The sequence below is a fragment of the Papaver somniferum genome, chromosome 7 (genome assembly GCF_003573695.1).
Source record: "Papaver somniferum cultivar HN1 chromosome 7, ASM357369v1, whole genome shotgun sequence".
NCBI lineage: Eukaryota > Viridiplantae > Streptophyta > Magnoliopsida > Ranunculales > Papaveraceae > Papaver > Papaver somniferum.
In genome coordinates this window covers 201111982-201179602 of record NC_039364.1, presented here as the reverse complement: position 1 = coordinate 201179602, position 67621 = coordinate 201111982, and the positions used below count along the sequence as shown (strand labels likewise).

Genomic DNA, 67621 nt, shown 5'->3' with positions numbered 1-67621 from the left:
AGGAAATACAAGCAAAAAATGGTAACTCTTAACTCTTACATTTTATACTTCCACTAACAATGGTGATAGTAAGACTAGAGTTAACACCTCAAAATCGTTCGTCTCTTCGAAAACTACAAAAAAACGAACGAAACTTTGTTGATTTCAAAACTGATTTTTCATAAAATCACGGTCACAGTTTTCATAATGTGAACATTCACACAACTGACCCATGAAGTTTACAACAATAAAATATTTCATCATAAATATATTGTCTATCTTCGAAGGTTCCTCAAAACCCACGTTTCTGATTTTTCGAAAAAACAGCAATTAATGCAACTTGCATACATAAACTCTCAAGGATTTTATTTAATGAAAACAAACTCATGAAAATAAAATATATCATCATATTTTGCACAGTATATGTCACGGCTGCATATATATATAAAAAAAATTATTTTTCCTTCGTATCATCGTTATTTGTCTTTAAAACGAAGGTTTATTTCAAAAAATATTGTGAAAGCTCACATATCATACATATGATAAAGTTTTGTATTTACATGAAAGCTCATAAACAAAATTTTATCACTGGACACAAGTTCATCATACATATTTTCCTTCGTGTCATCATTATTTGTCTCTAAAACGAAGGATTTTTCCAATTTCATGAAAATTCACTTCTTTTATGATGAAACCTTGGTATACATGAAAGCTCATACACTAAGTTTTATCACTGGACCTAGGTTCATATTAAAAAAAAAAAATCTCTCCTACATCAGGGATTATAATTAGTTTTCAAAACTAACGATCGAACGAACATACGTTTACAAAAACCAAGGGTTTTTCATAAAACTCACATCAATTGTATACACATGTATATTATTTTAACATGATCACTTCATGAAATTCATGTAAACAACAGCAAACATCAAAAAAAAAAAACAATTCGCTCACCTGGTCGGTGCCGGACGAAAACTGGCCGGACGGTGGCGGCGACGGTCGACGACGATCGGCTCCGGCGGGAAAGTCCTCCACTCGCCGCTGACGTGAAGGTGAGGGAGAGGTGATGAAGGTGCTGGCCGTGTGTGAAGGAGAAATTAAAAAAAAAAGAAAAATTCCTTTTATACCAAATTCTATTTCCAAAACCTAATTTCACAAGGATTTCCTTATTGGGCCCGACCCGTGAATCCTAACCGACCACGGACTCGTCATCCAAGCCAGCGGTTCAACATCAATTTATGCTCATCAAACGATGCTCCAATCATGACATTGAAGCCTTCATCAAGTCATGGTTTGCTCATGCTCTCTAAATCCGGTAACATCTCAACTTACGACTAAGTTCAATTACTGGTATTATTATTTATGGCCGGAAAATCACCATTTAATGCTGACTGAGGAACACAGCTTTCCTCAGTAAGCAGGGGACTTAATGTAGATGGTGGATTTTCTACAAAGGCTAAATTCGTAAACTCATAATTATACGAAGCTCTGATTCAGCAATCAGACGTGAGTATCGAGACACGGGTCTCTCATCGAATTCTCAACGGAGAGTACTTTCTCTCAGAGTACATGTAGATATGTAGTCTCACGACTGGACAGCGACATATCTCATGAATACTGAATACTTTCAGTGATTATTTCTATATAGCATCACGAGATGGATGGCTCCTAGACGGCTTGCTCTGCTAGTATAGAGCGATGACGTCTTCAGGAACAAACAACAAGTTTACCCTGACTATATAAAGGATATGACTTACCGGCAAGCTCGTATCAGGATAATTAATGCTTCTAGAAAGCTTGCTCTGCTAGTATAGAGCCACAGAGTTAATTATTCCTAATTGCAATCGCTCCTATTCCATGGTCGAATCCACGACTGGTCCCATGGAATGACAATAACAATTGTTCTGATTCTATGATCGAATCCATGACTTGATCTCATAGAATAGCAATAACTATATTATCTCATTACTCCGATTTCATGATTGGATCCACAACTGGTCTCATAAATGGTAATAGATAAACCTTAATTACTCCAATTCTATGGTCGAATCTACGATCCCATGGAATGGTAATGCTCACTTTATAATTCTGAATTCGTAGTCGAATCCTCAGCTGATCCTATGAATTAATAATAAACATCTTATTATTCAGGTTTGTGAATTATTCTCCACTGAATTCCACAATTAGTAATAAATAATCAACAACCGGACGTCTGAGCTACCTCTAAGTAAGCCCCGATTCAAATGGTGAAGGTGTATTCAACGATGATACACTAACAGTCACTGCACGAACGAGTATTTCAAAAATACAACGAAACGATGAACCTATGCAAAATAGAGAAGAAAATAATAAATAATTAAAAATATTGACCAGGGTACTGGGAGCACAGGTACACGACCGACCGACCGTGTCATGGACAATCCCACTCCAGTTTTTATATTTTTAATGCATTTTTATTATTTTCTATGATTTGATGAAAATCTTCTCATTTTATCAAATCTCCTTCGTCTCGAGGAAACTCCTCAGTTTCATGGTACTTTCATAAATCCATAAAAAATAATATAAAATTAAGGAAAGCAGTGTGCGGCGTGACCATTGGCCAACCGGCCATGCCTTGGTCCCAACCGGCCCACACCCACGGTTCCTTATTATTTTATTATTATTATTATTATTATTATTTCTCTAATTTCATGAAAAAACTCCTTGATTTCATGGTATTTTTGCACAAATCATCAAATAATAATAAAATAAAATAAAATATGAAAACTTGTGGGACCGGGACTTGGCCGGCCGGCCATGCCCTAGCCGGTCCCACACGCCTCTTTATTTTATTATTTTATTATTAGTTTTCCTTGAATTTATCAAATTCCTTGATTTCATGGTATTTCTCTCAAATTAGGAAAAATTCCCTCAAATCATCAAAAAATACAAAAAAAAATATTAAAAAATTATAAAAACTCATGGGACCGGGTCCAAGCTGGCCGACCATGCCTCCACAGTCCCACACACCCTTGTTTTTATTATTTTAATATTTTTTTCTTCCCTGAACTCATGAAAACTCCTTCAGTTCATGGAAACTCCCTAAATTCATCAAATTTCTCAAAATTCATGAATTTTTCATAAAATCATTATAAAATTAGGGAAACTTGTGGGACCGGGCCCTGGACGGCCGGTCATGCCTTCCACGGTCCCATACGCCCTTGTTTTATTATTTTAATACTTTTTGCTTCCTTGAACTCATGAAAACTCTTTCAATTCATGGAAACTCCCAAAATTCATCAAATTTCTCAAAATTCATGAATTTTTCATAAAATCATCAAAATATTACAAAATTAAGGAAAACGCACCACGGGACCGTGGTCACGACCGGCCGACCATGCCTTGACCACAGCGGTCCCACGCCTCCTCATTCCTCATTTTATAATTATTTTTCATCATCTCATGGTGTTTTCCTCAGTTTCGTCGAAACCCTAATTTTGGGCATATTTTCTCGAATGGATGCTCAATTGCACGCTAGAAAATATCAAAATTCTCAGGACTGAGACGCAAACGCCTTGGGGACACGATCACGTTATCTTGACCGACCAAGATTGGATCTTTGGCCCACAGAAGCCGGTCCCATCAATTTTCACAGTTTTGACCTAATTTGCACAATTGCTCGTATTAGGTCCAAAAATCTTCCAAACACTTTGGACTTTCATGAAGTGATCGTCAGGCGGTCACGGGACAACCCAGGGCCAGTTTCATGACTCCATGGTCGGTCCCTCGCCTCGTCATAATTAATTAGGTTTTCTCACCTAAGGCTCAGACGAGCATTTTCGAATAAATGATTAAACCAGCATTTAATCATTCTTTCACCAACAAATCGTCAACTCTTCAGGAGTTCTTCGTATTTGCTCACGTGAGCATATGGACACTACATGGTTGATCCACGGTCCCATGTAGTCGCTCCCTCCTTTGTCCCATGGTTAAACTTCTGACGAATCATGAATTGATCATCAATTAATCAAATTAGGGTTTCTAAATCCAAGGATCATCATTCCAGATTCCAACCTTAATAATTTTACGACGACCTCATGGTCATTAATTTTATTAATTATGCTCGGTTCAACGACTAGTATTCAAATTAATATTTTTGGTACGCTGCCAATAATCCATCAGATGAGCAACACATGCTCAGACGATCAAATATTCAACAATTCATCACATGAACAACACTTGCTCAGATGATAAATATTTTCTCAAACCAAGGAATATTGGTTCAACAATCAATATTCAACGATCCATCGAATGAGCAATACTTGCTCACTTCATCGTAAGAACTATACCTCTGTCTCATGACATGTTCAATTCATAAGTTTCAGAACATCATGTTCAACTCAGCAACTACATGGACTCATCGTCCCATCAAACCACGAAGTCATCAATTGACTAGCATACCACGAGACGTCAATCGTGTCACTTTGGGGGATATCACTTAGGGTTTTGGTCTGGCGGTCTACGGCACGTTGTTCAAACACACGATGGAATGTGAGCAAGTCGTGCAATCAGTTGAAGGAATTCACGAGGTAGTGGGTGGAAAATCGACCAAGTCTCCACACGTTGAGCAACTGGTTTCAAACACGATCTCCACTTCCCCACTCCTTGATTCCATCAACTTTCACACTTCATGGAATCATGGTGTCTAAAATTCCAGCAATATAAATAAGTCTCTGAATCATGATTGAATCATCATCAGTATCATCAATCTCATGTCTCATCGGCAACACGAGATCATCAACTCATCAATTGAGCAACTACTCTCAATTGAGCAATTTCAATCACTCAGAGCTTATCGTATTCTCAAAAAAGACTTGTTTCGTCCAATAGGAAGCGAGGGAGCTTTATTTGTCTAGGCCTTTAAGAATTTAGATTACCTTATTCGGGGATGATTGGTCAATAAAAAGTGCTGGGAAGGCTGAATGTATGGCGATGCTGGGGACAAGCAATTCAGTTAAAAACCGGGTTTGCATGATGTGTATATCCACTTCTGAAGCACTAAAAGGACTTGATTTTTGGCTTTGTCCTTTGATGCCTAGCAACACGGGCAAATACCTCTTTTTATTAACGTCCATCTCGTCATCTTTAGGACCACAGATGGACCACAACAGAACCGTATAACCCGACGTTATTCAAGAAAAGGCTTTTTTGTACAAATTTGGGAAAAGAAAGTTATCCCTTTTGTGTTGATAATTTATTGATCGTAGGCCATTGTTCTAGACCACATTGTACCCAGATAAATTTAAATCTGTCAGGGCATCATTTCTGTTTTCTTGTTACTAAACGTAAAACCAGTAAAAGTTTCATTCATTGTAAATATCCAAGTAATTTTCTACGCCAACAAATTGCAACCGCTCAATGTTTATTCAGCCTCTAAATGTTTTTTTTTTTGATAAGAAGAAGACTTTTATTTATGTAACATAGGAAGTTTGCAAAATATACAAGATGGGAGTTAAGCCCAGCTTAACTCTTTCTAGGATTTTGTTTCTTACATTTTCGCTCACATTATCTGTAGAGAAGTAGTTAATCTTCCTAGATCTTACTTCCTTAGCTAGCTTGTATTCAAAATCAATATACTTCCTAGTTTATGCATAAAGGAAACCGAATCATAATTTACAAGGGAAAAATTGCATCTAAGGATGCTATTTTGAGACCTCCAAGAATGAACTTCAGGGTCTTCATCTCCTTTCAGGATCTTCATTAGAACTTGGCAGTCATTAATCATGCAACAATTTTGGAGCTTCAGTTCCTTCATCCACCTGATGGCCTCAATTCCAGCTTTTGTTTCAGCTTCTAAGGGGCAGGAGGCCCAGCCACATCCTGCACGACAATGCTTCCGATTGCCTGCATTATCCAAAATTGAGATAGAATATCCCATTGTGTAATCATCTTCAGAATAAGAGGCATCAAAACATATAAACCAAGCATAGTTTTTTCTTGTGTCCAGATGGTTGTTTCTTAAATACATCTTAGCATAATTATGAACCTGACTGGCTTTACTGTCACGACAAAAATTGAACTTTTGGTAGGAAGCTCTAATGCTATCAACTAACTTGTTTAAATTTGGGTAATTGTTATCAAACATGACACTATTCCTAAACTTCCAGATGGACCAGATAATGAAGGTAATCAGATTATGCTTGCTAGTTAGGTTCCTGTTATTCATCCAAAATTTAAACCAATTCATGATGCCAGCATTCCCAATATAACAGTAAATGTCATTGAGCTCAAAAGCATCCCACACATTCTTATCAAAATTACAATGAACAAACAAATGCATTTCATTTTCTAATTCAAGGTTATCACAAAGAAGGCAATAAGGATCCGAATCTTTCACATATTTAGACATATTATTTCCCAGAGCTAAAGCACAGGAAACAACTTTCCAACAAAACATATTAACTCTAGGCAGCATGTTAAGATTCCATAAATGCTTCCAAAACTTAGCTTCATCCTTATCAAAGTTCAAGTTTGTCAGAAAATTGTAAACTGACTTAGTATTGAGATTTCCAGAAGTTGTAGATTTCCATCTAATTTTATCATGCATATTAATGTTAGCAGTTACAGAATTAATAGCACCATGGAAAGACAAATCTATGTATTTACTGATGATGCTCATGTTCCAATTCTCTTCAGCATTCATTAAATCACAAACATTAACATGCAAATTACTATCAATATAAATAGGCGATAAAAGCTGAACCTGATTAGGAATCCAAAAATCAGACCAAACATTAGTTGACTTCCCATCATTAATCCGGCAAACATGGTTAGAAATAATAATATCAAGACCTCTGCGAATACTAATCCAAATCCAAGAAATCCTATTTTTTCTAGTTTTTTTAAGCGGGTTCTGGTCTCTAAAATATTTATGCTTAAGAATTTTAGCCCACAGCTGATCTTGATTGTGAATAAGCCTCCAGGCCAACTTAGTTATTAGAGAAAGATTGTGCTTATGAGGGTTTCTTATCCCCAGCCCTCCCTGGTGAATGTATTTAGTTATACTTGGCCACGCCTTAGGGTAGTGACACTTTTTCTTATTCTTTTTTTGCCACCAGAAATCTCTCTGGATCTTATCAAGGTTATCAAGCGTCTTTTTAGGAAATGCAAGACACTGCATTTGATGATTAGGGTAGGCACTAAGCACATTCTTGATTAAAACAGTTCGCCCCGCTTGGTTAAACATCTTCCCCATCCACCCTTGAAGAACAGTTTAATACTTATTAAGAAGCGGCTCAAAGCTATTAGTTTTATTTTTATCAAAGAAAAGCGGAGTCCCTAAGTATTTATCATTTTTAGATATTTTCCTGATTTTCAAAATTTTAGAGATAATTTTACAATGCTTATTGTGAATCTTAAGTGTGTAATAAACACCAGACTTATTAAAATTAATTACTTGCCTAGTCATTTCTCCAAAAGTGTTTAAAATGTTAACAATGTTTTTAGCTTCATTGAGATTAGCCTTTGCAAATAAAAAACAGTCGTCAGCAAAAAGCAAATGCGAAACAGGAGGCGCAGTTCTCGCCACTTTGACACCAGAAATCATTTTATCATTCTCATCTTTTAGGAGAAGTTTCGAAAGTTCTTCCATGCAAATAATGAATAGGTAAGGGGACAAAGGGTCCCCTTGCCTAAGACCCATGGTTCCAGTAAATCTGTCCCCAGGAACACCATTTAAAAGAACAGAGAAGGAAGTAGTTGTAACACATTGCATAATAAGCTGGCAGGCCTCATCACAGAATCCAAAAGAATTTAGGGTTTTGTTTAGAAAGTCCCATTAAATTCTATCAAAGGCTTTCGAAAGGTCGATTTTTAGAGCCATATAACCGGTTTTATTTTTATAAGTTTTCATAGAGTGAAGGATTTCATGAGCTACGATTATGTTATCTGTGATTTGGCGCTCATGAATAAAAGCAGACTGGTTTGGAGAAATAAGCTTCGAAAGAAGCGGCTTAAGACGGTTAGTTAGGATTTTAGAAATTATCTTATAAGTGGTGTTACTAAGACTGATTGGACGAACATCGGCAGGAGTAGAAGGATTATGGACTTTAGGGATTAGGGTTATATAAGTATAATTCATCTCTTTGAGAATGTAGTTTTTCTTGAAAAAGTCTTGGACCATGTTAATAATGTCCTTTTTAACAACATCCCAGTTTTCTTTAAAGAAACCTGACGGGTATCCGTCAGGACCAGGGGCACCCCACTGGTTCATGTTGAAAAGCGTGTTCTTGATTTCTAACTCATCAGGAATTCTAATTAAGTTCAAGTTTTCATCCTCATTGATACAGGGGTCAATGAGGTTATTAAGAGTTTCAAGGTGCTGAACATTACTGGAAGAGCTAATAGATTTAAAGTGTTTAATGAGCATTTTATGAAGCTGGGTGTTATCATCAATCCAAAGACCTGAATCGTCCCTAAGGGTGTGTATATGATTTATTCTTCTTCGATTATTCGCATATTGATGAAAAAAAGAAGTATTTCGATCAAAATCCTTAATAAATTTGTCTTTTGAGAGATGATTCCAATAATCATACTCTCTGTTATACTACATTTCAAGATTATTCTGCGTATCCTTGATTTCAAGCATAGGCAAAGGATTGATGGAATGTAAGTATTCCATTTTTTTATTAAGGTTTTCAATGTTAGTAAAAATATTGCCAAAGACATTTTTATTCCAATTAGAAAGGGAGTAGGAAAGATTTTTAAGATTTTTTTGTAAACTAAAAGTGTAAGAACCTCTAATATTACAATTCCAATTTTCATGAACATGTTTTCTATAGTTTTCGTGGCTAGACCAAGTTCTAATAATCCTGAAGGGCTTATGCAGTTTCACTTTAATAGGTTTGTAGTTTAGTAAAATTGGCGTGTGATCAGAACCCACTCTAGATAAATGAAAAACTATAGCATCAGGAAACAAAGCAGACCAACTAGGAGAAGATAAGACCCTGTCAATTCTTTCTTTTATGTTTTCATGGACTTCCCTATTGTTAGACCAAGTGAAAGGAATGCCTTGGAATCTAAGGTCCATGAGTCCTAATTTCTGAATATTTTCATGAATAAGTTTGTTAATATGAGGGTTCTTATTTCCACCATGCTTATCATTAACATGCATAATAAAATTCAGGTCTCCTATGATAATCCAGGGAGTACAAGGGTTTAAGTTATAAAAAAGGTTAATTTTGTCCCACTGCATTTTTTTCCTAGCTCATTTAGAGAACCATGCATACAAATAACATTCCAAACATTGTTAAAGAAATCATGCACTTCAAAGAAACAAATATCAAAGAATTCAGCAATGCATCTAACATTTATGTTATTGTGCCAAGCAATGAGAATCCCACCAGACAGTCCTATTCTAGGGACAACAAGGCAGTCATGGAAATTAAGATTCCTAGCTAAGATGTTCATGTTATCTTTAGTTGCCTTGGTTTCAGTTAAAAACATAAAATCAGGATTCTGCTTTTTAAGGATGTATTTCAAGTGATTCCTAGTGAGAGGTATTCCAACCCCCTGTACATTCCAAGATAAAAGCTTCATAATGAAGTATATAGAGAAAACTATAGTAGAAAGGAAAATTTTAGGTAGAGATGTATAACTGGTAATCCATTTCAAAAAAACACAGTAGAGACTATAATGGAGATATGCAAGGAAAAATTGACACAAGCAGGTAATATAAAATTTTGAAAAAATAGATAAATTTGTTTTGGTAATATGAAAAACCTGTTCAGATGGAAGGATTCGAGCTCCAGCATCCACAATAGAAACAACATCAGACCCATCCATCCTAATGTCACTGTCAGCATCATCAACATTTATCATATCTCCTATGTCAGCAGAGGACCCTTCCATCTCCATGTGTATAGTTCTATCAATTTCTTGTATATATCCCTCCATTTCTATGGCTTCCATAACAATATCTTCCTTTCTTATTCTCTTATTTGTTCTGATATCATTTCTATGGATTTCTGAAGTATAAGAAGCACTAGCAGTATTTTCCTCAATGACATGTTTGTTGACTTCACTCATGCTCTCAATAGTGTTTTCATTCTCTGCATTAACCGAATCTTGCTGATTAATCATGCCATTTTTTGTTGCATTATCATTATCTTCATCATTGACATCCTCTCTAGCATTATCATTTCCAACAACAACATTGTCCAACTCTTGACCTTTATTTGCACATTCTTCTCCTCCATCTTGAATCTCCATATTATGTCGAATAACCTGAGCAAGTTCTACTACTTGCTCCTCAAAAGGATCCACACCTTGAAGGTTCAAAACTGGAACTGCTATCCAAGATATATTAGCAATCAAACCACAGTAGTTTTCATTGTGATTGAAAACATATCAGTGCCTGCAAGTGGCAGAAGGGAAACCCAGATAGAAAATAGCAATCTTGATTCTTTCTCCATCCTCCAAAGTTAAGTGCACCTTTCTGACTAGAGGTAGATTAACATCCATCCTAACTCTAACTTTCACTACACCTGTGGGGTCTCTGTTGTAGATAGAGATAGGTTCTCCTGCTTGAGATGCAATTAGATGAGGTATATCATCTATATCAAGGTTTGCTCTTAGTCTAAGCTCAATAAAGAAGACTTCAAATTGGAAAATTGCTCTCTGCACATTCATGTTGAATTGCCATGGAAGTAACACCAATAAATATCCACCTACTGAGTGTGGTCTCCCCCTTAGCACTCTCTGAAAAATTTCCCTTGAATGAATCCTGAATATGAAAACATTTCTTCTCCCTGTAGTGATCACAACTACTTCATTTCTTCTCCCTATAGTGATGAGGTATAACATTTCTTCTCTAAATGTTAATTTCACGAAATGAGATGCACTAGTATTGAGCTAAACACAATCTCAATAGTCGAAACATCAAGCTCCTTAAATCCACTGGCTGGACTTCATCCTTTAATTCACTACTTTATAAACAAAGTACTAGGACCAAAAACTTGAAACCTGTTTTGAGGCATACTCAATTTTTTTGAGGCATACTCATTCATTATACTATCTAGGGTGCGTTTTTAAGGGATGTCTAAAGGTAGTGCAATTACCCATATATCCTTAAACAATTTAAATTACTAGAGTGTCCTTATCCTCAAAAAGCTGAAATAAAAAATCAAAATAAACTTTAAACTTAAACATCTTGGACTCCAATTCAATCAAGAAATTGATCAAGCAAAGCAAACACGAATCGAAGTGAGCGATGTTGGAGTGCGAAATCCAAATCTCAATTGCTCTTATATGTATTTTAGAATGTATATGTAACAAACCCATCTTGCTTTTGATTGATTTTATTTTGTTTGATCGATAGAATATGATTTCAAAGATGAAATTCTGGTTTTCAGAAGATCAGTTCGGCTGATCTTGGAGTATCAATTTTGAGCCGAACATAGTATGTGATTTAGAGAAACACTATGATCGGCTAATGCGACTTTGCTAGATTTTATTGGAATTAGCCGAACCTAAATTCGTCAATTACAGAGTGAAGTTCGGCTGATAACTTTTCAGCCGAACCTCAGTTTTTTGAAAAGTTATCAGCCGAACTGTTCATCTGGTTGGTAGATCTGGGTTTTAAAAATTCAATTTTTTGGCAGATTCAACTTATAAAAAGAAATTAAACCTCGTATATAATCTACCTCTGATTTGAATCACACATCTTGGTCACTTCTAATCACTAAAATCTCAAAATTCAAAATCCAAGTTTTTTTCACTTCTTCTTCTTCTTCCTCTCAAAAACCCCAACTCTCTCACATAAATTTGATTTTCTACTAATTCACCACTAATAATTTAATTTTTAATCAATCCTTAATATTCCTAACTAATCAAATCGAATCATAATCATTAATACTAATTATGTAAGGGTAGTTATGCCATTATCAAAAAGGGTGGATAAGGGGTTATGTTGTTTTTTATTTAGTGACCCTATTTTGACATTATTTAGTATGCCTCAAAAAAATTCAGTATGCCTCAAAATAGGTTTCAGAAACAAATACCCATTGATGATCCCTATTCCCACCAGGAGTTAACAGCTCATGGCTACCCTGACTTCTACAATCTAATGAGGTTGTTCAGTGATCACATGCACAGCGCACCGCATCAAACCATCCGACAATGACAACAACATGGACCGAATAACTGAAAGCACCGTATGTCATCATCAATCATCTCATATTACTCATTTGTACAAACTTTCAGCAGTGTTTTTATAGGTCATAACTCATATCCATTCTTAACAGAAGAAAATGATAGGCCAAAATCTAAGTGGGTTCCAAATCAAAATGGGCCAGGATAGGTGCACTCTGTAACCCATAAATGCACTATGACCACTATGTTTTAACGGTTGGTATGATTCGTAGTACACCTAAGAGCAAACGCAGTGGTGCGAGTATAACCAAAGACTAAAGAGGAAAAAAAAGACCAAATTTTGGGTTTAATCTGGTGTGTGACCCTACGGTGGAAAAATTAAATTTGGTCAGACGGACATTATACCAACGCCTGGTGTGGGGCGTAGAATATACCAACGCCTGGTGTGGGGCGGGGAGTATACGTTCGCCCGGTGTAGAAAAAAAAATTAAAAAAAAAAAGAAAAAAAGTGGGGCGGAGGTATTATTCCCGCCCCATGCATTTGAAGTTTGTAAAGAGTGGGGCGGAGGTATTAAGCCCGCCCCACACAAAAGATTAAAAAAAAAAAAGACGGGCGTGCATTATACGTTCGCCTGGTGTGGGGCGTGGTCTATACGTCCGTCTGGGGTGGGACGTGGACTATACGTCCGCCTGGTTATGGGGCGTGGACTATATAAACGCCCGATTATATTTGGGTTTGGTCTTGGTCGCATACTAAATTTGGTCTGGATTTTAGTCTTTGATCAAATTTTGATCGATGGTCCGTCCCACTACGCCTATCAACTGGACACTATATTTGGGTTTAGTCGTCCATTGTGGACGCTCTAAGGGACCATCTGATTTTGATAAGCATCATTTCATTTCCAAAAACAAGTTCTATAAGGACAGACATGTCCTTGCTCTCTAAAAAACAGATGGAATCATAGAGACAAAAAGATAAATGTAATCTCCCACCGTTGGATCAAGCAAATGTATCCTGGGATATTTTATTGGATGACTGATTTCCATTTAATCAAGGGGTTGATTGGATAGACCAAATTATGAACTTTGGTGCCAAGGTTATACTCCCTCCGTACCACACTGTTGAAAAAATATGTCGTTTCGGTTTCTCGGAAATCATATGTATGCGACAAACAAAATAGTAAAATAGAAAAGAGTTAGAATGACTTATCGGATTGGTTGATCGAGGCAAGGTAATCTTCTTTTCTTAAAGCCAATTTATCCCCGCGTATAGTGCTCACGGTTCTATGATTGTCGTCTTCCAAGATACAACGATCACGCCTTGTAGTAAGTAGCACTACAATACTACTGGGCCTGCGAATGTTGACAATTACTGTGCTCTTAATGACTCTGACTCTTGACTTCAGAATTTGTATTCAACTTTTCAAAACCTTGTTAAAAAAACCACTCAAAACTTAATCGAGAGATGGGTATTTATAGAATCAATAGTGACTCTGTAAGGTATCTTTTCACCAACGGGTGTCTCCCTATGGCCAATGGTGACTCTCCATAATACATATTCATGATTAGGTGTTTAAAGTGAAAAGTCACAACCCAAACACAATTCTTGGAGTTTAAATGAAAACAATTTTCATTCATATAATAAATTTTAACTAAAAATTCCAACACACACATATAAGTGGAGTTTTATATTTTGGTTGTCCTTTTAGGTAGGCAGATCTCTAATTTCAAGATAAGATTTTTCACATATTACCCTTATTTAATATACATTGGTATCACCACGGTTGGGATGATGTATATGCCATTGGAAGTAGGACAATGACAAAATAAGAAAGAGAATGAAAGTTTATGAAACCAAAAATAATTCTTAATCTATGAGATTTTATATTTCCCGCCTATATATGTGGTACGGAGACATCGTGAGAATGCCGTATTTTCAACACCAGAACAGAGTTGGGTGAAATTGGACATATTTACTCACTTGATCTAGGTTTTTTTATACTCCGTGCCTAAATAGATGACCTAGTTCAAGTTTGCATAATTCTTAAAACGAGGAGGAGAGATGAGTAATTTGAAGTATTTTTTTATAATTATACCTTTATAGATAATAATTAGTAAAATTTAGAAATGATTTCTCTCAAACTATACCAGAGATATCCGTAGACTTTATACCATTAAAAATTATTTAAGGCACCTAGGCAACGAATATAAACATGGACGTCAAATTATACATATTTCTTATACTATCAATAATCAATTGAAAGTGTAGTTCCAGAAATATCCCTTTCTTTAATGATATAGGTCATCTATTAGTAGGGAAAAATTTAAAAATGAATAGGTCATCTATTTAGGGATGGAAAGAGTATTAGTTTAGATCTTAATTAGAAATTTGGGGTACTTATAAATTTTTGGACGGCAATCGAACAAGTATTATTCGTTTTTGCGAAATGTATGTAAGGCTCGTTATTCGGTCAACAATTCGTGATTCGAGGATAATCAGGACGACATACGTAAAATTATAATTCGCTTTAAAGATACGAATTCAACACACAAAATTTAGCATACATTAATCTGCAAAAAAATATTCTTGAAACGACAAACATAATACATACAATTATAATGTATCTTATTTTAACTTTTAAAAGACAAAGAAATAAATCATTGATTTTTTTATTTATTTCAGTGACCTATATAGATAATTTCAATATACTTGACCTAGCCCGATGATCTCAACGCAAAAAACCATTTTGTTCATCGAAAAAAATGGAAATAGCTCTTTTTAATATAAAAAGAATTATTTTCACAGAAAAATATCATAATGCTTGACTTAATGTGAATCAACTACAAAGAGAGTACAAGGTGAAGAAGAAAAAAAACTATTACATAATGGAAGCTTGCTAAATTTCACTTTTTGATAACCAATAACAAGAGATGTCCTCAACTTTTTTTGAGTTCACAAGCAAATGTAAAATAAAATTTTTACATCGTCAATAATCATTTATTTATTTTGATCGGCAAATGTAATTGAATTAAAGGCAAACAAGCTGTTTACGGGCAAGAACAACTAAACAACTAAAGAGGAGCATAAAGCTCCAAGAAAAAGCAACAAAAAAAAATGGCTAAAGTAAAATAAATTCTAAGCTAGCAAGATGAAGCAACTTGCACAATAAAGAAAGTTTTAATCGCTGGAACGAGAATTATTAGAAAACAAAAGTGTTAGAGCATTGCTCGGTCGAACTCACAAGTGTTGTTATATCAAGCTTGTTGTCAAATTTAGTTGTCAAAACTATATCTTGATTTCTAGTCTACAATTAGTTAAGTCTCGGTCTAGGATAGAGGTAGTTGAGAAACGAGTCGGTCATCATTTGCATTCTACCGTTCGAAGGCGAAGATTATTGATAGGGAAAAATGTGGGAAGGATGAACTAGCCCTAATCACAGAAAGTATTCCCAAGGTGTAGAGAGGTTTATGAGAAGTAATGGTGGATTAATGATATCTCATAAGTATGCCTTCTTTATCCTTTTATGGATAAATGCCCATAAGATTAATATATTACTAAACTACTATTTCCCTTTCCTTAAATTATTACCAAACCTTAAGAGGCTTTCTTCTTGGACTAAATCCCAACTAGTTCAATATACTCTTGGATGGACTAGAACTATCCCATCCTTGTGGGTTAGGCCTAGTCCCCTAGTCTCTCTATCCTAAAATGGACCCTTGATAAGTTAAGGGGCTATCTATTTTAGGATTGGTTATTTTCATGTATCAACATTAGTCCCCTGACTATTTTACCGGTCAAAGACCGTGTCAACAGTCACTCATTGATATGACGGTTACGACTGATGGTTGGGGCGGTTTAAATTCACGACTATTAGGATGCTGCAGTTACTGGCTTAACCAGTAACCGCTCCTTCTTTTACCTCCTTATAAATAGAGGAGACCTCGCCTCTCAGTCCTTACTTTTTTTACCGTGTTTTTTTCTCTTTCTTCCCTGTTCTTCTCACTCGCTATGTCTAATGAATCGCCCGGACATGACGCGCCTCTCAAGTCAGCGCCTTACACGCTGGAAGAGATGAGGGGAAATGCCCGATTTAAAGATCTCTTACGGCCGCTTGCGGCGGACGATGGGTCTACTCTTTTTCCAACTGATGATAATTGGATTTTGCGCATGCTGAACCCTCATCCATTTTCTCCGTCCGCGTCTGTGGACCAGCGTATCCGAACTCAAGCGGATATGCCTCCAATAACCGCTTCTGAGGAGATGCCTCGTCTAGCTGTTCATAGGGGAGATTATGTCTTTCCTACAGTCATCCTATGCTCGTCCACAGAGTCTCATGCCGCATGGGACCCGTGGATAAATTATATTTGCTCTATTCCGTATCTGACTATCCGTTCTTTAGGCATAGAAGTTGCTATATACGCTTCGAAGTTTAGATACGTCCGGCGAGATCATGATAAATTGGTCCGCTTATGTGCGCGCTGGGGAATCGATCCTCACACGTTCCTATTCTCTTGGGATGAGGCGACCCCAATTCTGGAAGATGTAACGGCACTTACTGGCCTACCCATACATGGTGACACAGTCTTTGAAGGTTGCTTCCTCCATAAGTCTTTGAATCAGAGCGACAAAGATCTTCGCGATCATTTAATTGCGTCCAAAGCAAAATCTATAACATTCCAGCCGCCAGGGGAGGTCAAAATTGAGGCTCCAAATAAGGTGGAGGACTCGGTGGGTAGAATAAAGGGCAAGGATGTTGCATCCGCTGCACACAGTCCTCCGGTTAATGTTTCATCTTCTTCAAAGCTTATGGCATCTGCTATTAAGGATGCTCGTCCGAAATCATATGTTGCTGAAGAATCCTACGATGTGAGGGAGATAGAGGCGACAAAGAGCAGCCAGAAACCCAAGTCCGGGAAATGCCGCGCTTGTTTGTCTTGTTGGATCCCCTTTGCTTTCCGGTGAACGAAAGGGTGTACCTCCCCGTTAAGGGGAAACGGATCAAGCGGAATTAGCTGCTTTTCTTCTCTTTTGGTTGTGCCATGATGTGTTCGAGTACAGTCCGAGGGACACTATTAAGAATGAACTCATTCCTATGGCAGTATTAATGTCCCGCGGTCATTCCTGCTTGCTCCCATGTTCCTGGGAGGTTTGTACCACCATTTGGATTTATTGGCGCGTGGCATTGGTCGTGTGGACGGATCTCATGATGTAGAGACTTTCTTTCCTGCTAACTTTATCTAGGCGTGGGCTTGGGAACGTTTTCCTTTATACAGGACCCTTCAGCTGAATCCCCTTGCTCTCTCGCGACAATAAGAGGTTACTCAAGAGGATGGCTCCAAGGGACTCATGACGGTACCTTAGTCCCATCCCCGGATGGCTCTTTATCATAAGAAGAGTTTTATGGCTAAGGCCAAGCTCAAGGATTTCATGGACAATGGAGCTGAGTTCAACCCTATTACCTATCAATATGGTCGTACTGGTTCCTTGCATTATAGTTTCGTTATCAAGTCACCACGGAGGATGTCCTCTGCGGATATGCCTTCATCCGAGGATTTTGACATCATTGTCTCTACCTTAACGGGACGTCTCTCGGATTTCATGGTGGGAAGTTTGCATCTGAGGCGTATAACACCATTCATGTTGCTCGCCAGCTTGGTTTTGATCAAGGGGTTCCTTATAATCCCCCCTCCCCTTCCTCATCTGAGGATATGGAGATTCGGAAGAGCTTCAACCGCTTCATTCTTAAAGATGGTCTTCGGATGAGTGGTCGACAGTGTCATTTTGATTTATTCCAACCTCAATCTCGGAGGCAAGTCAGCGTTACCAATGAGTGGCTCGGGTATCGTAATGGAATCAACAGGAACATGCTAAACCTTCTTCTCAAGGAACCATACGCTCCTTTGGTTCTAACCAAGGAGGATTTCAAGGAGAGGCATGCATCAGGCTGCATGAAGCTGAGTGACGAGGTCTCCAAAAAATACAAGCTTTCCTTGGGAAACAAAGGTCGCCCTCTTCATCCGCTCGTCACCATATGGGATCCCCTTCCGGGTGATGAGTCCCCTCAGAAGGATAAGAAAGGCGGTTTTTTACCTCCTCCATCGAGTTCTAAGAAGAGAAAGCTTCCTCCGACATTGAAGCCTCTGGAAATCCCTCTTGTCACGTCTCCTCCTGCTAAGGTATCCTTTCTTCCATTTTTCTCCCTTTGCTCCCAGTCGAATCTTTGCCTTAGTTTATTTTATATTCGTTTGTATCATATTCTTTTAGAACTCCCCGCCTATTATATGGAAGCCTAGGGGCCTCCTCTTTGAAGAATACATTAATCTACCTCTTCATGAGTGGAGGGCTGGCCGGCTGGCTAAGAAGATGAAGTGAGACACTGGTGTGCTACCTATTCCGCGGTTACCTTCCATCCATACTGCTAATACTTCCCTTCCATTTTCTCCGCAGGCTCCAAAAAAGGGGTCACCTTCCACGAGTTCATTCATTGAGCGCGTTGAATGTCAGCTAGGACGATCAATCAGTAAAAGCGGACCTGAAGTGATTTCTCCCTGTATGACTGTACACTCTACCCGCCCTATGATCGTGAAGACGGTTCCGGATCCTAATCATCATTTTCATACTCCTTGCTATATTCTAGGTACGGCGAGCGAGTCTAGGTCGGATCATTCTGTTCATGATTATTCCCAGGAGGACAGTGAGCCTAAAGAAAGCGCCGAAAATCAGAACTCTTCCTCTTCTAAGTCTCGTGAGTATACTGTACTACCTCTTGTTGGGTTTTAAGCATTGACACGTTCCAGTCAAAATATTCTGTTGTTACTATTAAATCCACCTAGTAATCTATATATACATCTTTATTCCTTATATTTTATGATAAAATTATTTTATTTCTTCATTTCTCTCTTTCTTTCGTCTCTTATTAGGTCATCCGTAGCCAGCCGCGTCGATATCTTCTTCTTCCTCTCAGCGATAGGTCCACTCTCCTTCCAATCTTCCCACTTCTTCCAATCCGGTATGTGTTGTGTGTTCTTTATCATTATCATTGATTCATTATTATTTTGAAGCGTCTATTTATGCTTTATTCTTTTTTCTTAGAATATGGGAAAGCGAGATGGTGCCCATGGTAAAGGGAGCGGTTCGAACTTGCAGATCAAGGGTAGCGAGTTCGGAAGTGCTAACGATAAGCGACAAAAACCTTCCAAGACAGTTACTAAGGTTTCCCGAGGCGTAGACGCTGATGATGAACTAATGGCTACTCCGGAAGATCCTCAATTCCGATATCCTCGTACTATTACGCGGAGGAGGCTGGTGTTGACAACCACTTCGAGCTAGTGCATGGATTCTAGGTTCCTTCTGCAAAAGCGGCCAATTATCGACGCATAGTAGAGAGATTCGGTCATATGCGTGTTCACGAAGGAATGCTTGCTAGTTCTTTAGTTGTGACTAATGAGGATTTGTTGGATATAGCGGATGGCCTTGCTCATGCGGAGGAAAATCCTATCGATCCGGCTACGTTGAGGAAGTGGGATACCCTCATTCAAACTTATCTACTTCTTCAGTTTCCAATTCAATGGCTCAAAAATTTATTGGACGTGGCAAATGCGAGTCACAACGCGCGATATATACTGCCTCGTAAGATTGAAGAGGTGGATCAAGAGTACATGCGCTTGCTCGATGTTGCCAATATCAAGAAGGAAGCATATGACTGGCTGATGGAAGACGTTGGACGAGCTACTGAGGAGTTGAGGACTTCCCGGGCTGCTGCTGAGGAGGTTAATGCGCGTATTGTCAAGAAGAGGGAGGAGCTAACCGCTTTAGATATTAATTAATCATTTAGTTGCTTTATGAGTGGGCTTTAAACAATGATTTTTTCTTTCTTTTGTTCATATTAAACATGAAACTTTGATGGTTTGTTTTTTGTAAGACATATTTTATTATCTGGTTATTTTGTATTTATTATTATGGTTGAATGGCTACTAATGTGGTGTTATCGTTTTATTCCTATAAATAGGGGTAAGTAGGATTGCTTCAGTTAGTATCTTTCAGGTTTCCTTTATTGTCTTTTGTTGTAAGTTGCGATTTGCTGCAGATGGCTCGTCGTTTACATGGTTATGATTTGACCTTGGCTCCTGTGCCGACACTGGCCTTTCCTTATGAGAAGAATCATGAGTTAGCTCGCTTGCTGTTAGTGAAGGCTGAAGTGGAGATGCTCAGAGAAGTCAGAATGGCGAATAGAGTGGCCACTCGCGCGCAGTTTGATGAGCAGTGCGAGACGTATTCAATGGATCAGAGGATGCGGTCATCCGGGCGATTGACTCTAGAAGTGCAGCGCGTACTAGATGATACCGTTTCAACTCGGAACAAGGCTGAGAGACTATTCCAAGAGTCGATAATTATGATGATTGATATTGAGCAAGAAATAGCTGACTTCCATGTATTTATCACTCAACAAGCGGGTCCTAATCTTCGCGGATGTGTTTTGACTTTATGTGCAGTGTCCGCTCTTGTTCATCCTACCGATAAGAAAGCGGAATTAGCTCGTATATTGGTGTTAAAGGATGAAGTGGGGATGCTACAAACTCATCGATTGATTGCTCTGGATAAGGCGCGCAAAGCTTATGAGGAGCATAAGGAAACGCTAGACCTGGCTCGAGAAGCCCATGCTTCCAGTGATGTTATGCACAAGGTTCATAAAATGCTTGAGGAGGTGTGTAATGCTTATACCGACTCCACTATTCAGTATGGTGAAGTGCTTTTGATGATTCAAGACTTGGATTAAGACGTTGCATATTTCCGCTCGCTTATAGCTGAACGTTCCTAAGAGGGTTACTACTATCATCACCTTTTTTTAGGGATTCGTGGATGCTTTCTTGGGTATTGTGTTATTTGGATATATATATATACAAGAATCGTCTTGATTTATCAAAGTAAATAGTTCTTAAGTGTTTATCTCTTGTTTCATGGCTAACCGTGTGAGATTAATTTTGGAGGTGAGGTACCTAAATCGCCTTTTAGAAGTAATGTGTCTTGCGTGTGATATGTTTAATATCGAGAACTCTTGATGGCATGAACAGTTAACGGCTGCGGACCATCGCGTGATGAAAATTCAAAGTGAAGGCGGACTACCTGACATAATTAAGTCTGCTTGAATATTTTGGTTATTGTCGCGAACAACGTTTGATTACTCATTTCCAGTGTGTTGAGGCGGATCAGTCTGTGAGGTCTGTTGAGACGGCTCTTGCTGAAGTTCACAGGGCGGTCCGCGCGCTATCCTGATTTTATTTTAATTTTATATGTGCTATTTTTATCAAGGAAAGAATAGTTTCGAATTTATGGAAGAATCAATCAACGCATTATCTTTGTCTCTTAGAAATCAAAAAGTGGAATTACTGCAAGCCACTATTACTGGGAATGCTCGACTTGTACGCAATTGTGAAGATATGTTTGAGGCGAGTCAGACGCAGTATTTTTACGCAATGGATTTATATGTAGATCGACTGAGTGCTTATCGGGTCGATCCTTCAGCAGAGAAATTTATGGCTTCTGCCGAAGCGTCTGAAATATTTTCTAATGCTCGTGTCCGAATGAAGTATCAAGAGAATGAGTTCACTATTGCTCTCGGACGGTTAAGACGCACGCGTTCGGTATTGGCTCCATTTCTTTAAGTTTTAAGTATCCTACATAATACTTTGCTTTATCTGCTCATTGTATCATTCCAAGTGTATTCATGGACTGTGTGCTCTTAGTCTATCCATACTCGAAGCTATTTATGCATTTCATTTGGTCATTTACAGAACCTAGCCAGGCCTGGGGCTATTGGTGCACTTCATTGGGTCATGCACGAAACCTATCCAGATTCGGGGCTATTGGTGCACTTCATTGGTCATGCACGGAACCTATCCAGACTCGGGCCTATTGGTGCACTTCATTGGGTCATGCACGGAACCTAGCCAGACTCGGGGCTATTGGTGCACTTCATTGTCGTGCACGGAACCTAGCCAGACTCGGGTCTATTGGTGCAATTCATTGGGTCGTGCAAGGAACCTAGCCAGACTCGGGGCTATTGGTGCATTTCATTGGTCATGCATGAAACCTAGCCAGACTCGAGGCCATTGGTGCACTTCATTGGTCATGCACGTGTTTGTGGGGGAAAACTGTTTCTACTGGTTTTTGTAAATTTGGGTGTGTGTGGATGAGAAATAAATCTAAACCCTAAACAAATGCTTTGAACGGAAGTGCTTTTTGATTCGAGAGATCAATCTATACAATTCTGGCCTAAACCAAGAAATGGTCGTTCCAGACTTGCTTTGGTCACAAAATGAAGGAGATGGGGTTGATCTTAGGGAGGGAAGCGAAGAAGGTGTTGAGATTGTGAAGGTGTTGGCTGTTTATGACTTGTATCAGAATGATGAACTGGCTTGCACAATGAAAGTTATCAGTTCTGGGTATTTTCTGGATACTGTGACAACACTTGATTTTTCTGTGTTGTTTGAAAATAGGTGAAGGACCTATTTATACAAGTCATTGAGTGCAAACCTTCATCTCGTAGGAAGTGGAGGAAGTTGAGTGATGGAGTAGTGGGGTCGTGTAGGTGGTTACACGATCACGTCTTGGACCACTTTCCTCATCACCTAAACCGTCCATGCCTCCTGACACGTTCTTGTAAATGGGCGCGATGCACGCCGCACGCTGTAAACCGCCAGACCAATACCCCAGTAAGTATCCCCCAGTTTGTGACATGCTTGATGTCTCAAATGAGTGGATCGTGGGACCCACATGAAGTAGCATACGGTACTAGGTTAAATAATTGAGTTATTTAAGAAATCGATATTCATGAAATATCGGGTATACTTTATGCATGTAATGCATGAAATACAATCAATATGTATGAAGCATCGCTGTTTTAAAGCTTAACGGAGTAAGTCGCGGATTAAGCATCTTAAAATAGCTGCATGCCCAACCATCTTCGAGTTATCGTTTGAAGGCCGCATGGGCGGGCCATCCCTTGATCGGTCACTCCTTGTGGTAGAGTGACGGACGGTGATCACCAAGGTGCCTCATTGGCCGTTTAACTCTTAGCTTAGGCTGTCCGACTAAGCTGGCAAAGTTGGACGGACGAGATGATTTGCGACACATGTTTGCGATCGTTGATGGATTTTAGGGTTTTAAAGAGGTGCGTAAGCATCACTCTTTAGCTTGACCGAAATCAAGCATGGACAAAGTTTCTTGTGGGACCGACCGGGCATGCGTGTAGACCGCTTGCCGGTGTACAAGTCCACGCCACTCTGTCTCGCGGAGGTGCAATCTGCGCCACTCAATTTTTCTGGCAAAGGTGAGTGGTCTTGATCGATTTGCGATATAAATCCTTTGACACAAAGTATTTGGGAACTGCATGACATGCCTCCTTTGGGCGTGCGTTTCGAGGCGCTCGGCCATGATTGGCCTAGGCCGATCGGTCACACGCATAGGTGGGACCATGCTGATCACGTTGATAATCTTGGTACCTCTTAAGTCTACATCTACACCCTCCGTTTAGGATGGCGAAGATGGATGGACGTTATCGAACTGCGACAGTTATGCAGCGCCGCAAACCCTAAATAGAGTTTTAGAACGGTCCCGCACGCGTGACTTTGGCCAATCGGTTTGGCAAGCTATGCTTCTACTTTTGGGAGACCGACCATGTGGGGCCCATATTGGGCCGATGGTGAAATTATGTGTTCCTGTCCGGTGGTCCTAGGCGTGATCTAAGCCATCCAAACATGCTGGAGAAGTTGGATGGTTGTGATCGATTTAAGACGCTAGTGGGATTTCCACGACCCTTTAAGCATCACGTCAGCCACACTTTGAGCAAACGTTCATTGCTCTAGGGCTAGGTCGTGAGAAAACCGATCAGGTGGGTGAGGAGTGGGCCCGCTAATGTGTGCATTGACGCTTCACTGACCATTCGCGTGATGATCTGAGCCGTCCAACCAGGATGGTGAAGTTGGACGGTCGTGATGATTTTAAGACTACCTTGAACAGTCTAAGCTCGTCGAGCTTCTTCCAAAGCAACGCAACCACCCTATTTTAGGGCTGGTGTTTGACGTGCTGGGAGGAGCTCTTGTGATGTTCGACCGGATATGGCATAAGTGGGCTCGCCGGTGGTCATCACGTCTATCACCTACTCTTGCCAGGATTTGGCTAGGCTTGTTAGATTGCGCGACCAACTTGTATGGTTGTAATCGTTTCTGAGACTGATATGGACAGTCCAGATTTCCCTCAAGGAAATTAAATGCGTTCAATCGAGCTGAAAGAGCATCGATTCGTAGTTCTCTTTGTCAGAGAGTGATGTAGCCTGTAGGGTATGTCATGCATGTCTGGAAATTGGAACTTGGAGATTCATGTTACTCTGCTGAGAGTGAACACTCAGTCGTCATGTCATGCTAATAATGAGAGTTCGGCGAGGAACAACATAGGAAAGACTAGGCAAATCATGCATTAATCGATAATGCTATAAATTAACAGAATATTTGGGATTGTTGCTACATGCACCATTCTAGGTGAATTTTGTGTGTTTATCGAATTGCTTCAAATAAATAAGGCGAGAGGTTTTCTGCGCTCATCGCTTATCAAATGGCTTTATCCTTTGCAGGATGTCAGCATATTACTTTGGTTTTACAATTTTCGCCATGAACTAAAATCCACCATGAACATTAAGTCCCCTGCCTAGCACATAATGGTTGCATTATTGTGGGATAGGCATGAGATGGTGATAATTCAAATACTAGAACGATTAAGTAAAAGTAAATACATATTTACCGCATAGATGAACATCGTCATATGCCTCAAACGTCCGGGGCTGATAAAACCGTTCCTTTTTAAATATCTAACGGCCTTTCCGATATTGATTAGGGTTCGGAAGAAAGCACGACTCGGTTGGTATTGAATCCTTATTCATCGGGTATATCTCGCCGCAGTCGCTTTTAGTCTTCCTTTAGGGTTTCCTCGACATATATGTATATGTAGGGATTTTGAACCGCTTTTACCGTTTTGCGATAGGATTTTCTTGCAGAAACTCCATCATGTCAAACAACAGTAGATCGTCTTCTTCATACCATCCAGGGTCTTCTGCTAAATGTGCACGACGTGCATCTCAGTGTGAACCTGAGCTTCATGGTGAATCCCCTGCTTGTGTTCTCCGAGTTAAGAAGATCATACCGGTTCGTTCCTCTTTTCCTTTTCCTTTCCGAACAGTTGCTTGTTCTTCATGATCAGTCGAATAATCTTCCTACCCCCCTTTTTTTTGCAGAGATACCCTACTGGAACATGCGTGACGGTTATCGACGATGATGACTTAACTAGTCCTCTTCCTTCAAACTCAAACACACCTACCCCTGCGGACCTTGAAGATGCTGATCTGGGTATCTCATCTTATGAATACCCCAACGCGGGTCTTTTATTCGATATTCACATGAAATGCCTATCTTCCAGCTACCGAGCTGTTGGTGGATTCTTAGTGCGGAAGGAGTTTGTGCCGCTACACACAAAGGTATGGAGAAAGTATGGCCACATCGCAACCATGAACGTAGTTCGGCACTATTCATCTGCTTTGGTTACCACGGTAAACTGCCTTCTTCCCATGATTGCTGAGATGGAGAACATCTCTATTCGCAACGTTGTTGAATCAAATCTTGAAAAGTGGGAGAACATGGTATCTACCTGCGAATCGATGGAGTTCAACGTGGGATGGTTGCGGCAGCGTCTTGACATCATCAAGGTTGATCGAGCTGGTATCCTTGTGAATGTAGTTCCTGCTACGAAAGCTATCTTGGAGGAGGAGAAGGCCCTGGCTGCGTAATCAGAGAAGGTGGAGCAGGCAGTTCAAAACTTGAAGGATAGGACGGAGAGATACCAAACTAGGCTGAAGATGATGCTCTCAAGGGACTACAATCTGCTGGATGGACTCTTCTAAGCCATGCTTCCTTATTGTCAACTTTCTTTTCGAACATTCTTGAGAAATAAATTGCACATTCTTGAGAAATGAATTGCATTGGTTTTTGGTAGATGGATGAAGTTTTTTCCATTAACGTTTTTTTTTCTTCGAATAAATTAATAATTCAAAATGTGTAATGAAAGATGCATGTATTGTCATGTCACGGGACAGTAGGGGGACAATGATCAAGCATGGTATGCCATGATCCATTTTCCGTTGATGACTGCTTCTAACTTGCCTTCGTCCACCTTAATGATCTTGTAATAGCCGATATTTTAAGCCTTAGTAATCTCGTAGGGACCTTCCCATTTCGGAGAGAACTTTGGTGCAGACATGTCTTGCTGAATGTGCTTGGACGTTTCCAAGACTAAATCTCCTACTTTAAAAACACGTGGCTTCACAGTCTTGTCATACGCCCTGGAGATCCTATTTCTGTACACCTGAGTACGCTCCTCTTCCTTGCTTCTTCTGGAATCCAGAGTGTCTAACTCAGCGATTCTTGAGTTAGATGCTTCAACCTCGTTCCAGTGGACCCCACTTGCTGCTGCAATCCTGGCTGATGGGATCTTGATTTCTGCTGGGAGGATCGCGTCTGCACCGTAAACAAGTGAATATGGAGAAACCCCAATGAAACTCCTAGGTGACGTCCGATACGCCCATAGCGCCATTGGTAGCTGTTCGTGCCACTCTCTGGGGTTGTCATGTATTTTTCGACTGAGAATCCGAATTAATATTTTGTTGGTGCTTTCAGCCTGTATGTTTCCTTGAGGATAGTAAATGATGGAGAAGACCTGTTTAATCCCATATTCTTCCAGCAGCTCTCGTACCTGTTTGTTGGCGAAGGGGGTGCCGTTATCAGTCATAATATGTTTAGGCACACCAAAACGACAAATGATGTATTCTTCAATGAAAGCCGCAATCGTTGCTCCTGTAGTCCCTCGTAGAGGAATAGCCTCAACCCATTTGGTGAAATATTCTGTTGCGGTTATGATATACTCGTGCTGCTTCGATGACGGCGGATTGATTTTCCCAATAATGTCAAGTCCCCAGCCATAAAATGGCATTGGACTGCTTATCGAGTGTAAAGGAGTGGAAGGTGCGTGAACAAGGTTCCCATGAATTTGACATTTGTGGCAGCTTTGAACGAATGCAGCTGCATCATCCTCCATGGTCGGCCAATTGTATTTCTCGTGTATCTGGAGAAACAGTTTCCTCTTCCCTTTATGTTCCCCTTTATGCATTTCTTTCAACATGATTGGAATCTCTATCTCGGCCAGGCACCGTAACAGAACCCCTCCAAACCTTTTGCGATACAGGATCCCTTCGTGAAATACGAACCGCTTCGCTTTTTGTTTCATCTTGACAACATCCTTTTGATTAGAAGGAGTTACCCCGTCGCGGAGATATATAATATACGGCTCTCTCCAGTCCCCAGCATGACTTATGCTGAAAACCTCCAATTGATGTGGCGGTGTTTGACAGTTAGACCAAGACTTTTGGAGAAGCCGAGATTGGGTTTCCATTTCTGGCCAGTAATATCCCAGGCGTTGAAGACGTCGATAGAGCGTTACTACCAACGTTTGTCCACAAATTTCATCGTGAACGCGATTAAGCTGCAGCTGTGCTTCTTCATCTCCGAAACATCTTGATAGGGAACTATCCGGATTTCGATGATGTAGCATACCGTGAAGCATAAAGAAGTTCTGTAGGGTTTTGAGACTGACCTTCCCTTGAGAAAGCGAGCTGTTGAGATCTTGAATGATCGGAGTCCGCCAATCGTCGGTTCCAGTGTCTTTGCATTGTGAAAGCCATGTTGATTCTACCGATATCCTCTTCACCGCCAGGGTTTCTTCCAAACCTTCGCAATTTGGATGCTAGTGTGGCCAAACAATCAGCGTGTTTGTTGTTGTTGCGACCAACATGGGTTATGGTTGCATCCGCAAAGTATTTTAGTAACCTTTGCGCCTCTGATCGGTACTGGGCCAGTGTTACCTCCTTCAACGCATACACTCCATTCATTTGATTAAGTAGTAACTTAGAGTCACCTCTTATCTCCAAGCGTGTGGCCCCCGCTTGTTTTTCTAATGACAGTCTTATGAGGAAGGCTTCATACTCTGCTGAATTTTCGGTGCATTGAAAGTCCAGCTTGAAGGAGTGCGAGAAGACTTCACCGGTTGGAGACACTAAGACCACGCCTTCCCCTCCAGTGTTACTTCTAGGGGTGGCAGAGCCATCAAAATACAACAGAAATGCCTCTCATTCGGCAACAGAGATATCTGGAAATTCTCCAGGAAGATTTTCATGTAGCGCAGTAGTGCCTTCTCCAGGGAACGCTGCCAGTAAATCTGCAACGACTTGTCCTTTGATAGCCCTTGGTGATGCACACGTTATGTCTAGTTCTGACATTTGGAGAAGCCACTTTGCCGACCTTCCCATCAACACCGGTTTTGAAAGTAAAAACTTCGCAGGATCATATAAGCACCACCTTGTTGGACAACAGGTAATGTCTGAACTTCTGAATGGAATGAATCAAGGCTAGGCATGCTTTTTCTGCTTTGGGATATCTGAGTTCAGCATCTCTTAATACTCGACTGAAATAGTATATGGAATGTTCGACTCCCTCATCATCCTCTTGAGCGATCAAAGCCCCTACGGCGGTATCACTGAACGCGGTGTAGAGGCACAACGGTCTTCCTTGGATATGGGACTTTATGACCGCTTGAGACGATAATATCCGTTGAATCTTCTGAAACGCTTCCTGTTATAGTGCGGTCTAGATGAAATTTGCTCCCTTCTTCAGCAAGCTAGGGGGTGAATGAAGCAACGAGGTGGGCCAAACCAGGTATGAAACGTCGAATGTAGTACGTTGCCCATGAAGCTTTGAAGCTCCTTCACAGTCCGTGCCGGCGGCATCGTGAGGATAGCTTGAGTCTTGGATGGGTCCACCTTGATCCCTTCAGCAGTTACCTTGAATCCCGGAAACTTTCCCGAAGAAACGCCGAAAGCGCATTTCAAAGGATTCATCTTCAGTTTGTACTCACGACACCTTTGGAACACTTGCCGTAGGACTCCTGTTTGATCCGCTCGAGCTTTCAACTTGACTACTATATCATCCACGTAATCTTCAACTTGCTTATTGTTGATGGTGGATTTTAGTTCAGGGCTAAAATTGTAAAACCAAATTTATGCGCTGACATCCTGCAAAGGATAAAGCCACTGATAAGTAATGAATACTTCTTCATTTTACTAATTCACCTAGAATGGAGCATGTGGAAACAACCCCAGTATTCTGTGAATTAAATATACAAAATTCATCCAGGTTGGAGCATGTAGAAACAACCCCATATACCCTGTGAATTTACAGCATTATTAATTAATGCATGACTAGCCTTGTATTTCCTGTGATGTTCCCGCAGAACTCTCATTATTAGTGCGGCATGACGACTGAGTGTTGCTCTCAGCAGAGTAACACGAATCTCCAAGTGTTAATAGTGAGGCATGCACGAAATACCCGTACATGCCACATCTCTCGGTGTGTTACACTAGCCCGATTGAGCATAGTTGAATCTGGACTGACAGTCTTAGAAACAATCACGACCATGCAAGTTGGCCGCATGATTTAACCAGCCTAAACGATCCTCAGCAGGAGCAGGCTACCATCTTAATGACCACCAGCGGGTCCGTTTATGCCTGGTCGGTCGAATACATACCACGCCTCCCAAACAACCACCGAACACCATCTTAGAGTAGGATGGTTGGGATGGTATGGAGCATCTTGGAAAACATGTACGCACAAGACTGTCAATGTCAGTCTCAAACAGATCGCGGCCGTCCAACTTCACCGACATGGTTGGATGGCATAGATCGTCCCATGGCCGGTTGGACAAGCGTTGTCCTGCACACCGGCGGGCCCCCTTCACGCCTGCATATTCGACCACCTCACGACCTAGCCAGGGAGAAGCAAACGCTCGCCCAAAGTTCGGCCGGCGTGATGCTTTAATGGTCGCAGGAAATTCCACTAAAGATCATAAATTGATCACGACCATCCAACCTCACCAGCATGTTTGGATGGCTTAGATCATACCCATAGCCGTCAGGCAGGTATTCGCATGTTCACCACCGGCCCAATGTGGGCCCCACATGGTCGGCCTCCCCAAAAGAGGAGCGTAGCTTTCCAATTTGTCCAGCAAAAGTAGCATGGACATGAAACCCTAATTAGGGTTTGCGACATATTACATGTGTCGCAAATCATTCGCGACCATCCATCTTCGCAGGCATATATGGAGGGTGTAGATATAGACTCAAAGGGTCCCAAGCATGTCAACATAATCGCCATGGGTCCGTCTACATGCGTGACAAATCGGCCAAGGACGACCATGGCTAGATGCATCGATTCGTGCGCCAAAACTAGGCATGTCGCACGGTTCCAATTGTAAACCGATCTCGACCACTCAACTTTGGCGGACAAATCGAGTGGCTTAGATCACATCTCCATAGGACAGTGAGGTACGGACGTGTACACCGGCAAGCCGTCTACACGCATATGCCCGGTCGGTCTTGCCAAAAACATCTCCCATGCATGGATTCAGTCAAGATGAAAGAAGATACTTGTGCACCTCCTAAACCCTAATCTGACGGTCGCAGATGTGGGTCGCAAGTCATCTCGTCCGTCCAAATTCTCCAACTTGGACGGATAGCCTAAGAAAATAGTTATGCAACCAGTGAGGCATCACCACTATCACCGTCCACCACTCTTCCACATGGGGTGATCGGCCAAATCAGGGCTTGCCTGTATAGCCTCCAAACGATCACTCGAAGATGGATGGACGTGATGTTATTTTAAGACGCTTAAATTCGTGACTTACTCCGTTAAGCCTTAAAACAGCGATGCTTCATACATGCTGAATATATTCGATGCATTACCTGCATAGTATACACACGATATTTCATAAATATCTACTTCCTAAATAACTTAGTTATTTAATCTAGCATCACATGCTACTTTATGTGGGTCCCACATCCACACATTCGAGACATCAAGCATGTCACAAACTGGGGGATACATACTGGGGTATTGGTCTGGCGGTTTACAGCGTGCAGCGTGCAACGCGCCATCACAAAAACGTGTTAGGAAGACATGGATGGTTAGTGATGATGAGAGAAGTGGGCAAGACTGGTCGTGTGACACTAACACACAACTCCACTACTCCATCACTCCACTTCCTCCACTTCCCATGAGAGACGTGGGTTAGGCTCAATGACTTATATAAATAGGTTCTCCTCTCTATTTCCAAAGAAAAAGACAAGACAAAAACCTAGTGTTGATACAGACATATTCAAACACCAGAACTGATAGCTTACATTCTGCAAGCCAGTTCAGCTTTCTGATACAAGTCATATACAACCAACACCTTCACAATCTCAACACCTTCTTCGCTTCCCTCCTTAAGATCAACCCCATCTTTTTCACTTTGTGACCGAAGCAAGTCTGGAACGGCCATTTCTTGGTTTAGGCCAGAATTGTACAGATTGATTTCTCGAATCAAAAGCACTCCCGTGCATGTGTTTAGGGTTTAGATTCATTTCTCATCCACACACCCCAAATTACCAAAACCGGCAGAAATAGTTTTCACCCATAAACAATTGGTAACCACATTGGGAGATTAATCTCTCGATTGCAAAATCAATTTTCAACTTCATTTCAATTTGTTCATATTGCAAAATGGTGGATCTTAGGTCTGAATCAGCAACCAATACCGACGGAGCCAGCGCCGACAACACTCTCGGCGTTGATATCCCGATTGGTGGTGTTACCTGTCAATGCAATAAATGTATCTCGTGGAATTACGTCCTCTACCACCAGCACCAGCGGAGTAGGAGGAGATATTCCATTGGGTGTGACGCCTCCTATCACCAGAGCCAGAGCAGCTGCAAATCCCGACGTCTCATCGAGTATAACGCCTCCGTCCGTCACCAGGGCAACTACCACTCCTGCTTCAGGACGAGGAGCCGGAGGAGCCAGAGGAGGACAACCCCCTATTACTATGGTGGATTTGATGGAGAGACAAGAAGTCCTTGCTAAGGCACATACGGACATGGCTGCAACTCAGAAAGAGGTACTCAGTTTTCTCAAGATATTAACTGATCGGTTGCCACAATAGCCAAGACAACCCCTTGAGCCAACAAAGAACGCATTCAACGCACCCGGAGCAGGTACTTCAGCGACGCGGGCCTACATGGACCTGATCAAAGAAGCGATAAACGACATCTCCTCATCAAGATGACATCAGATATGAGCGATCCTGTCATGGAGACTCCTACACTGGGGACTGATCCTCACAACGATCCTCCTCAAGTAAATAGTTTCAATATGAATCGGAGGCCAGTGGATCAGGAAGCGGCTTCTCTAGTAGAAAGTTTGTGTGAACTTTTACACCTCTCGAAGAATCAGCGGGCGGAGACGTTTGATGCAATCAACTAGATAGCCCTGGACGTGCACTTAACTCCTTCACGTCCAGAAGTCTCAAACGTACCAGAAACATCTGTGAATAATGTTACATTTACAGAGGACGACATGATGGCGGAATAAGGTCACAACCGGGCCCTACATGTTACTGCACGCATCAAGGATTCATAGTTTAAGAGAGACCTCATCGACACAGGAGCGTCTTCTAATGTGATTACCCTCAAGACTCTCAGGACAGCCAAGGTCCCCCCATGCAAGATCGTACGTCAGTCTACCACAATGACAGACTTTGAAGGAAACTATACTAGCACATACGGGTATGTCAATCCGAATTTATCAGTAGGGCCCGTTCAGTTAAAAGTGAAATTCGAAGTCATAGAGAAAGAGTCGGACTACCATATGATACTAGGGAGACCATGGCTTCATGAAAATAGGATCATCCCTTCAACATATCACCAGTGCCTGAAGACTATTCTGAATGAAGAAGCCATTCGTATTCCTGCATCATTGTCTCCATACACACCAATATGCGGAGTGGAACTGTTCTAACCGAGAGAAGCTCCGCAGGAAGAATCAGACAAAGTCCATTGCATCCCACTCCCCACATGGGCGTCAATCCAGGAGGAGGACCGACTCGCATCATTGAGGGCTAAGCCCCACGACGCATCTTTGCTGACGAAACATTCTTCTTCATCCGGTGAAGCCGAAACCCATTTTCACACCAAGAGGGAACGAATTTTTGTGGCGAGTCGTGAACAGAAAGGGAAAACGGTGTACCGACGCTGCTATTATCAATTAGCAGGGGAGACTGTTACCCAGTCTCTCCACCCAATGGAATGCTACAACAACCATAAGAAGAAGTTCTAGATGCTCCACAACAGCTGCAAGATGGCACTAACTCCACAACTGATGATATTGAAATCGTTGAGGAATCTCCTAGGCCTATCTCCATCATCTCAACCTTGTGTACGGATGAACGCACGAAGCTCGTGGAACTTCTCAAAGAGTGCCAGGACATATTCGCTTGGAGTCGCAGTTCAGACACAAGGAAAATGGACAGATAAGGTGTTGCATGGACTTGAACAGATGCTGCCCCAAAAACGATTCTCCTCTACCTAACATCGACATGTTAGTAGATGCAGCCAGCGGACACGACATGTTCTCCTCCATGGATGGATGTAGCGCCTACAACCAGATAAGAATGTACGAGCATGACGCAAGTAAGATAGCTTTTCGAACTCCTCTCGGAAATTTTATTATACTGTGTTGCCATTTGGTTCAAAGAATGCCGGTGCAACGTATCAACGCTCTATGACGGCAATCTTCCACTGGAGCCGATACCTCAAGGGAGCAACCTCAAGAAGATAACGATGCCCACGCGTCATGTCGAGCAAGATCCGGGCGAGTCACTTTATCAGACGATGGTGCATGTCTATCGTGCTATGTTGGAGAATCTGCGCTTTTGGTCATCCTCTGGAGCTGTTGAACGCTCATCTGCAACAGCATATGCCCTGCTACCAGTTTCGCTGAAGCAGTAAGAGGAAAACCATCGAGATACAACATCCTGCGCGCCAACTCTAACTCCAGTACCGCATACACGACTGCCACAATGATGAAACAACGTCCAAGATGACGGCAGAAACATTAAGAGATGCTTTCAGAATTTCGTCTCCCGTAGAAGAAGTAGTTGTGTTACCAAAGGAGTGTGACTGGGGAATTCTTAGCGCGTTGTCCATCTCAAACATGGATGCAAGCACGCTATCATTATGATTCCAAGATTTTCAAATACGAGTATACACTCAAGATAACAGACGTATTGTCAAAGATCAGTGATATTCCTGGATGTCTATGTAACGCAACGTAGTAAAGACGGCCTCATGAAACCAGCGTGAAAATATCTATCAAGTCGAAGTCTCAGTAGATACTCATGGGCAGGGGACTGTCTCCCTCTTTTTCATTCCAGAGGCAACATCAAGAAGTTATCGGTTCCATCATGCTTCTCGCTCTAATAACGAGACACCGCCAAGTTCGTGCCCATAGTTGTCACGCCTCTTCCTGTCAGTCTCTTCTGATCACAGCCGAAGCTAAGAACCGTTGTTCGTTTATTGATACCAGTGCCCGAGATTCACCATGGCAACGACCACTACGGACAGAGATAGAACCATGTAAACCATGCTTGGGGACTGAGGCTCAGCATGAAGTTCCTTCACCGTCAGTCTATAACTTCTTCAACATGAGAGAGATGGTCAATCAAGAAGCATGGAATTCTCAAGGATAAATCAAACTGAAGAGGAAGCCACTTAAATGCTCCCTCCAGCAGAAGCTGCTTCAATGGTCTATTCAAGAGCCGCCTCAACGCTCTCTCCGGGACCCACGTTCGCTTCAGAATCCTACTTCAATGCTCTCTCCAGGAGCCACCTCCACATTCGCTTCAGAAGCTGATTCAACGCTCTCCGGGACTTGCTCGCTCCAGAAGCTGCTTCAACGCTCTCCAGGACCTGCTCGCTCCAGAAGCTGCTTCAATGTTCTCTGCAGGACCCACATTCACATTTGAGCACACATGGTTCATTTTTGAGCAAAGCAAGCATGCGGTGGGTCCCACGTTCAAGCAGGAAGCAACGCCGGTGTTTGGTCAAGCTAGTTGGGTCGGTGTTTAGTCGAAGTAGCAAGGATGACACTCGAGCAAGCACATCAACCGTACGGGCAAAGCAAGCACAGGATAGGGCTGACGTTTGAAACATGTACACGGTGGACCTGTGTTTGATCAAAGCATGCACATCTGCCCATGTTCGAAGCAAGCATGCTTACATCGGGTCCCACGATCGACCAAAGAAGGCATGCAGTGGACCCACGTTTAACCGAAGAGGCATAAAAAACCCACGTTCGATCAAGAAGGCACATGATGAGTCCCACGATCGAGCGAAGCAAGCCCCGCAGTCCGTCGAGCAGGCACATCAGCCCCACGTTCGAGCAGAGCAATCACGAAGCAGGCTCTCGACCGAAGAAGGCATAGCAAGGTCGATCGAAGCAGGCAAGACCGACATCATGCTAGGGGAAAGCTCGCCTGGACGCCTCTTGAACATGACATGCTCCAAGGACAAGACGACCTGTCTCTCTTGGTAACATCTAACTTTGTCTCATAAGTTTTATCTGTATATGTCACCATCTCATGCCTACCCCACAATGATGCAACCATTATGTGCTAGGCAGGGGACTTAATGTTAATGGTGGATTTTAGTTCAGGGATAAAATTGTAAAACCAAATTTATGCGCTGACATCCTGCAAAGGATAAAGACACTGATAAGTAATGAATACTTCTTCACTTTACTAATTCACCTAGAATGGAGCATGTGGCAACAACCCCAGTATTTTGTGAATTAAATACACAAAATTCATCCAGGTTGGAGCATGTAGCAACAATCCCGTATACCCTGTGAATTTACAGCATTATTAATTAATGCATGACTAGCCTTGTATTTCCTGTGTTGTTCCCGCAGAACTCTCATTATTAGTGCGGCATGACGACTGAGTGTTGCTCTCAGCAGAGTAACACGAATCTCCAAGTGTTAATAGTGAGGCATGCACGAAATACCCGTACAGGCCACATCTCTCGGTGTGTTATACTAGCCCGATTGAGCCCACCTCTCTCGGTGTGTTATACTAGCCCGATTGAGCATACATCTCTCGGTGTGTTATACTAGCCCGATTGAGCATATTTGAATATGGACTGACAATCTCAGAAACAATCACGACCACACAAGTTGGCCGCATGATTTAACCAGCCTAGACGATCCTCAGCAGGAGCAGGCTACCATCTTAATAACCACCAGCGGGCCCGTTTATGCCTTGGTCGGTCGAATACATACCACGCCTCCCAAACAACCACCGAACACCATCTTAGAGTAGGATGGTTGGGATGGTATGGAGCAGCTTGGAAAACATGTACGCATAAGACTGACAATGTCAGTCCAAACAGATCGCGGCCGTCCAACTTCATCGACATGGTTGGACGGCATAGATCGTCCCATGGCCAGTTGGAAAAACGTTGTCCTGCACACCGACGGGCCCCCTTCACGCCTGCATAATCGACCACCTCACGACCTAGTCAGGGAGAAGCAAACGCTCGCCCAAAGTTCGGTCGGCGTGACGCTTTAAGGGTCGCAGAAAATTCTACTAAAGGTCTTAAATTGATCACGACCATCCAACCTCACCAGCATGTTTGGATGGCTTAGATCAGACCCACAGCCGTCAGGAAGGTATTGGCATGTTCACCACCGGCCCAATGTGGGCCCCACATGGTCGGCCTCCCCAAAAGAAGAGCATAGATTGCCAATTCGTCCATCCAAAGTAGCATGGACATGAAACCCTAATTAGGGTTTGCGGCATATCACATGTGTCGCAAATCAGTCGCGACCATCCACTTCGCAGGCATAGATGGAGGGTGTAGATGTAGACTCAAAGGGTCCCAAGCATGTCAACACAATCGCCGTGGGCCCGTCTACATGCGTGACTAATCGGCCAAGGCCGACCATGGCTATATGCCTCGATTCGTGTGCCCAAACTAGGCATGGTCGCGCGGTTCCAATTGCAAACCGATCTCGACCACTCAACTTTGCCGGACAAATCGAGTGGCTTAGATCAGATCTCCATGGGACAGTGAGGTACGGACGTGTACACCGGCAAGCCGTCTACACGCATGCCCGGTTGGTCTTGCCAAAAACATCTCCCATGCATGGTACCAAGATGAAAGAAGGTACTTGCCCACCTCATAAACCCTAATCTGACGGTCGCAGATGTGGGTCGCAAGTCATCTCCTCCGTTCAACTTTGCCAGCTTGGACGGACAGCCTGAGACAGGAGTTAGCCAACCAGTGAGGCATCACCACGATCACCGTCCACCACTCTTCCACATGGGGTGATCGGAAAAATCAGGGCTTGCCTGTATAACCTCCAAACGATCACTCGAAGATGGCTGGACGTGTTGCTATTTTAAGACGCTTAAATTCGTGACTTACTCCGTTAAGCCTTAAAACAGCGATGCATCATACATGATGAATATATTCGATGCATTACCTGCATAGAATACACACGATATTTCATAAATATCGACTTCCTAAATAACTTAGTTTTCTAATCTAGCGTCACATGCTACTTTCTGTGGGTCCCACATCCACACATTCGATACACCAAGCATGTCACAAACTGGGGATACATACTGGGGTATTGGTCTGGCGGTTTACAGCGTGCAACGCGCCATCACAAGAACGTGTCAGGAATACATGGACGGTTAGTGATGATGGGAGAAGCGGGCAAGACTGGTCGTGTGACACTAACACAGAACTCCACTACTCCATCACTCCACTTCCTCCACTTCCCATGAGAGACGTGGGTTAGTCTCAATGACTTGTATAAATAGGTTCTCCTCCCTATTTCCAAAGAAAAAGACAAGACAGAAACCTAGTGTTGATACAATCGTATTCAAACACCAGAACTGATAGCTTATATTTTGCAAGCCAGTTCAGCTTTCTGATACAACACCTTCACAATCTCAACACCTTCTTCGCTTCCCTCCCTAAGATCAACCCCATCTCCTTCACTTTGTGACCGAAGCAAGTCTGGAACGGCTATTTCTTGGTTTAGGCCAGACTTGTACAGATTGATTTCTCGAATCAAAAGCACTCCCGTGCAGTGCATTTGTTTAGGTTTTAGATTCATTTCTCATCCACACACCTCAAATTACCAAAACCGACAGAAATAAATTTAACCCATAAACACTTATGCATCATGTCTTGGAAGATTGTCGTCATAGTGCATTGATAGGTTGCACCGGCATTCTTCAAACCAAATGGCATTAAAGTATAATAAAAATTTCCAGGAGGAGTTCGAAAAGTTGTCTTACTTGCGTCGTGCTCGTACATCCTTATCTGATTGTACCTCCTATATCCATCCATAAAGGATAACATGTCGTGTCCACTAGTGGCATCTACTAACATGTCGATTTTAGGTAGAGGAAAATCGTCTTTGGGGAAGCATCTGTTCAAGTCTCTGAAGTCCATGCAACATCTTATCTGTCTGTTTTTCTTTTTTACCGGGACCACATTAGCCAACCAGGTCGGATGATGAATGGGTTTAATGAAGCCAACATCTAGCAACTTATGTATTTCAGTCTTGATTTGCTCTTCCACCTCGTGCCTGAATTGCCTCGGGGACTGTTTTATTGGCTTGGATCCAGGTATGACATGTAGATGATGGGTGACCAATTTTTCATCTGAACCGCTCCATATGTCAAAGCGAATATGTCCTGGTATTCTTTGAGAAGTTGTACGAGATTTGTGCTTTCATTCGTGGACAAAGTTGAGTTGATGGAGATAGGCCTGGGAGACTCTTCATTCCCGATATTAATGATTTCGAGCTCATCAGTCATGGAGTTGGTGTCATCCTGCAGCTGTCGTGGAGCATCCAGCACCTCTTCTTGTGGCTCTTCGTTGTTATAGCATTCCATTGGGCGGAGATATTGGGTAACAGTCTCCCCTGTTAATTGCTAACAGCGGCGTCGGTACACGGTCTTCCCTTTCTGATCACGGCTCGCCACAAAAGTTCGCTCTCTCTTGGTGTGAACATGGGTTGCAGCTTCACCAGATGAAGAAGAATGTCCTGTCAGTGAAGACGTATCGTGGGGCTTAGCCCCCAATGATACAAGTCGGTCCTCCTCCTGGATTGATTCCCACGTGGGGAGTGGGATGTAATGAACTTTTCCTGATTCTTCCCGTGAGGTTTCTCTTGGCTCAAACAACTCCACTCCACATATCGGTGCGTAAGGAGACAACGACGCAGGAATACAAACGACTTCTTTATTCAGCATAGTCTTCAGGCACTGGTGATACGTTGAAGGGACAATCCTATTTTTATGAAGCCACGGTCTCCCCAGTATCATATGGTAGTCCGGATCATTTTCTATGACTTCGAATTTCACATTTGACTGAACGGGCCATACAGATAAATTCAGATTGACATACCCGTACGTGTTGGTTTGGTTTTCTTCGAAGTCTGTCATCGTGGTAGGCCGCCGTGCGTTCCTACCCGAGAGAACCTTGGTCGTCCTGAGAGTCTTGAGAGTAATCACATTCGAAGACGCTCTCGTGTCGATGAGAGCCCTCTTGAACTCTGAGTCCTTGATGTGTGCAGTAACATGTAGGGCCCGGTTGTGACCTTCCTCCGCCATCATGTCTTCTTCTATAAATGTAACATTACTCACAGACATCTCTGATGTTTTTGGGGCTTCTGGGCGCAAAGGAGTTAAATGCACGTCCAGGGTTATCTGATTGATTGCAGTAAACGTCTCCGCCTGCTGGTTCTTCGAAAGATGTAAAAGTTCACACAAACTTTTCACTACAGAAGCCGCTTCTTGATCCACCGACCTCTGGTTCATAGTGAAGCTATTGACTTGAGGAGGATCATTACGAGGATCAGTCCCCAGTGTAGAAATCTCTGCGACATGAGAACCGCTCATATCTGATGTCATCTTGATGAGGAGATCGAGTATGCCGTCTATCTCCCCTTTGATCAGGTCCATGTTCTTCGTGTGAATCTCCTACACCCGTGCTAATTCGATCAATATTGGGATTCTTCCAGTTAAACCATCATATACACCGTCGGGAAGAGAGGTATCTCCATTGGAGGAACCTCGACCAAGATTTGAAGTTGTTTGGGAATTCCTAAGACCAACCATTTTGAAATAAACCAAATGGAATTGGGTATTGAAGAAATTGACTTCACAACCGAGAGATTAATCTCCCACTGTGGTCACCAATTGTTTGTGGGTGAAAACTGTTTCAACTGGTTTTGTAAATTTGGGTATGTGTGGATGAGAAACAAATCTAAACCCTAAACAAATGCACTGAACGGAAGTGTTTTTTGATTCGAGAGATCAATCTATACAATTCTGGCCTAAACCAAGAAATGGTCGTTCCAGACTTGCTTCGGTCACAAAGTAAAGGAGATGGGGTTGATATTAGGGAGGGAAGCGAAGAAGGTGTTGAGATTGTGAAGGTGTTGGTTGTTTATGACTTGTATCAGAATGATGAACTGGCTTGCACAATGAAAGCTATCAGTTCTGGGTGTTTTCTGGATACTGTGACAACACTTGATTTTTCTGTGGTGTTTGAAAATAGGTGAAAGTCCTATTTATACAAGTCATTGAGCGCAAACCTTCATCTCGTATGAAGTGGAGGAAGTTGAGTGATGGAGTAGTGGGGTCGTGTAGGTGGTTACAGGATCACGTCTTGGCCCACTTCCCTCATCACCTTAACCGTCCATGCCTCCTGACACGTTCTTGTAAAAGGGCACGTTGCACGCCGCACGTTGTAAACCGCCAGACCAATACTCCAGTAAGTATCCCCCAGTTTGTGACATGCTTGATGTGTCGAATGAGTGGATCGTGGGACCCACAAGAAGTAGCATACGATGCTAGGTTAAATAATTGAGTTATTTAAGAAATCGATATTCATGAAACATCGGGTATACTTTATGCATGAAATTCATCGAATACAATCAATATGTATGAAGCATCGTTGTTTTAAAGCTTAACGGAGTAAGTCGCGGATTAAGCGTCTTAAAATAGCTGCATGCCCAACCATCTTCGAGTGATCGTTTGAAGGCTGCATGGGCGGGCCATCCCTTGACCGATCACTCCTTGTGGTAGAGTTACGGACGGTGATCACCAAGGTGCCTCATTGGCCATTTAACTCTTAGCTTAGACTGTCCGACTAAGCTGGCAAAGTTGCACGGACGAGATGATCTGCGGCACATGTTTGCGACCGTTGATGGATTTTAGGGTTTTAAAGAGGTGCATAAGCATCACTCTTTAGCTTGACCGAAATCAAGCATGGACAAAGTTTCTGGTGGGACCGATCGGGCATGCTTGTAGACGGCTTCCCGGTGTACAAGTCCATGCCACTCTGTATCGCGGAGGTGCGATCTAGGATACTCAATTTGTCTGGCAAAGGTAAGTGGTCGTGATAGATTTGCGATAGAAATCCCTTGCCGCAAAGGATTTGGGAACTGCGTGACATGCCTCCTTTGGGCGTGCGTTTCGAGGCGCTCGACCATGGTTGGCCTAGGTCGATCGGTCACACGCATAGGTGGGCCCACGCTGATCACATTGATACTCTTGGTACCTCTTAAGTCTACATTTACACCCTCTGGTTAGGATGGCGAAGATGGATGGACGCGATCGAACTGCAACAGTTATCAGCGCCGCAAACCCTAATTAGGGTTTTAGAACGGTCACGCACGCGTGACTTTGGCCAATCGGTTTGGCAAGCTATGCTTCTCCTTTGGGGAAACCGACCATGTAGGGCCCATGTTGGGCTGATGATGAACTTATGTGTCATGTCCGATGGTCCTAGGCGTGATCTAAGCCATCCAAACATGCTGGCGAAGTTGGATGGTTGTTATCGATTTAAGACGCTAGTGGGATTTCCACGACCCTTTAAGCATCACGTCAGCCATACTTTGAGCAAGCGTTCATTGCTCTAGGGCTAGGTCGTGAGAAAACCGATCAGGTGGGTGAGGAGTGGGACCGCCAATGCGTGCACTGGAGCTTCACTGACCATTCGCGGGATGATCTGAGTCGTCCAACCAGGCTGGTGAAGTTGGACGGTCGTGATGATTTTAAGACTGCCTTGAACAGTCTAAGCTCGTCGAGCTTCTTCCAAAGCAGCGCAACCACCCTATTTTAGGGCTGGCATTTGACGTGCTGGGAGGAGTTCGTGTGATGTTCGACCGGCTAGGGAAAAAGTGGGCCCGCCGGTGGTCATCACGTCAATCACCTACTCTTGCCAGGGTTTGGCTAAGCTTGTTAGATTGCGCGGCCGACTTGTATGGCTGCAATCGTTTCTGAGACTGATATGGACAGTCCAGATTTCCCTCAAGGAAATTAAATGCGTTCAATCGAGCTGAAAGCGCATCGATTCGAAGTTCTCTTTGTCAGATAGTGATGTAGCATGTACGGGTATTTCATGCATGTATCGAAATTGGCACTTGGAGATTCATGTTATTCTGCTGAGAATGAACACTCAGTCTTCATGTCATGCTAATAATGAGAGTTCGGCGAGGAACAACATAGGAAATACTAGGCAAATCATGCATTAATCGATAATGCTATAAATTCAAAGAATATTTGGGATTGTTGCTACATGCACCATTCTAGGTGAATTTTGTGTGTTTATAGAATTGCTTCAAATAAATAAGGCGAGAGGTTTTCTGCGCTCATCGCTTATTAAATGTCTTTATCCTTCGCAGGATGCCAGCATATTACTTTGGTTTTACAATTTTATCCATGAACTAAAATCCACCATCAACGGCACGGAACCTAGCCATACTCGGGGATATTGGTACACTTCATTGGTCATGCACGGAACCTAGCCAGACTCGGGGCTATTTATAGTGACACATAGTTAAGATAAAGATACTTATATTATTGATAATTAGTCGTCTGACGTACATATAGTTATTATGCATAATAGGTTTTTAGCCATTTACCATTGATAAGGGTGTTTATCCGTGATCCATTCATCCGTTTGGGGTAGTAATATCCACTCTCCGCTGCTTCACTAATCATATAAGGGCCTTCCCAATTCGCGGCGAACTTTCCTGCTTTTTCATTTCGTTGAACGTGCGGGCGATCTTCATGACTATGTCGTTTACCGAGAATTTTTTTTCCTTCACCTTATGATTGTAATATCTTGTCGTCCTCTGCCTATACTTGTCTGAACCGTTCGGCTTTGGCTCTTCGCTCCTTTAAAGTGTCAAGATGGGAAAATCGACTAACCTCGTCTGGAGTATTGAGACTAGCCATAGCTACTCGTGCGGAAGGGATAGCGATTTCTGCTGGTAGTATTGCATCCTCCCCGTATACTAGGGAATAAGGCGAGGCCCCAGTTGAACTTCTTTTGGAAATGCGGTACGCCCAGAGTGCAAGCGGTAGCTTCTCATGCCAGCTCTTGTGATGATCATGTACCTGTCAACTTAATATTCTCAACAATGTTTTATTGGCAGCCTACGCTTTTCCATTCCCCTAAGGGTAATAAACAGTCGAAGTATGAAATTTAATACCATACTGATCTAATAATTCATGGACCGTCTGGTTGACAAATGAAGTCGCATTATCCGAGCGAATAATCATTCGCGCTCCAAATTGGCATACGATATGTTCTTTGATAAATGCAGCAATAGTGGCTCCATAGTAATCACAGAGCGGAATAGCTTCTACCCATTTTGAGGAATACTCGGTTGCAGTGATAATGTATTTATGCCGTCCGGACGAAGTTGGACTGATCTGTCCAATGATATCGAGTTCCCAGCTATGGAAAGACCAGGGGGTAACGACACTATGCAGCAATGTGTGCGGATCATGGATTAATGGTCCGTGGCTTTGACACTATTGACACTTTTTTACATGCTCGGTCGTATAAAATTCCATCGTAGTCCAGTAGAATCCTCCTTCGTATAGTTGTAGAAACTGTTTCCTCATACCTTGATGCTCCGCGTTATGGGATGTAGCCATTACTATCTCCGACTCTTCTTGTGATAAACATCTCAGTATTGTATCCCCATAGCTTCTCCTATAGAGGATTCCTTCGTTCATAAAGAATCGACCGGCTTTCCGATGAATCTTGAGTGTGTCTTGCCTGTTTTGCGGCAAACGTTCATGCTGAATGAAATCTATATATGATTGCCTCCAATCTTCTATATCTGTGCTGCACACTTCTGTTTGTTGTGGAGGCGCTTGACAGTCTTTGCACTTGACTTGTACTATCGCCGCTTGAACTGCCATGCCCGGCCAATATACACCCATTCTCTGAAGGCGGCGGTACAATGGTATTCCTCATGTCTTTCCGCAGGAATCTGTGTGAACACGGCTTAATATCTCTTATGCCTCTATTTTCCCCACTCAGCGGGATAGGGCTCCCCCAGGTGTTCGATAATATAACGCTCCTCGTACTACTACGAATTTCTTTAGCACCTTAGTGGGCAACATCTATTCATCTGCTCCTTTAGTTAAATCTTCAATATAATCCGCCCTCCAGTCATCCTTTTGTTCGAACGCCGCGTCTTCCTTCCAAGTGCTCGGTAGCACCCTTTTCTTCACTACTACTGTCTCTTCATCCACTTCGTTCAATTGCATCTTTGTAGCTAAAGTGGCTAATGCATCGGCATGACGGTTAGTGGTTCTCCCCGTATGCTCGATTATGGTACTCCCTCTTTTTGCTATCAATTCTTGGACTTCCGCTCGATAAAGAGCTAAGTGCGCCTCTTTCACTTGGAAGTCTCCTGATATTTGACTCGTAACCAGCTTTGAGTCTCCCTTTATGTTTATCGCTCCCATATTAAGTTCTTCCTCCATACGTAGCCCCAGGATTAATGCCTCATACTCCACTTCGTTATTATTACACTCGAAATCTAGCTTGAAGGATAACGGCAGCAAATCTCGTTTAGGTGTTTCGAAAACTATACCGGCTCCTCCATGGGAACCATACGATGATCCGTCAAAGAACATTGCCCATCGTTCTTCTTCTTCTGCCTCTGCAACCTCTCCCGGTATCTCTTCACTTATTTCCATCATGTCTGTTCCTGGAAACGCGGCCAACAGATCTGCAAACGCATGTCCGCGCACTCCTTTGGACCGTTGATACTTTAGTTCAAATTCAGACAACTATAGTAACCATCGGGCTGTCCTGTCGGATAAGACAGGTTTGGTGGCTAGATAGGCGATTGGATTAGCGGTTGCTACCACTATGGTCTCGTGAGCGAGAAAATACGATATCAATTTCTGTGTGGCGTAAATGAGCGCTAAGCCTGCTTGTTCCGCCTTTGAGTATCTAAACTCCGCGTCTCTGAAGCCTCTATTGATGTAGTGGATCGGACATAGTTGGTCATTTCGGAGGTCTTGGGCTAGCAGCTCTCCGACTGACATACTAGTAAAAGTTGTGTATAGGTAAAGAGGTTCACCTTTGACAGGCGGTCGTAAGACTCGTTCGCTAATCAGACATTCCTTAAGATTCTGAAAGGCTCGCTCTTTATCATCTCCCCATTCATACGGATTATTCTTTTTTAATAATGGTGAGAAGGCGGACAACAGTTGTGCCAATCCTGGGATGAATCTCCGGACGTAAGATATTCTTCCTATAAAAATTTGCAATCACATTTGCGTGCGGCATCATAGTGGTTATCGCTTCCACTTTGCTCGGATCAATTTGTATTCCTTTGTTTGTGACAACAAATCCCAAAACCTTTCCGTAGGTAACACCAAAAGCGCATTTGAGAGGGTTCATCTTTAGGTGATACTTTCTACATCTACCAAGAACGCGCTTCAAGTGATCCAGGTGATCTTCTCGTGCCCTAGATTTTACCACAATATCATCTATGTATACCTCCATTATCTGATGCATCATATCGTGAAAAATAGCTATCATCGCCCGTTGATAGGTTGCGTCTACGTTCGTCAGTCCGAAAGGCATCACAACATAGTAAAAATTCCCATACGGCGTCTGAAAAGTTGTTTCGTGAGCATCCTCCGCTTTCATCCTCACCTGATTGTATCCGCTGAACCCATCCATAAAAGAAAACATATCATGCCCGCACGTATTATTGACCATTTCATCTATATTAGGCACCGGGAAATCGTCTTTAGGACATGCGCGATTCAAATCTCGATAATCAACACAGCATCAGACTTTTCCATTTTTCTTAGCCACTGGTATGATATTAGCTAACTACACAGGGTGTTGGATTAGTTTGATAAATTTGGCTTTAAGTAGCTTATCCACCTCTTCCTTGATGGCGAGTTCTATCTTTTCCAGGAAATTACGGTTCCGCTGTTTAACTGGCTTGTACTCGGGTGAAATACTGAGGTTCACTCCACCAAATTCTGGGATTAGTAACAGAACTGCGTTTTAGTAAAGGCTTTTTCCTGTTGCAGAAGTCGGTGTTACATTTTTTGTAACGACAATGAGCCCTTACGAACTTTGGTTGTAGGACTTAGTAACAGCTGTCAGCCGTTACGAATCGGCACGTTGTAACAGCTAGGCCGTTACGAATGTTTTGTAACAAAGTGGTCGTAACATCTTTCTGCCGTTAAGAATTTTTTTGTAACAACAAAAAATTACTGCCAGTCAAGATTGACCGGCAGTTCATTTTCTGCCGGAAATAAGCCGGAATTTCTGTTAACCTGCATCCACATTTCATATCATCCACATTCAACAATCAATTTACACTACATTCAACCAATTCATGTCAGAAAACAACACAAATTCTTCTAAGTACAATTTTTTTTTGTTAAGTACACAAATTCTTCTAAGTACCAATATTTTTGTTAAGTATCAAATTCCAAGGGAATGGATAGAAACTAAGTTCCAAATTTCTAATGCAATACATAGAAACTTACTAACTTCCTACATAGAATCTGATTGGTCCAGCTGCTCATCCCCGGTGCCCATCTCGACGATATTAAGCACAATCTTGCTCCTTTACAGGAAAGAAAGAAAGACATTACGGCAACCTCTTCAATTATCTCAGCCTATCAAAAAACATCATAATCAATTCAATGCAGCAAGAGTTGGTAAACACTAATTTAGATGGAACTGAGAAAACAATGACAAACCTTCTCTTCTTTCTTCTTTCTTCTTCTTCTTCTTCTTCCTCCCAAGTTCTTCAGTTGTTTCCACCTAAAACCACCAATCAAATTTCAGTATATACAACTATTCTGATATCACGAAGCTTATAACATATACCTTATTCACCCAAGGAACCACCTAGGTTAAAATGAAAGATATTACCATGACTGAGAACATGTCAAAAAATGGAATGCCAAAGCAAATTATTCTACATACAGGTAAGATGTGATGTGATCCATTAGGGGATTAACTGAGATGTAACCCTGTAGGGGACTATAGATCCATCAGATTTTCTTACTAACAATGTCTAAGGAGGGAAGAGTAACAGCAGTTCACGACGAAGTGCAAATGCATAAGAAAATTTGCAACAACGACAAGACTATAAATTCTTGAAAAAGGACAGATACATGTAATGCTCGAGGGTGTAAACTCTATTTAACAGGGTTTTCCCATGAACATGGTTGACTGCTACCAAGAGAAAGGAGAGAAGAGCCTAATAGGAAGGAAAAAAACCAGGCGGTAGAGAACACTAAAAATTTCAATACAATATATAGTGTCAAAAACAGAAATTGTAGGGATATTGTATTTTAGCTCTCCCTTACAATATCTAGGAAGCTGCTTCTTCCTCGTCGGCTGCGGCTTCGAATGTCTCTCCAGCCATAAGCTCTGGCACATCATCGTCATCCTCCTCAGGGATTGTTCCTGGAATGCCACCTGCACCACCAGGCATCTGCTTCTGGAATTGTTCTGCAAGTTTCCTCAAGTTGTCCAAGTTATCGGGTCCTGAAAAAGTAACACCAAGTACAAGGCATATCGTTGTTTAAACACCAAACACCAGTACCAACAATGATATTTGGAAATGCACAAGGAAACACGGAAAATGAACAAAGGCAAACTTACCCAATTGGTGGATAATTCTGGGTAAAAGATCTTGCAATTCTGAAAATACACAAAAAATAACCGAGTAAGTTTTCCAAACAACAATGGACATGCGAAACACAGCAATGATGGTCATGGTACTGCTAAACCACAGAGAAGCACCAGGATAACTTGTATATCTAGTAATCACTTGATTAAGCGTAGAAATTGATGTCCGGAGTATATGATCCACAAAATGAACAAATACTGTTGGTGCATTAAACATTAACATAAAGAAGAATACATTCTCGTGCTAGAAAGCTAAACAATGATAATGGAGGAGCTTACTCTTTGTTTGAGGAGAACCACTAACAACCCATGTGTTGGCAGCGATCGAAGCTTGAACTGAATGAGACATCAATTTCATTGCTTAGTACAATACATATAGAATCATGAAGGCCTGCCAATACTAACCAAAAAAGAACTGTCCGCTAACTGAATCCTAAAACTCATTATATTTATACCTTTAGGGTTTTGGAACTGGATGACTACATCATCCTTGAAAATATTAACCTCCTCAATGGCTGGAATGGCATTAACATCTATTCTTTTAAGAGTGCTTTGAAAGGAATACATGGAAGCAAAAGATCCTGCAAAGACTGGAATTAATGAATAAAGTTGCAATTCCAGCTACACCAACATAGAGTTTGTCATGAATTATGAAGATTTACTGAAAGTCAGTTGCAATAGTTTGTCATGAATTCTGAAGATTTACACAAAACTACTGCCAACACCTTTAGGTTCTTTTCTAGTAACATTCTGGTAACACAACCACAATCATAAACACTCATAATACAACATACAAACACCGAAATGTGCATAGGTTACTTTAACGAAACTGTTGTGACTACATAAAGAGTCATAGACAGCTTTCTAATGAAAACTTTGTAGTATAACAACCACTAGCATAAAAAATGAAAGAAACAATTCAAATTCCCTAAATAGGGAAAGCATACCTAGCCAAGGTGGACTAACTTGCACATCAAGAGAATAGCTCAGGAAGAAATCTTCATATACGTACCCAGTTCAAGCTGCCACCAGTAAAAAAACAGACTACATTAAAGCCAAAAACGCAATCACACTGAAAGTCTTATACTACTAAATTAGAAAAGAAAAGATAAAATAGATCAGATGTTCCAAGAGAGCACAAAGTAATTTAGGGGTTGATGGCTTTTGTTTCTCTGAGCGACTCAAGAGCCTTTTTTCGCAGTCAATCTCATGTTGCTTTGGATCAATATATTCTTCAGTGTCAGACTCCCTCCTCAAAGCAACATCATCATGGTTTTTCTTAGTATTCGCAGTTAGGAATTCTTATTCTTCAACCTAAGATCCTAAAACCGGTTGCATATTCTTATCAATGAAAACATTAGCTTTACATACTCACTCATATATGTCAGATGGATAACCACAAAATAATACTAACTACTGATTATAATCAAATTGAAACCGCGAACAAAAAATAATACCTTCAATCAATCTTAAACACCAGCAAAGTTTTGCATACCACCGATGTAGAGAATACCTGCTACAGAAATAAGCTTATGACTCTCATGGTCAGTATTGAATAGGTCCGGTGATTATGGCGCTGGCAGTGATTACAGTTATGCTAGATTAGGATGAGAAAATTCATTAATTTCAAAGTAGATATAAAAATTTATCTAGTTTTGAGAATTTTATACCCTAATATCAATTTCAAAGTACAATCAAAATACCCAATATGCATAATAGAAACAAAACAACAAACCCCATTGTTAGCGGCTTACTATTAAAAGCAAACCCTCATTCTGATCAGCAGCGAGATGAAATTGAGGAAGAAAACCATCAGAACAACACACTCGAGGCATTCTCCATAAGCAACCCATTGCAACACTGCAGAACACCATTCTACTTTCTTCTCAGGCCAAATCACCATCAATCTCATTCCCTTGCATACAATCAACACATAAACCCATGTAAGCAATCCATTTGCAGTACCCATCAACTCCATCTCACCATTTTCTTGTAAACCTAATACATTCATCTAGTCTTCTTTTGAAGTTTCTCAGCTAACAATACCACCAGTACTATCAATAATTCACGCACTCTGTGACTCCATCCTTTCTCTGTTGCATAAACTCATTCATCTGTAATTTCTTGTTCAAACCTTCTCCAACACCAGCACCAAGAACCCGCAATCTCACTGCATCTAAATCACCAAACCCTAGATGTCAATTTTCTGTACAGCTCGTCACCAATATCTCAAAACCTAATTCAGACAAAACCCAATCAACAAACCATAGATGTCAATTCTTCTGGCACGCCATCGATTCAGATTTGCAGATTGAAACCCTAATTTCTACTTTCTCTATCTCGCTTTGTACAGGACAAGCAGATATTAATAAAAGAAAATGAGGAGATAAAACATAAAAGAAGAGAAGAGAAAGAGGTTTGGTCGAGAGATCGATGGAAGAAACTGAGAAGGTAAATAGGTTTCTCTTTTTGCCTCTCTGGTCTTTGATTTTGGACAGAAGAAATGAAATTCATTCGAAAGATTGAACTTAGGGTTGGATAGAAATTTTATGATCGAGGCGCATCTCGAGAAGAAAATGAAGGGTAGAGATATTAGGCTATGAATAAACGGTGTAGATGAAACACAATATCCACGCATGTGAATGGCACATGCAAATTTTAAAAGTGTTACCACCCGTGTGACCAAGCGTGTGACTGGCACGCCTATAAAAACTTTCGTATCGGCTTATCCTGTTACGAATTTTTAAAAATTAGTAACGCACAATGCCTGTTACGAAATTTTTGTAACGGCCATTTGTAACCGGAAATACCTTTAGTCAAGGATCCCCCTTCTTATGAGATGAGTGCCTCTCGTCCCAGACTAAGGAATATTTCTGGTGGTGACAAGCGAAAGACATCTCCAGGAGGTTCACCGGTATGTATTCTTTTGCATATTCCTCATACAACTCGTATAATCGTCTTTAATCACATCAATTTCTCTTGCAGGAGGGTCGTGCTGTGAGACCTCGAATTGAAGTGAATTTCTCGGAGGCGGAGGCAATTTTCCATGGTGGAGAAGGCAGGAGCAAGAATTGCAAGTTGTTGCCTAACACCATAAAGTCCCCAATCGCCCTTTTGGTGAGTTGTTGATATTTTTCCGCTGTGACTTCTTCTATCCGCATTATCAGGATCACAAAACCAATATTTGTTATTTGGTCACACGACTTTGCTCCATCTAGTATTGACGGTCTTCGATTCTCTGTTGCTGGGAAGACGACTTCTGATTTGAACGTTGAAGAAGAAATCGTCGTGAGTAATCTCCTTTACGGTCGGACATAAATGCTTCATGTGAAAATGCTAATTATTTGATAATATGTCCAGGAGGATGTCGTCATGGAGGTGGAGAGTGTTGATGTTCGATCTTCCTCTGAGAATATAGACGAAGGCACTTCCAAAGATTCGGAGCCAAATAGAAGAATGAGCCCCTTGTCGTTAATACGGACAATCACAATTCCTTGAGTACTTCAGATACCCCAAAAGTAAGTATATACCCTGTATCCTCTTCATAGAAGTATGAAAGTGCTAATTTTTGAATGAATGAATGAATGAGAATCCATGTGTTCAATGACGAACTGGGAGCAATTGGTGTGGAGTCTAGAGTTGGGTTATATACCATTATCTTCGTATGGAAGTCCTCTACAACATGTCAAAATTTCATGAAAATTGGGAGAACGAGCTAGGATATGTGGTCAAAACATCGGGCAACATGTAATCTGAAAAAGTTCTGAAAGTCTCCTGGAAGTTTACTATTTCGCCTTTTTCAGGCCCTGAACACGCTCGGAATTTAAAAGTCTTCTTCACTAAAGCTTGGAAATTTCCTGGGCTTGAGGATACATATGCATATATCGAAAATCCGACTCCAGATGAAGATTTTACGGTATTTTTGGTAAAAAAACTGGGTTTTTAATTTTCGTCGTGCTGTTACGATTCCGGGAATTTGGTGTAGTGGTTATGCGTGACTAAGCTACTATCTAGACCAGGCATTTCATCTTACATAAACACGAACACGTCTTGGTATTCACGGAGCAACTCAATCATCCGCGCATTTTCTTCTCCTTGCAAATGTTTGCTGATGCGTACGCAACGAGGGTTGTCCTCCGAACCGAGGTTTATTTCTTCTAACCCATCAAGTGTTGGATCGACTTTTATCTTTTCCTCGGGCAGGTTTTCTATCATTTATTCCGATGAAATAGGAACTTCCACCTCTTCGTGTGAGTCTTCCACTATTGGGGTTGTCTCCGCCATTTCCTCATCTACTGATGACATAGCACAATCGTGTTGGCTCTGAGAGACTTCCTCGGCTGATTGCTATAAGCGGTAAACGTGTTCACCTTCCGGCCGCGAGAAGCGTTTGAACTGGATGTTATTTGTTTCCGTTACTACTCTCTTACTCCCCGTGACAGGTCACATCCGTGACGGGCTGAACACTGACTTAGCTTCTCCTTTTGTTTGCTCTTCTGGTTGGAATTCTTCCCATTTCGGAAGTGGAGTTAGATGCTCCGGCTGCTATTCCTGGCTTAAGACAGGTTGTGTGTAGAAGACCGCGTCAGCCATATAGGCTTCTTCTGGTTCGAATGGATTGCTCGTAGCTGGAATCCGGAACTGCTTTCCTCTAATGTTAGTCTTAACATACTGATGATATGTTGATGCTACTACCTTGTGATTCAGGATCCATCCTCGTCCGAGCAGCACATGGAATGTGTTATCATCCTCAAGCACATAAAAGGGAGTGAGCGCTCTGATAGGTCCGATCTTCATCATCAAATGTACTATCCCCATTGTCGTATGATTATGTCCTCCAAATCCTCTTACGGTCGTCGCACGCATCTTAATTGTTGCCCGTGACACTCTCAGGGATTTCAACGTGTGTAGTGAAATTAGGTTAATTGAAGCCCAACCCTCTATGAAAGCTCGCTTGAGAGGTTGTTTGTTGATAAAAAGCCGTCAGGTATAACGGGCGAAGGTGCTCTCCTGGGTAACATATATCTTCATCCGTAAAGGTAATGGATTCTTTAGGTATCGGATTGTATGCCTTCTGTTAGAGCATTGCTTGGTCGAACTCGCATGCGTTGCTATCTCAAGCATGTTTGTCAATGTTAGTGATCAAAACTATAAGTCTTGATTTCTAGCCTATTTATAGATATCTCGGACTAGGACATAGATTGTGTAGTTGAGTTTAGATTTCACGGCGTTCATCATTTAAAGACGAAGAACTACTAAGGGGAGCTTGTGGAACTTCATCGAAAAAAGGTATGTGGAGTCTTAAACTCATCTATCACTAGGAAAGTCTATTTCTACTCTATGTCCTATATTGAGACATAAGTCGTATTTCGATATAGTTTTCTATATACACATTTGAGATTTCGAGCTGAGTATATCTCGCTTACATATTTCTCGAAATATGTGTTGGCAAGCTTTCGCTTCAACCAAGTTCATCTTATATCATGAGAAAATTGTTGAGTAACATCTTACATGGTTTGTGTGATACAATCATTTGGTGTAGACTTGGAATGTTTCGATAATGATCACTTCAATAACTTGAAAATTGCTTTGATGCTAATAGTGTGTAAAAACGGCTATTATCATCCTCTAAGAATGTTTCAATGATTGAAATGAAGAGTTGAGATTATGTAATCATCTTTGGATATAAGCATATATAGTGTGTTTGCACATTAGTGTATAAATCCATAAACCGGGAGCCAAGTGTATACATATGTGTGTATACGAAATTGGTGAACGAGACAGGTTAAGTATGCGTACCCGTACGCATACTGGCGAAAGTTCACATCCGTGAAATTCTGCTGAGTTTGGGAATTGACAAACTCTTAACTAGTCACCTTAAGTATGCGTACCTGTACGCATACTGGCGGAAGTTCTCGAACCGAAAATTCCTGCTGAGTTTGGAAACTAAACAAACTCAAATCCGGTTGCTTAAGTACGCATACCCGTACGCATACTTAAGCTGGTTACTTTATCAAATCGGTCAGTTCATGAACTTAAACATTTAAATTATAAGGAATGCAATCTTTGCAAACCGTGGCTATAATGTTCATGATTGATTCAAGTGAATCAAACCGATTTTTTGCTTCAATTGTGTTCTTGTATAATCTATGATAATATAGCAATTGAACAACTCTTTAACTAGTTCCATTTGAGTCATTTGAACTAGTTATGGTTAAGATGAATAAGGTTGATATGAGAGTAATCATATGGCTAACCTCGGTTAACTATTTGTGAACCAACATGGTGTACACGTTTGGGTACGGTTACATAAACCTAAAGGAGGGTACATTTCATTTCTTTGTAACAAGCTAAATTCGATCTAACGGTTGAAAGATATTAGCTTGATTGAATCAGGCTTTTCATCTAACGGTGATTATTGACTGCTTTGTTACCAAGGTACCTTGGATTGCAAACCCTGATTTGAAAACCATATAAAGGAGAACTCTAGCAACTGGAAAACCTAATCCCCACACCTCATGTGTGATACTAGTTGCATAACTAGAGTCGATTCTCCTTTAACCTTAGGTTTCTTCTCGAGACCCTGTAGGTTAACGACTTAAAGACTTCATTGGGATTCTGAAGCCAGACCGAACTACTTTTCTTGTAGTTAAGTGATCTGATCTTGTTGTATCTATCGTACAAGTACAATTGTAAAATTGACTTGAGATTTATTTCTCCGATAGGCAAGATAAAAAATTAATCACAAACATCTTCGTCTCATCGTTTGTGAGGTGTTTGATAATATTATGTTGTTCCATAATATCTAGTCTCGCCATCATACGATTTAGATTATTGTGAGATGATTGATAATATTAGGTTGTTCTTCGGGAATATTAGACCGATTTATCAATTGGTTCTTGTTCACCTTGATTTATCAAAAGATGGAACAAAAACTCTTGGGTATTTCTGTGGGAGACAGATTTATTCAATCCTATAGACTTTTCTGTGTGAGACACATTTGTTTATCAAGTCTTCGACTTTGGGTCGTAGCAACTCTTGGTTGTGGGTGAGATCAACTAAGGGAATCAAGTGCGTAGTATCCTGCTGGGATCAGAGACGTAAGGAGCCAACTGTACCTTGAAATCAGTGTGAGATTGATTAGGGTTCAACTACATTCCATTCCGAAGTTAATTGGTAGTAGGCTAGTGTCTGTAGCGGCTTAATACAGTGTGGTGTTCAATCTGGACTAGGTCCCAGGATTTTTCTGCATTTGCGGTTTCCTCCTTAACAAAATTCTGGTGTCTGTGTTATTTCTTTTCCGCATTATATTTTGTTATATAATTGAAATATCACAGGTTGTGCGTTAAGATTAGTCAATTAGAATATCCAACCTTTGGTTGTTGATTGACACTTGAACATTAGTCTTTGGTACCGTTCAAGTAACTCCTCTTATATTCAATCGGGCTCGCAGATTTCTATTTGCTGATTGCGGACTGAATTAAGAGTTAGAGATATTAAACTATTTGATATACTTTATTCTATATTGAGTCTGACTGTCTAGTTGATTCTCTAGAAAGTGTATTAGAGTAAGTCCTCTCAGATTTCCAAACGAATTGTTGGGTGTGGTTGTTAGACCCCCGCATTTTCAATGGGTATCAGAGCAGGCAAACACGTTAAAGACCTTATAAGTCTGTGTTTGTAGCGATCTGAGGATGGATGATACTGTCTCTGAAAACGCTTCACCAGAAATGGATAAACCCAACATTGAGCGTGTTCTAGAAACCATCAATATGGTTGAGAATCCTGATTTAAAAAAACTCATCAAAGTATATCGTTTGAAAATAAAATTTGATGGTCTTCATTGCAAAGTATATATAAAAAAATATGTACTTCGAGAACATTCTGAAGAGGTAGTTGATCTCCAGAAGAAGTTAGATGAACAAATCCGGATTAATTCTGATCTTACTGCAGAAATTGCGAAGCTTAGGGATTTGAAATCTATAAAGTCATCTTCAATGGTTTTAAATAACTCCTCTAATTCTTCCTTGAAGAATTGCCATAAATCAGGTAACAAGCGAGATCTAGGTTGTGTGAAACCTGATAGTGCTCAGATCTCTTCGAACAAGGATGAGGATGTTGGAACATGCTTGTTTTGTGGTGCTCATAATCACTTTCAACATGCATGTGATTCTTTCAAGAAAAGATTAAAAGTTGGGGGTAATCTTCATAAGAAAGTTGTACAACTTTTACCTTATCTTAAAAGACACTCAATACTAAAAAGAAAACCAAATATGGTTAGTAGTGCTAGTATGGGATCCTTTGCTCTAAAGTCAACATCACCCTTTCAATGGTTCCTTGATAGTGGATGTAGCAGACACATGACAGGAGATCTCTCTTGGTTTATCAACTCAAGCGATTTTGATGGCGGACCAGTGACGTTTGGAGATAGAAGTTGTTTCTACATAAGCTAGAAGGGGACGATCAAATTACCGGGCGTTCCTGAAATACATGATGTCGTATACGTAAAAGGTATGACTGCTAATCTTCTCTCTGTTAGTCAAATCTGTGACAAAGTCCATAAGGTTGTATTCAATGATAAAGGATGTGACATTGTTGATAAATCTGGAAAGGTTATTTTTCAAGGATCACGTGGCAAAAATAACTGTTATCTTCTAGATACTCAGTTCAGCAATCGTTGCAATTTGACTAAAGTGGAATCTACACATCTTTGGCATGAACGTTTTGGTCACATCAATTATCGTCATCTAACTAAGGTCATTAACAAAGAACTTGTTAGAGGCATTCCCAAAATTAATGTTAAGGTTGAAGGTGTATGTGGTGCCTGTCAAAAGGGTAAACAAACGAAAGTTCCACACAAATCATCCCGAAATATTCTCACCAAAGCTCCACTTGATTTAATTCATATGGATCTTTCGGCCCAATTCAACAATCCACAGTGGCTGGAAAGAAGTATGCGTTGGTTATGGTAGATGATTACACCAGATTCACTTGGGTGGCATTTTTGGCTCACAAGAATGAGACACTCAGTGAGTTCAAAATTATTGTTAATAGAATCCAGAATGAACAAGGTCGCAAACTAAAGAAAATTAGAAGTAATTGTGGCACAGAGTTCAAAGACACCAAAGTATTTGAATACTGTGACGCTCTGGGAATTATTCAACAATATTCTCCACCTATCACTCCACAAACAAATGGAGTCGCAGAAAGAAAGAATAGAAATATTCAGGAAATGGCAAGAGTAATACTCCATAACAAAAACTTACCATTAAGGTTTTGGGGTGAGGCTGTCTTTACAGCTTGCTATTTGATCAATCATGTTTATCTGCGGTCAAAGACCCTAAACACTCCCTATGAGTTGTGGTACGGTAAGAAACCCAACTTATACTATCTCAGAGTATTCGGAAGTAAGTGATACATTCTAAAGGATCGTGAACAGGAAGGGAAATTTGATGTGAAAAGTGATGAAGGTATTTTTCTTGGCTATGCTTTTGATAGTCGTAGTTTCCGAATGTTCAATCTCACAACCCAAGTTATGATGGAATCTTCTAATGTTATCATTGATGATATTATTAATTTTCGCCTCCAACTGAGACAACTGATAAAGTCAAAGAAATTCCAGAATCAGTTGAAGTTATTCCTACTGTTACTGATTTTTATAGTGACGAGCAGAAGAGCATTGATCAGACTGCTCCTGTTGAACAAGAATGTGTCCCTCCACGACACCTCTGGGTTCAAATGAATCATGATCCCAACAGTATCATTGGAGGAAGAGATTATACTGCAAAGACAAGAGGACAACTTCAAAATATGTGCAATTTTGTTTGTTATCTTTCACATGTAGAACCAAGAAATATTGACGAAGCTTTTTGCGATCCCTTATGGGTGAATGCAATGCATGAAGAGTTAAATCAATTTCAAAGAAAAGATGTATGGAAACTTGTACGTTGTCCTCTCAATGTCAATATTGTTGGTACTAAATGGATATTTAAGAACAAGTCTGATGAGTTCGGCACCATTGTCAGGAACAAAGCAAGACTTGTCACTCAAGGATATTCACAAATCGAAGGAATCGACTTTGACGAAACCTTTGTTCATGTGGCACGCCTTGAGTCCATTAGATTATTATTAGCTCATGCTTGTTATCTTAAGGTTAAGATGTTTCAAATGGACATTAAATCTTCCTTCCTAAATGGAAACTTAAAGGAAGAGGTCTATGTCACTCAACCTAAGGGATTTGAAAATCCTGACTTTCCCGATCATGTCCTTAAGCTCAACAAGGCATTGTAGGGTTAAAACAAGCACCTCGTGCCTGGTTTTAAAAACTAACTACTTCCCTTCTTAGGAAAGGTTTTTCAAGAGGTGGAGCTGATAAAACATTGTTTACCAAATGGAGTAGGAAATATGTTGTAATTGCTCAAGTTTATATAGATGATATCATCTATGGATCAACATCGGAGAAACTCGCAAAAGATTTTCAAGTTTCTCTTGGCAAGGAGTTTGAAATGAGCAATGTTGGTGAATTAAAATTATTTCTGGGTTTACAAATTCAACAACACAAGGATGGAATTTTCTTATCACAAGAAAAATATGCTAAAAACCTTGTTTCAAGATTTGGGCTTGATAAGTCAACTTCAAAACTAACTCTTATGCCTACCACGGGTAAGCTACATAGAGATGAGAAAGGAGTAAATGTGGATCAAAAAATTTATCGATCTATCATTGGAAGTCTTTTGTATCTCACTGCCACGAGACCTGACATTGCGTTTAGTGTTGGTTGTTGTGCTAGGTTTTAGGCAAATCCAATGGAATCTCATCTTGCTGCCACAAAGAGGATCATACGCTACATCAATCACATTGCCGGGTATGGTCTTTCTTACACTTTTGATACTAACACTGATCTTACTTCCTATTCAGACGCTGATTGGGCAGGATGTGTAGAAGACAGAAAAAGTACATCAAGGGGATTCTGCTATGTAGGGATGAATCTTGTAGCTTGGCATAGCAAGAAACAAAATTCACAATCTCTCTCAACATGTGAAGCAGAATACATTGCTACCGGATCATGTTGTACTCAACTCCTATGGATGAAACAAATACTTGCTGACTATGGAATTGATTCAGGAAAAATGAAGATCTTTTGTGATAACTCAAGTGCGATTCGCATCACTGAGAATCCTGTTGAGCACTCAAGGACTAAGCACATAGACATAAGATACCATTTTATTCGATATCTTTATGAAAATGGTATCATTACTATGGAGTTTGTGCCTTCTGAACAAAAATTCTTACCAAACCGTTAGACACTGCCACTTTTCAGCACCTACGGCAGTCTATTGGTGTTGTTCTAGTTCATTAGTTTTCCATAACTCTTGCCCCAGCTTTTATCTTGATCTAATTAAGTTTGGAATTCCTTGAGTAGTCTTGTTTCATGTTTGCATTTGTTTTTAGTAGAAGTTTTTGTCAAGTATCCTAGTGTTCGTTAGAAATCCTTGTTTTCTTGTAAAAGTAAGGTCGCCTTTGTTGTTCTTTCCGGAATGACATTTTATGGGGGAGAGTTCTTTTGAACTTGTGCTTAATTTTCATATCTTTGTGGGGAGTGCGGCTGTGGAATATTTTAGAGGTTATCTTGTATCTTTATAAAATCCTTGATGAATGCATTGAGCTTCGGCTATATGATTGCATTTAAATTTGTTGGTATGTTATTCGCTTTTGGTCATGAAGTATCTCTATGAAAATTTCATTAGGATCCCATTAATTTTCGTGTCTTTTCCAATTTTATTGACAAAAAGGGGGAGAATCAATGTGTAGTTCACACTACAAATACATATGGTTTTCGGATCATTATGTAAGGGGGAGTGGTTTTCATGATGAGATGTAGTTCACAAAAAGCGAAGTGTATGCATATGTGTGTATATGAAATTGGTGAAGGAGACAGGTTAAGTATGCGAACCCATACGCATACTGGTGGAAGTTCACGTCCGTGAACTTCTGTTGAGTTTGGGAATTGACAAACTCTTAACTAGTCACCTTAAGTATGCGTACCCGTATGCATACTGGCGGAAGTTCTCGAACCGAAAATTTCTGTTGAGTTTGGAAACTATACAAACTCAAATCCGGTTACTTAAGTACGCATACTTAAGCTGGTTACTTTATCAAATCGGTCAGTTCATGAACTTAAACATTTATATTATAAGTAATGCAATCTTTGCAAACCGTGGCTATAATGTTCATGATTGATTCAAGTGAATCAAATCGATTTTGCTTCAATTGTGTTTGAAAAAGAGGGGGTCTAACAACCACACCCAATATTTCAATTAGCAATCTGTATGGACTAACTCTAATATACTTTTAAGAGAATCAACTAGACAGTCAGACTCAATCTTAATAAAAAGTATATCAAGGAGTTAATATCTCAATCTCTAGATTTGATCTATACTCAAGCAAATAGAAATCTGCGAGCTTTTATCAAATACAAGAGAGATATAAACTTGGATGGTACCAAAGACCAATATCCAAGAATCAATCAATTTCCAATCAACAACCAAAGGTTGGATTTTATAATCGATCGATACAACGCACAGCCTGTGATATTTCAATTATATAACAAAATATAATGCGGAATAGAAATAATACAGACACCAGAACTTTTGTTAACGACGAAACCGCAAATGCAGAAAAACCCCGAGACCTAGTCCAGATTGAACACCACATTGAATTAAGCCGCTACAGACACTAGCCTACTACAAACTAACTTCGATCTGGACTGTAGTTGACCCTAATCAAATTCACATTGATTCAAGGTACAGTTGCGCTCCTTACGTCTCTGATCCCAGCAGGGTACTACGCACTTGATTCCCTTAGCTGATCTCACCCACAACCAAGAGTTTCTACGACCCAAAGTCGAAGACTTTAATAAACAAATCTGTATCACACAGAAAAGTCTACAATAATAGATAAATCTGTCTCCCACAGATAAACCTACAAGTTTGTTCCGTCTTTTGATAAAAATCAAGGTGAACATGAACCAAATGATAAACCAGACTTATATTCCCGAAGAACAGCCTAGTATTATCAATAACCTCACAATAATCTAAATCATATGGTAGCGAAACTAGATATTGCGGAATCACAAACGATGAGACGAAGATGTTTGTGATTAATTTTTTATCTTGCCTATCGGAGATATAATCTCAAGTCAATTATTCAATTGAACTCGTACGATAGAAAATGGCAAGATCAGATCGCTCAACTACAAGAGAAGTAGTTTCGTCTGGCTTCACAATCCCAATGAAGTCTTTAAGTCATTAACCGACAGAGTCTCGAGAAGAAACCTTCGGTTAAAGGAGAATCGACTCTAGCAAACCAACTAGTATCACACAAGAGGTGTAGGGATTAGTTTTTCCAGTTGCTAGACGTTTCCCTTATATAGTTTTCAAATCAGGGTTTGCAATCTAAGTTACCTTGGTAACAAAGCATTCAATATTCACTGTTAGATGAAAAACCTGACTTATCCAAGCTAATATCTTTCAACTGTTAGATTGAAACTTAGCTTGTCTCACACACAAATGAAATGTATTCATTTAGGTTTGAGTAACCGTACCTAAACGTGTACATTAGGTTGGTTCACAAATAGTTAACCAATGGTTAGCCATATGAGCACTTTCATATTAGCCATATTCATCTTTCTCATAACTAGTTCAAATGACTCATAAGAACTATTTCAAGAGTTGTTCAATTGCTTAGATCTTTACATAGACACAGTTGAAATAAAATCGGTTTGATTCATTTGAATCAATTCATGAACAATATAGCCACGGTTTGCAAAGATTGCATTCCTTATTGATTTATTATTTAAGTTCATGAAACTAGGGATGCACATGGGTTGAATTGGGTCGGGTTTGGCCTCATCCACCACCCAACCCACTGATGGTGGGTAACAAAAGTTGTCACCCGCAACTAACCCAACATTGCAATGGGTTACCCACCATAAAATACAATGGACATTACATTACATTTACAGACTTATTCTCTTTGTAGTTTCTGCTTCATATACTGTGGCTTCAGTTGATGGTAATATAGTATTGCAGCATGCTGCGAAGAAGAAACAAAATTGAAATAAGAATTAAGAACCCAGTCGAAATAATCCAACCCAAAATCAATTTTAGGAAACAAAACCCTAATTAGTAATTATAATGATTCCTAGTCTCACCTTCGGTTGTTGGTTTGCTATTATACTGGTGACTATGTTGATTGATTGTTGCTGGTGATGCTGTGATTTGATTTACAAAGCGAAGAGAAAGTGAAAAAAAGAAACTGAGTCTGAGAGGGAGAGAAGAGGCTGCCACTGAAGGGAACTGAAGAAAAGTTACCGATGATTAGGGTTAGGGAATTATATATCATTACTCCAACGGCTATGGTTCATCTAGGATAGGTAATCTAAGGGTTAGAATTAACTTAGAAATATTTAGGTGGGTGGGTGGGTTGGATCGGGTGAGGGAAGATGTCACACACAGTCGACCCACCATACGATGGGTTTTGACGCTGTGGCCCATAGTCGACCCGCTCCTAGATGGGTTGGGTCGGGTACGGGTAATTTCATACGGGTATGGGTTGGGTTGGTGGGTTGAGACGGTTTTTTGCAGCCCTACATGAAACAACCGATTTGAGAAATATAACCAGCTTAGGTACGCGTACGGGTACGTGTATCATAGCTACCGGACTTGAGTTTGGAAACTCAGCAGAAATTTTCGGTTTGAAAACTTCTGTGGGTACGCGTACGGGTACGCATACCTAGGTGACTGGTTTTTCAGTTTGCAAACTTCACAAACTACAGCAGAAATTTTCGGCATGAAAACTTCCGCCAGTCGCGTACGGGTACGCGTACCTAACCTGTCTCCTTCACCAATACTGCATGCACACATATGCACGCATTTGGTTTCCGTCACATGGATTTATACACTGATGTGCGAACACACTATATATGCTTATATCCATAGTTGGTTATGTAATCTCAACTCCACATTTTAATCATTGAAACATTCTTTTATAATGTTATAACAGTCGTTAGACAAAAAGAATCGACTACCGTCATCAAAGCTATTTTCAAGATTGAAACGTCATCATAACTTTCGTCACGGGTAAAGATGAAAATGGTTAAAGCAAAAGCTTACCAACACATATTTCGAGAAAAATTTAGGCGAGTAAACTCGGCTTGAAATAGCAAATGTGTATGTATGAAAAGTTAGGCGCAAGTTCAAAAAAACTCTCCCCCATTTGATGTCATTCCCGAGAGAACAACAAGAGCGACCTTACTTTTACAAGAAAAGAAGGATTTTATTGGACACCAAAAACCATAATGAAATGATTTTCTATATCCAAAATTCTCAATTAAACTAACCACAAGTAAACCCATGATTAATTTAATCGGAATACACAATCAAATTAAGCACAAAAATGATCAATTTAATTGAACATGCTCGACATAAGAGAACTTACGGAGCTACGACTATGTTAACCATAAAACAATGATCAACTCAATCGTTTTATGCTCAACACAAGAAAACCTTATGGAGCATTGCAGTATACACATAAAATATGGATCATGGAAAGATCAATACTGCGGCATATACAAAAATTCATTTTATTTTCATCATAACGACTTATAATAGACATAATCTTTGTTAACAAAAGATTTTAACCTATCTTCCATCAATAATTAACATAATAGGCTTAACTTTTGTTTGTCAAAAGTTCATCAATCTTGTATCAATACTTGCATATCGACATATAAAAGAGATAACTTTTGACATTGTATGGGACAATAATAGTTCACGGACGCAAACACACATATCCCATAACATATTTTAATATATAAAACCATAAAGATTAATAGTGCAATCATCATCTTCCAAATCAACTTTAGAATTTAAACAAATAAATCTAAAAACATGAAGATGAAAGCGTTGGATATAGCTATGTGTATTCACAATAATGGCTATTCCAAACCCTAGTTATCCTTCTTAAACAAAAACAAGAATAAAATTCTTTTAAGAAGTTTTACTAGATAAATAAAAAATAGAACATCTACTAGAAACCGATCACAAGCTAAATCAAGGTTCACGTTCGGTAGCTCCACTGGTTCCAAGACCTTCAAACTTGTGGCTGACAGAGTTGACAGCATCTTCAGACACGGCATTCAAACATGTCTTCATTAGAGCAAGTTCGGTGTTGACCTTTATCAATTCGGTTCTTAATTAACCCATCTAGCTCTTTTAAAGAGTTAACAAGCAACAGTTTTGCATCGTTAAGTTTTTCGATAAAGTTTTGAACAACTTCATTAGAAATCTCTTCATCATCTTCAAAATCTGACAAGTTGTCAGGATTTTGAGGGGATGTGTCATCAACTTCTACCAGAGTCCCTTTCTTCTCTTCTTTGAGATCCAAACCCTTATCAAGAAATCCTCTTGGAAAACTACCAAAACCAGATGGTGAAGCCATTCTTGATGAAGACGCAGCCTGAGTATGTGTACTTTTCAAAACAGGGTTTGGTATATAAAGGGATCCACAGGATCCCAGTAATAGGGTTTCCAAAACGGTTAGAGACAGGTAACAGCGAACCCGTACGAGTGTAACCTTGGCCCATTAATCAAAGAATATTTAAATGAAGAAGGACACAATTATCCAGACATAAAATGAAGGTGTTTGGCTATGTGATATGTTTCACACATCTCTGCACAAAAAACTTTTTATCCACATAGGGAAGAGAGATTTTGAGCATTAGAGTAGCCACTTTGACACAAACAAAAAACAAAGAGAATACACAAACTAATGGAAAGATGTTTTTGTGATTATCTTAGCTAAGAATGATAAGGAAATAGCATAGATAATTTGCAACATCTGTCAACACGTATACCTGAGTACATCTCACTCCACCAGGATTTTTCTTGAGAGTGAGGTTTCAACCTTGTGATTAATTAGCACAAGTATGAGCCTTGAGCTCATTAAATGAACATTGTTTCTGGTTAAACCTCTTCTTCCTGATCTTTGGAAGAAAACCATTATAATGTGAAAAATTATCATAAAACATACTATCATCAGAATATGACACATAGTTTTGATTCTTACCTGAAGAATTTAGGGCAGAGGGAATTGACAGCATGTTGATAATTTCTTTATATCCTTCAATTATCGTTTTGAAGTTGTCTTCCATTCCTCCAATTTTGCTTTCTTCTTGTGGGACCTTTTTCACATCATGAACAACATAATATCCCTTCTTGACCGAAGAATATCCATGAATTCTTCTTTGTCGAAATGACTTAGGAAGACTGTTATGTGTTTGAACATTCGAGGGACACACTGAACTGACTTTCTTGGTGGAGTACACAGGGTGAGTACTAAAACCAATTGGTTTAGATATACGAATGTTAGTTACACCTCTGAGAATTAAATATAAGGTGTGTTGAAGACGAATAATAGGATTGTCATTCAACCTAGAATTCCTCTTTTGTTTACTTGGTCCTTTTGAATCACAAAAGAGACACACTTTCTGATTATCTGAGTGATTAGATAAAACAGTCTTAACGCCATCATTGGGAGAATTCTTCCTTCTGTGTGATTTGGGCTTTCCTTAATCAGGAGAAGATACAGGCACATCTTTTTTAACAGAAGGGATTTTCGATTTTGCTTCTGAACCAGATTCTCTTACAGTTAAACCACAAGCAGTTGGTATGGAGGAATCTTTTGAACACTCTTGAATTGAGAGTTTACTTAAGAGATTCTCAATTTTTAAAGCATCCTTTTTGAGATTTACTTCTTGAAGGATCTCTGAATAAGATTTGCGCCCACTTATCATACCAACAAGAACATTGACTTTGTGTTTCAACCGGTTGACATTATCAGCCTGGATTCTAACAAGTTTTAAAATCACATCACTCTCTTTGACTGTATTCCTTTCATCGTCAGAGAAAGACTCTTCTGTAAGGTAGTCAGGAAAACACTTGTAAATGTTTGTCTGTTTCTTTTCAACACAAGGTTCTTCTATATTCGAGATTGATAAATATTTCTCTTTAATAGACTTTAAGGAAACAGAATTTTTATTTCTGGCGACGCGTTTATCAGAGACTATATCATCCATCCTCAGATCGCTACAAACACAGACTTATGAGGTCTTTAATGTGTTTGCCTGCTCTGATACCAATTGAAAAATCGGAGGTCTAACAACCACACCCAATATTTTGATTAGAAATTTGTATGGACTAACTCTAATATACTTTTAAGAGAATCAACTAGAATGTCAGACTCAATCTTAATAAAAAGTATATCAAGGAGTTAATATCTCAATCTCTCGATTTGATCTATACTCAAGCAAATAGAAATCTGCGAGTCTTTATCAAATACAAGAGAGATATAAACTTGGATGGTACCAAAGACCAATATCCAAGGATCAATCAATTGCCAATCAACAACCGAAGGTTGGATTTTACAATTAATCGATACAACGCACAACCTGTGATATTTCAATTATATAACAAAATATAATATGGAATAGAAATAACACAGACACCAGAACTTTTGTTAACGACGAAACCGCAAATGCAGAAAATCCCGGAACCTAGTCCAGATTGAACACTATACTGTATTAAGCCGCTACAGACACTAGCCTACTACAAACTAACTTCAGTTTGGACTGTAGTTGAACCCTAATCAATATCACACTGATTCAAAGTACAGTTGCGCTCCTTACGTCTCTGATCCCAGCAGGATACTATGCACATGATTCCCTTAGATGATCTCACCCACAACCAAGAGTTGCTACGACCCAAAGTTGAAGACTTTAATAAACAAATCTGTATCACACAGAAAAGTCTACAATAATAGATAAATCTGTCTCCCGCAGATAAACCTACAAGTTTGTTCCATCTTTTGATAAAAATCAAGGTGAACAGGAACCAAATGATAAACCAGACTTATATTCTCGAAGAACAGCTTAGTATTATCAATAACCTCACAATAGTCTAAATCATATGGTAGCGAAACTAGATATTGCGGAATCATAAACGATGAGACGATTATGTTTGTGATTTATTTTTATCTTGCCCTATCGGGGATATAATCTCAAGTCAATTATTCAATTGAACTCTTACGATAGAAAATGGCAAGATCAGATCGCTCAACTACAAGAGAAATAGTTTCGTATGGCTTCACAATCCCAATGAAATCTTTAAGTCGTTAACCGACAGGGTCTCGAGAAGAAACCTACATTTAAAGGAGAATCGACTTTAGCAAACCAACTAGTATCACACAGGAGGTGTGGGGATTAGTTTTTCCAGTTGCTAGACGTCTCCCTTATATAGTTTTCGAATCAGGGTTTGCAATATAAGTTACCTTGGTAAAAAAGCATTCAATATTCACCGTTAGATGAAAAACCTGACTTATCCAAGCTAATATCTTTCAACCGTTAGATCGAAACTTAG

The 67621-nt window shown here is 40.6% G+C and overlaps 2 protein-coding genes across 7 annotated transcripts; both read right to left on the bottom strand.

The window, feature by feature from the left end:
* Positions 1–26001: 26001 nt before the first annotated feature.
* Positions 26002–28097, bottom strand: LOC113295808 (uncharacterized protein K02A2.6-like). The gene is made up of 3 exons (XM_026544135.1): positions 27763–28097; positions 26412–27146; positions 26002–26095 (listed from the first exon to the last, which is right to left on the bottom strand). Exons 1-3 carry the CDS (start codon positions 28095–28097, stop codon positions 26002–26004), a joined length of 1164 nt encoding a protein of 387 aa, XP_026399920.1.
* An 18670-nt stretch (positions 28098–46767) lies between these two features.
* LOC113293284 (nascent polypeptide-associated complex subunit beta-like) lies at positions 46768–50623 on the bottom strand. 6 transcript variants are annotated; one of them, XR_003332177.1, is made up of 9 exons: positions 49901–50623; positions 49604–49722; positions 49094–49168; positions 48602–48727; positions 48426–48482; positions 48120–48158; positions 47822–48002; positions 47207–47270; positions 46768–47122 (listed from the first exon to the last, which is right to left on the bottom strand). XR_003332177.1 is itself a non-coding variant. In XM_026541973.1 (7 exons), the coding sequence occupies exons 3-6, from the start codon at positions 48711–48713 to the stop codon at positions 47827–47829; spliced, it is 384 nt and encodes a 127-aa protein (XP_026397758.1). In that variant the 5' UTR covers positions 48714–48727; positions 49094–49168; positions 49604–50623; the 3' UTR covers positions 46768–47270; positions 47822–47826. The 6 variants fall into 6 exon arrangements, 1 of the variants encoding a protein (XP_026397758.1); XR_003332180.1 differs by having other exon boundaries at positions 49604–49662; XR_003332179.1 differs by having other exon boundaries at positions 49604–49659.
* Between the last annotated feature and the right edge of the window lie 16998 nt (positions 50624–67621).

Excerpts from the sequence above, each read along its gene's own strand:
- LOC113295808 (XM_026544135.1), bottom strand. The coding sequence starts at position 28,097 with ATGAATGGAGTGTATGCGTTGAAGGAGGTAACACTGGCCCAGTACCGA. Across the intron at positions 27,147-27,762 it reads GAACTTCTTTATGCTTCACG|TCCAATGCCATTTTATGGCT; the intron begins GTATGCTACATC and ends CTCGATAAGCAG. Across the intron at positions 26,096-26,411 it reads AAGCACATTCAGCAAGACAT|AATGTTCGAAAAGAAAGTTG; the intron begins GTCTGCACCAAA and ends TTATTTCTCAAG.
- LOC113293284 (XM_026541973.1), bottom strand. The coding sequence starts at position 48,713 with ATGTATTCCTTTCAAAGCACTCTTAAAAGAATAGATGTTAATGCCATT. Across the intron at positions 48,483-48,601 it reads CCAGTTCCAAAACCCTAAAG|TTCAAGCTTCGATCGCTGCC; the intron begins GTATAAATATAA and ends TGTCTCATTCAG. Across the intron at positions 48,003-48,119 it reads CAGAATTATCCACCAATTGG|GACCCGATAACTTGGACAAC; the intron begins GTAAGTTTGCCT and ends TTACTTTTTCAG.